We start from the raw sequence: 72,089 nt of genomic DNA on the forward strand, positions 1-72,089 counted from the left end.
GCCCCTAGCCCAAAAAAGGAGGATGGGAGGAGGAAAGGGAAAGGAAACAAAGGGGGGAAGGGGAAAACAAACAAAACAAAACAAAAAAACAGTGGCAATGATCTGAGAAAGAAAATTAATTTACTGATTGTAATAGCAGAAATAATGCAAGTTAATTGGGATTGAAGCTAATAAATCAAATAAATGAGAGAGAGAGCATCCAAAACCAAAGTCCTCACTCTAATGCTGAAGGTGAGACAGCTAGGGAGCACACACTGCAGAGACGGGCAGTAAAAGAAGGGGCAGTCTTGTGATTCGTGAGCAGTTTTATCTTTTTCTCTAAATGGAAGATGGAAAGAGAACAGTGAAGTCTTCTGGGAGATGTAGTTCTTCTTCATTTCTGAGAACCAGGTACCTGGAAATAGCAACAGTGCATGGAACTGGAGCATTAACTCTTTAACCCCCAGTGCACTACAGGACGTTATGATGTGGAATACTGTTAACAAAAAATAAATAAATAAATAAATAAAATCATTAAACCATGACAGAGCCATTGACAAAAATACCAGTATGAAAGAATAAGAGAAGCGAAGTGAAGATGATATGAAAACTAAAGTAGGGAGGGTTCATAAATAGTGGCAATAGATGTCATATACTGAAACTTTCTTCAAGGAAAGATTTCCACTTATTGCTTTCACTGGTTGATCTCAGCTATCTACGTAAGGATTCAGTTCAATATGCATCTTGTAATACAGAGTATTTTAAAGGCATTTGAAGACAAAGATGTAAGGGACATGCTACTAGTGGCATATACAACTGCTGCCTTGCTAGCAGCAATGGACTAGAATACAGGCCTGCTATTTTGTGGTCCCCTCCACATAGTAGCTATCCCACAGAGTCTTTAAAGATTACAGTTTAGAAGACAGAATCAGCTTTTTTGCTTTGGTAGTAAAAAAAATTAATAAAATTGACCATGCTTTTGTTTGAACATCAGTTACTACACAGTCATTTTTTCCTAACTTCAGTACTCATATCTTTTTGGCCCTTGCCTCTTTCCTGTAACAACATTATAATAGCTTAGTGGTTTGGATGGAGATAATACATCTTTGAGTATCATGTCAAACAAAGATCAGCATAAATAGTTCAAAGAACTGTTCTGGCATTGCATCAAAATTCACTTGAAAAAAACTAAACTAGTATTTATACAATAAACTGTGTTAAACAATGTAATTATGGTTCATCATGTCAACTTGAATAAACTTGAAAGGTTTCACTATTTCTAAGGCAACTGTAAGAATGTACCAAAAGTGAAAAACTGAATACTGTATATTTTCTATTGAACCACAAAAGAAGTTTAGGTCCAGATAATGCTAAAGCTCTCATTTTAAAACCACAAACTCCTGAGAATTTAGAGTAAAGGCTAAAAATACAGTCTTAACTAATTTTGTTGTGTTTAGGTATTGAAGAGGTGAAACTGCAATACCTAAACAGAATGGGGTTAGTTAAGGATCCTAAACAGAGTATGAAAATATCTACAGACACAGCATTATATGTCGCCAGTCCCATTTATGGATACTGCTATATTAATGACACAATGTTTGTTTTAGAGGCCACCAAATGTCTGCCAGATTAAACATTTGTAATCTGGAACCAACTTTAATATACTCTTTCAAATGGGAAAGCCACAAACAGCTATAGGCAACATCAACACAGTCTCCCTCAATCTGTTAGTTTGTCAGAATCACAGACAAGGCAGAGCCAATAATAATAAGCACCTTCCATGAGGACATTAATTAGAATGTTAAAGCAATTAGATTCTTTGCTATGGACAAATCTGAGTTTACTGTGCTGCAAGAAAATTCTACTCTATTCCAGCAAAAGATTAACAGTAAACAGAAATCTATTCAATGAGATGAGACCAAAGTATAAACTTGCTTCCTTTTTTTTAATCCAAAGATGCTCGTGTTCCATAACTTTTGAATACACCTGACTGTTCTCTTCAGGTGAACAATATTCAATATTTTATGTATGCCTCCATACTTTGCCGTTCCGTGGACTTTTGATGTTATTCTAAGAAGGCAAATGGAGAAGGAAAAGGAATGGGAATATCAAATACAGCATATCTGAACCAACTTTATCAATAGAAATATTTTTCTGGACATAAACTGCTATCAGTGAATAGTGTGCCAGGTCAGTTGTACAAATGCAGGACGTCTATCCATGACAGCTCTCAGTGGAAACGTTCATTTTCTGTGAAAATTCTTATTTGCTTCTTTCCAGTTTTGACATTTCTATCCTCTGCTGTCATGGAAGATTCCTTTTCAAGGGTAAAATATTTTCCAGTGTTTCATCTGAAAAATAGCTTTTCTAATGATAAGTGAATAGTTATGAGTTTGTGATTGATTTTGAGGTTGCAAAATGAATGTGGAAGTCTATACATGTGATGGTTGAAGTTGCTATGTGAGAACCTAGCAAGTGTATGAGGGCTGCTCTGCAGGTAATGTATCCTACTATATTATGTTGGCACACAGTGTTAGAGGTTGATGCTGGTGATATGGCAGTAGAGACTGAACCTTCCTGCCAATATTCCATCACATTTTGTTGCCATGCGACAGATTGCAGCAGAAGGGCAGTTTAACAAAATGGCAACTGACATATGGAATTTAATTCCTCCATATGGAAAAAACTGCACTGACTGTCAATGACATTCATTGACACTTGCTGAAGATTTATGGAAACCAAACAAAGAATGTGAGCTCAGTGAGGTGGTGAGTTGTGCATTTCAGGAGTGGCAACAATGACAGTGGATCACCTACACTGGTGCAAATTTTTACAAGTGCTGCATGAAGGCTCTTGTTAATTGCTGGTGAAAAAGCGTAGCTAATGGTGGTAACTATGTTGAAAAACAGTACTTTGCAGCTGAGAATTTGCTCTATCCAATAGTTATATTGTGTTCCTTGTCACTGTCATACTTTCCATGGAAATAAATAAATTAATTCCTGAAGGAAATAGCCAATGTAGTCACCAAGCCATTCTCAATTATAATTAAGAAGTTGTTGCAATGAGATGAAGTCCATGATGACTAGAAAAACAGGCAACATCCCACCCAGTTTTAAGAAGGGTAAGAAGGATGACCACAGGAACTACTGGCATATTGTTCTCACCTTTGTGCTGGGAAAGATCATGGAGCAGATCCTCCTGGAAGCTATGCTAAAGCACATGGAAGGCAGGAAGGTGATATGGGAGAACCAGCATGGATTTACGAAGGGAGAATTCTGTTTGACTAATCTAGTGGGCTTTTATGATGGTGTCACTGCATCAACGAATAAGGGAAGAGCCACTGATATCATATATCTGGACTTCAGTAGGGCCCTTGATGCAATACCCAACATCATCCTTCTCTCCAAATTAGAAATATATGGATTTTATGGGTGGACTGTGCAGTGGACAAAGAACTGGCTCCAGGATCATATACTCCTAGAATCCTGGAATTCTAGAATCCCAGAATCTCAGAATCATAGAATCCGAGAATGGTTTGGGTTGGAAGGGACCTTTAAGATAGCTAGTTCCAACCCTTTGCTATAGGCAGTCTCAGCTCCTTCTAGATCAGTTTGCTCAGAGTCCCATCCAACCTGGCCTTGATAGTGCTGTTCCTCTACCAGCTTTCAGTTACCCTGGTTCATGTTCAGTAATATTTTGAGAACTGTAAGTATGAAGGCATTCTTATATCAAAGAGTAAGTTCCTCAAAAAGGTAAGATTTATGGAGCTTCTGCTGTCTAAATTATGAAGAAGTGAACTGACTATTACTGCAAGATTGCTTACCATCAAATTGTGAGAAATTCTGATTACCATAAGTTTGATATAAACACCCTATTCAATATGGGATGCTCTTAATTTAACAGGTGTCCTATTTGCAACCTCTTAAGAGCTGTGCATGAAAGACATGGGCCTGAACCACACAACAACTCAAAACTCAGTAACTTTGTGGATATAGTCATTGCTTTGCTTAATCATGGTGATAGACAAAATATCACTGTGACCATTAGGCACTTTCTGCCAAACAAACCTTAAAATGCTGCACTGTTTTCTAGATATGGGTTATATGCTCAAAATTGTCTGCTACTGTTTTCAGACGTGGTCCGGGCTGCATGATGACGGAAACAGTGAGGAGAGCTTGAGATAGGCACGCATCTGAACAAGAACGATAAAAACAGTAGGCAATAGGGAATAACAACCATATGTATTCAGTAGTAGCAGTGTCTATAAAAAGCAAGAAGTGAGGATTTATCATGCATTCAAATACTGAAGAACAATCTATTTGCCTCTGAGACTTTCCAAGGAGACATATATATTAGGTTAAGTAGGAAATGATCTTCACACCAAGCAGCAATGAGAGGTCTCTGCTAAAACCCATGTTCAAAAATACAATGATGCAAATCCTAAGGCTCTTCAGAGCATGGAATTCAGTGCTGCTACAGCTGATAGCTCCTGTCCAGAAGTCCAACAAACAGAGAAGATACAAACACAGCTTTTTAACACAAATTCTTAACCTTGGGGTGAATATATTAACTTTAAAACAAAGTTTCCTTTATTCCAGAGAAGTATAGAAACTTCATGTATTTGCATTGTTTATTAGAAAGCAGTTAGTTAGGTTTTTAAAAATAAATAATGATGTATGTGTGTCAATAAGGCACTTAATAATGAAATAATTAAAATTGTTCAGGTTTCGCTTTTGGCAATTGAGACATGTTTTTACAGTGTATATAATAGTCTGCAAACACTAGAGTATTACACAGTCCAAAATATGTTGCCACTGAAGTACCTGGGTTTTTTGGTTGGTTGCCTGCTTGGTTGGTTGGCTATTTTACTGTGGTTACTTTATTAATAGATCCATACCATGTACAGCATATGACCCTCTCGAGATCGTAACTGGAGGAAGTTGCACTGACTAAAAAATTAGTTTTGAGTATTGTTACTGATTTCTCTTCCAGAAAATAGAAAATGGCACTCTAGAGAATCCTGATAAATCTCAAAATTAATCAACTTGTTTATAGCTTTTTATCTTATTTCTACTGTTTCAGGAATTTACATAAGCAGAAGTTTAACAAAATCAAACTCTGATTGTTTTGAGCTCCAATGCATTTATTTGTACCCAGTTGTTAAAAACACTAAAAATAAAATAAATTAAAAAAAAAAAATCTGTATTTTTAGTAGCACCTGTATATTTAAAATAAATAAATAAATAAATAGACAAATAAATAAATAAAAAGTGGAAGGTGGAATCCCTATTTTGCCTTATTTCCTTATCCATAAAAACACAGTTCTAGGTCATTTTAACCAACATTTGTACATATAGGGCCAGTAATTACAGAAAGTTGAAGGACATCCAGAAGAACCTCATAAGAAAGCCTCTTCTGGTAAAGCAGAACTGAACACCAACAAACAAATATTTACTCAGATCTGTGAGCTGTGAGTCACAAATGCTGTAACTTCAGGTTACACTTTAGTCTCTAAGCCAGTAACACACATCCAGCCTATGTTTACCAGCTACAGGAGTCTGGTTCATGGTTCTTTTGCTTTGCTGCTACAGTAGAAGCTCTGTGACTCGATTCTGTATTTCTTTTAGGTAGAGATATAAGAAATGTTTATGGAGACATTTTTGACATTATATAGTTAAGAATATACTTAATTTTTCTAATATTCAATATGAGAAAAACCAGCAAGAACTGGTCTGCTATTTTTGTGCCTGGTCTGAATTAGACATAGTCTTGTACTCACAGACTGATCCAACACCTTCTGGAGTCAGTGGAAGCATTGTGCTCTTTTTCCATAGATGCTCTTAAATTATTTTATTTTTTTATGTGTAATGAAAAAATAACCTTCTGTATTTTTCATCACCAAATTTGAGACAATTAATGTATGTAGAAACAAAATACCAAATAATAATAATAAAAATAATAAATCTTAAAACATATAAAAAGATAACATTTATTTAAAAGTGTCTTTTCCAAGCCAATTGTTGTACATAATCTTCAAAAGATTAGTAATTTAGAATATTCAGATGGTCCAGAAGACAAGACTCTGTTCACAGGGTATAATTTTTGGTGACGTGCTATGAGAGTTGCTGTCTGCAGGGAGTAATGATCTGTGACCACAGACATACTGACCCCAGCATCATCAGTCAACCACAAACACAGCACTGGGATTTAAATGTGGCTTCCAAAACCACAAACCTCCACCCACTGACCTAAAACAGCAACTCTACAAGATCAGCTAATAGAAGTGATGAACAAACACAGGAGGAGGTGCATCATGTTTTTATGGCAGCACACGTGTACTTCACTGATCACATCATTAGCAGGTACCAGAAGGTTAAGCAAAATAAAAACAGACAGAGGCTGTACAGAGAGAAATCTATATTTGAGAGCAGCCTTGGAACACGAATGGTTCCTTTTTAAATAGACCAGCCTTCTCCTTGGCTAGTTTTCCCTTTGGAGCCTCTTCTCAATTCTGCCTAATTACAATGATTCAGTATTTTCTGCCTTCATAACTAGAGGTGGAATACTGTGATAGAGCCAAATAAATAAGAAAGTAATTAATTTACTGGAAAAAATTAAAGATTCAAAAAGCAAAGCAAAGTTGCTAAAATTATGACTTTCATCTGAGAAAAAAAAAAAAAGAAAAAGAAAAAGAAAAAGGAAAGAAGGCACAATTTACATAAATCAAGAAATACCACTCAATATCATCCATTCCAATGAATTTCTGCCTTCCAAGTTTCCACAAAAGCATATTAAAATTGAAGATAACAAAATGCCTCATCTGGTCAGTCTTCTTCAGGAGAGTCTTTGTCACATTTCTCTATTCACTTGTAACATTATTATGATAAAATATTTACAAGTCTTCGACGTAGCGGTTAAAAATGAAATCGGGAGGAAGATGCAAAACAAGTTATCTTCAGTGAAACCTGAGAATTAAGAGACTCACACTGGCTAAATGGAGTTTTGCAAATTGGCCTTCAATTGCTTAAAAACTTAATCTGATGAAACTCACAGAGGATTTAGGATTCTCTCTGTTACAATCATTTTTATCTGCAGTTGACACATTTTTTTAAAGTCAAGTGTTATCATCATGTTGCAGAAATGCAATAGCTGGAAATTACTGAATTAAAAAGAAAACACACACATATATACATGTATGTATAAAACTAGTAATACTTAAATATAGAATGATTATATATATAATTATAAAATTAGCAAATAAAAGTCAGATGTCTACTGGGTATAAAATATTACAATTCTGTTTATTCTGTCATTCTGGATCAGATAGAAATACATTAAAATTGATAAGAACAGCTCTAATGTTTGTTTCCTTCTCCTGTCCCTGTCTTTTGACTGTTTTTTCAGTTGTTATTTGATTATACCTACAAGGATTACTCAGGTTTCTATATTCCAGTAAAACTTTGTTTCTATACAGTACTAGAAGTCACAAAAACACTATCGAAACTGAGTCTTCCAGAGACTATATTTCATTTATTAATATTGCTATGGCATCAAAGTTTTCTTAGTAGCTATGTACATATCTGTCTGTAATCTGACTGCAATGAACTGCAGAGTTCCTTTCCCATCACTCAACTCCTCTAGGGCTCATGAAACATGCATTCCTCCACTTTTCTCAAAACACAGTTTGATTTGGTAGATAATCATGCCTATCAACACCTCCACGCACTGCCCACTTCCCACACACTTATTCCCGAGCTAGGTTAAAGTAAAATTCCTATTTTACTGAATAAGCCAGTGATTAAAGCTGTGAGTGCTTTTAATATTTTCATTCCATCTTTCACCATTTTTTCCCACTACCAGAAGACAATATAAACAGCCAGGCTGTGCCATATTTCAGGACAGTCTCTGTGTCACTTCTCTTGTAGTTCACAGTGAATATCTAATTTTATGTTGAAGCAGAAAACATGTGAGGATGTGAGAATGATTGTCCATATGCAAACTTTCTGTGAAGTGGAGCACCTGGACTGGGTAAAGTTTCGCGCTGTTACAGCATCATTGTAGTATCACAGAGCTGTGATTTCAAGCTGCCTTCAAGCAGAGAAAACATTGAACCTAGCTGTCACACTCGGAACAAAGACACCAAGAAGTGACGTAGATATCTATTTCTAAATCTGTATCTTCATCTCGTGTTTTGGAAAGGACGGATCATCATTACAGGTTTTGGGAAAAATAAAAAGAAAAAAAAAAAGAAAAAGAAAATACTGAGGAATCTAATGCTTCTCTTTTGAACACTTTTTCCTGACAAGCAGAAAACTTAATTCTTAGATACTTAGCTTTTTTCTTCTATTTTGGAGGAAACCAAAACACATGAGTCCCAAATGACAAAGGTAGTCTTCTGCTTGGATCCCCCTAGTGTATCCTGTCCACCTGTGAGGATCTTGAGAAGTTCCTTCTGAGAATCAGATGTCAGAAACTCGAAGCCTGATCACAACAGCTATGTCTAGCTAAGCACAATATATATATTTGTTAAAGTCAGTTTCCTTACACTTAATAGCAGTGATGTTGTTTCATTAACATAGCTGGGACTTCTGATTGTTCATTTTCTTTCACTTACAGAAAACAGATAACTAAAAATATAAATTTGTGTGAAACCTGTTGAGTGCAGTTCACTATGCAAAAAACAGTCACTTGGATCTCTCACCTCTGCTTGTTTGTCATTGCCCTCATATTTTTCATAAACCTGAATGGTAAGTTCCTTGGGCAGCTTCAAAATATCTATTTGTACACTTTCTTACTCATCATAATCCTAGTGTTGGTTAGGACCATGACAATACCTTTAGTCCTGATGTTTCAGTATTAAAATGTGTGCTTCAGCTTCTCTGCTCTCCTTAATAATCCAGAGTGGGGACAGCATTTTAGCAGTGATTTTCTCTGATTATTCATTCAGATTTAATATCAACCAGAAAGGTCTTGAGAGTTTATAATTTTGCCTCCACTTTATATTTAGCAGTCAAGTTATTTATTCCAGTAATAATATTTATTTTTTCTGGTTTATGAAGTTAAAAAAAGCTTAGTTTTACTGATTTATACCTTTATAAAAATAGTTAATATGTTCATCTCTTTTGGATTTTATTCTGAATAAGTCTCTAAATCATCAGTTGAAAAGTAGTAATATTTTGTAAACATAGGGTAATATATATGTGTGTTTATACTGTAATAAAATAGTCCCCTAAAATATTGGTCTCAGGAGCAAAAGCAGGATTATTTTTGTGAAGCAACATGAAAGTTTTTGTAGTGAAATAGTTTGGGTCATTCTTTGCTTCTTGTTTAGTAGGGAAAATAACAGAAAAAATACATTCCTTTGAAAGTTTTGGATGATACCTGAGAGGCTCCAGGAATTTCCTATCAAACACAATCAGTATTCTGCACAAGTAAATAGTAATATAAATCTCAGATAAAAATTGTTTGACAATCAAGAATGGTGACTGTCTTTTCTTGAGAGGAAACTGATTGCATTAAATGCTGCTTTCCTACCTGTTAAATGGTAGTAACATGGCTATAGTTAATCACTAAGGCCTTATAATAAGGTGCAGCTAGCTCAGTGCCATGGCAGGTTTGAATCCAATGATGGTTTCCTGTCTCTATGTGAAGGACAGAGTTTTTTTCATTTGATTGGAGGGGTGTTTGGGGGTTTTTGCCATCAGTGGAAAGTGTGTTTATGATGACCCCCTGCCAGCTCCAAGGGAATGTAACAGCTACGTATGTACTGGAATATTATTAAAAAAGACTGCCTTCTAGTCAATACTACAGATGGAGTCACAGTGGAATTGCTGGGTCATTTCCATCTCTTGACTGCCTTCAGTTCCCTCCAGACTTGTGGTGAGGGGCCTTGGCAAGTGCCAAGAAGTTAATGATCTTGGAGACTAGGGGAGGGGCCAGAAAAAAAAAATAATAATAAAAAAATAAAAGAAGGAAATGTTCAATTAACACCCATTTAGCTTTTATCATAATGCTTGCATGTAATTATATTGCTTGGCATTAGAGATATATGTCTAATTAACAGTACTATATATGTGTATGTTTTGGCAATGTGGACTGAATCTCAGAATTTTTCATGATGACAACTTTGCTGTTGTAAAAATGTTAACTTCACCCTACATTCTTGTGATTGCACTTCATTCCAATATTTTCATACTTTTTTTTTTTTTTTTTTTTTTTTTTTTTCCTATGAATAACTCTGTTGGAAATTCAAGATTGTTTTGAAACCAACTGTTATTTTCCTTTGAAAATAAACATCTTTTTGCATTTCTCTGTAGGGGACTTTCTTTGAGCTTGCTCATGGCTTTCAAGATATTCCTTCACAGCAGTTCAGGTCCAAGCTTTCCTTGTTTCCTTGCAGCTAATCCACAGGAAAAAAAACCTAAATATGGTGTCTCTTTAGAAACAATACTTAAAGCATGGAGATTTGAACCCCTACTGTAGCCCCGTAGGTGTATAGTGCAGTATATTTTCCATATAAATCTAGACATACTTAGATGTAGCAACATTCTAATAGACCTGATCTAATACTTAACTGTCCCTATCATGTCCTTACTATGATTTCCTACTTCTGCCACTTGTGGCTTAATTAAGCCACCCAATTAATGAGCAACTATAGGATCACATCTCCGTGATAATGTTTAGCAAAGAATACTGATGCCCCACATAGAAATATCCTTATTTTCATTTTGTTTCAACAATCCCATGAATAAATCATGTTGCAATGCAATTGGCTGAGGGAGCTGAGCTTGTTCAGCCTGGAGAAAAGAAGGCTGCAGGGTGACCTCATTGCAGCCTTTCATTACCTAAAGGGAACCTATAAACAGGAAGGAATTCAGCTCTTCACAAGGGTAAATAACAGCAGGACAAGGGGAAAAGGTTTTAAGTTGAAGCAGGGAAGATTTAGGTTGGATGTCTGGTGAAAGTTCTTTAAGAGTGTTGAGGTGCTGGAAAAGGCAGCCCCATCCCTGGAGGTGTTAAAGGCCATGTTGGATGGGGCCCTGGGCAGCCTGGTCTAGTATTAAATGTGGAGGTTGGTGACCCTGCCTGTGGCTGGGGGGTTTGACATTCATGATCCTTGAGGTCCTTTCCAACCCGGTCCATTCTGTGATTCTGTGAAGATCTCCCTCAACAGACTGAAACAAAGTCTGCAAGTTCATCTATGCAGAATGTTAAAAACACTAGAGTGCTGTCTCGCTCCAGTTTATAGGAGTGAGGCAAGGTTCTTTGATATAATATACCTGGTGTGAGATTAAGAAACAATGGCTCAAATGTTGGTCCAAATAGTTTATTACAAATAATAATCAACCGAGAAGATGAGGAAGGGAGAGTGGTGACTACTGAGAATTAGGATGATGGGGAGGGGAAAGTGAGCAATAGGAAAGGTGGGAAGAAAGCAATAATTGTGTAAAGTGGGGATAGTCACCACCTGGACACAGCAGCGTCCCATCACACGGCGTTCTGTTGGTCTGAGGCAAAAGTGCAGAGAAGAGCAGCAGCAGAAGGGAGCAGCAGCAGAGTGGCTGGCCATAAGCAGCAAGCTGGTGCAGCACAGAGCAGGTAGTGGAAGAAGTATCAGGGTCTCACGGAGCAGGCCCAGGAGAGTCCTTTGGCAGCAGCAGAACAGCAGCGAGGGATCCAAAGCCAGATACCTTTCTTCTTCAGCATGTAGGCATCTTCTTCAGCATGCAGGTGTCAGGTCATGAGGAATCTGATGTCAGAAAACCTGACTTCATGGTTTTTGATCCCTCTTTTATCCTCCTTTTTCCTGACTACGTGACATTCGGGTGCTTGGGTAAGAACCATGTGCAGCACCCCCTGAGATGGCCATATTCCTTGAGATAAGCTCACACAAAAGACCACTTCACTATTCATCTGCAGCTTATCTCTCTCTCATTGCCCCTGGCCTTGTCCATCTGTGTCCCTCAGGCAAGGAATTTCTCAGCCCTTGCCCAGGACTTGCTTGGACTGTTCATCCTCGGCAAACTTTGAGGCAATAGTGCAAAAGCTGAACTTTATATATACATGTATATGTCCTTTTGTTCAGCTTATTGTAAGGGTCTCTCAGCAAGTGTCTAAGAACCTTCAGCAGAAATTCAGAAAATCTGTGAACGTTAAATGTTATTCTCCCCAACCTCATTTCCTTCTATACCACAGAAGCAAGATGGATGCATAGCTGAGCTTCTTCAAGAAGGCTGTATCATACTCACTGAGAGGACCGATTCTTTTCTTCCATAACAGATGGCCTTCAGCAGGTGTTAGCTAACGTAGTAACTAGCACTGTTTTAGCTGTTTTCAAAAATTAATTACCTTTGAATGAATCAAAATGTTTGTTTTTTTTCTGCTTCTGACTGTATATTTTTTATGTCTACATGTAAATTTATTATACAATAACACCATATGAAAAACCTTATGATTAAATTCCCCAAAATATTTGTGTTCTCCTAAAGGAAACAAACAAACAAACAAAGATATTAAAATATAATTTATTCACATCAATAATAAATTTGTGGATAAGAAGGCAAATTGTTTAACTCTGACTTTTTGGGCTCTAGCTTTTGAACTCCTTACGCTCACTGCATCTGCCAGAAGAATCACCTGAGATCCCACAGAGGACCATCAGGCAAATTGTTAGAAAAACACTGACAGGAAAGAGCCAGCTGGAGTCTTAAGGTTCCTATCACAGCTCTTTAGTATTCTGCCATTTTAAAACAATTCCTAGGTTTTATTTGGGAGGCATTCTACTTACAGACATTCCACTTACAGATTTTGTACAAACTGTTCATTTATAGGATTTTGTAATATCTGATTATAAGATACATTAATAAATAATGAGAGGAAATATACACTGGTGAAAATTGTAGGTTACACAACGAGAATGACAAAACTGGAAGAAATACAATCATTATCACTCCAGGAGCAGCATAAAATGTGCTACATTGCACAGCCCCGGCACTTTATGCTGTTAGTCCAACACAAATATTACACAATTAAACAGCAATAAAAACATATATATTTTGGCTAATACAGCTTCTGAAGAAAAGATTCTTATATTGTCTGACTTGCTGTGATGACAGCTGCAGTACTGTGTCTCATGAATTTACACACAGTTCTCTAGACACACATTGTTTAAAGGAAGAATAGTGGGTGGTGAAATTATCTTAGATGAGTCATGTTGGTTTTCACGTGATCTTCAAGATATTTTCTTACTTGCACCTCACTAAGTAGACAGACAACAAGGAGGTTTACTATATAGTGAAACCATAGTTCAGACCCTTTACCTTTTGTAGATTTTTTTTCTTCCCATTTCAAAACTTTCAACTCATGAATATGACATGCTCCCTCTGCTAAAAGCTCCCACAGTTGGACTGATGCTAGCATGAGAGCATTAATAAAGAAGTCATTTGCTTGGAAGCAACATATGTAGAAAATAAGATGTTATCCTGAGCTACACAGACTTTAATTACACTTGTTTCAAATGCATTCATTTGAAATGTGATAACTCCTTCTTTCTTATCACTACAGTTCCCCAAAATATTTGAATCTTGTGTTCGTATTAACTAACAATTCAGATTACAGTTCATTATAGAAATAATCTCTTCCTTTTCTAAAAACAATTCCTTCTGTCTATATGAAATTCACCATATCATTTTCATTGTGTTTTCACAGGAATATAGACAGTGGAGGGAAGTTTATACATGGCAGACTGTAGTTGGATGTTACTCTAGCACCAATGGCAACACAGTCAAATTCTTACCTGTGCTTTAAATGTTCCTGGGTAGGGTAAAAATACAAAAACTTAAGTGGCCCACATTTATTTATTTATTTATTTATTTATTTATTCCAAAACAAGAACTGATTGATCAAATTAGCAGCTGAGTTAATTAATCTTTCCTTTCAGTCAATCTCCACAAGCAGCAAATGCTGTGATTCGTAACTAATAATGAACACAATCTGGAAACTGTGTCTGCCATTCACATTTTCTGAAGACTGAACATAACAGGGCTCTTTATCCCACTGAAGCCAGTGGTACAAACCCCCTTCCAGGCTGACTGCCAGCCCTTGAGGCTTTGCTGAGTTAATGAGTATCCTTAACTACCAGAAACAGGTGGTGACTCCACATTCTGCAGTAGAGAAGTGAGAAAATGAGGAAGCAGAGAGGTGGACAAAATATCTAGACCATTCTTTTTTTTAATTTTTTTTCTCTCCTACACGTATGGAAACCAGAACCCCCAGGAAAAAGGAAAGGAGTGGAACTCAGTGGTATAAAACTGACGTGAGAATGGAAAGCAGCTGGCCAACCAAGCATGTCTCTAACTAAAACAAAAACCTTAAAAGAGAACTCTAAAATTCCCCAAAATGCCTTTTAACAGGAGCTAGCTTTAGGGGAAGGAAGAAAGCCAACTGCTCAGGAAAGAGGGGAGATGTCTTAAATATGAAATTAGGCAGCAGTGCCTGTGATCCATCATGGACACTGAAGGAAGAAGAAACCATGCCTTAGCCTTTGACCCTTTTAAGGAGGTGGATATTTCAGTGTAGCACTGGCTTCATTTGTATCCTTATTTTTTCTTAGCTTGCTCAGTCAGAATTACTATCAGAAAAGATACATTACATCATTAAACTGTCTCCCTACCAAGGCAGGAATGGTCTTACCAATGCATCACTTCTTTCTTTTGTTCAGTGCTGTCTTGTGCTTCATATGTCTGACTTATCTTGTACCCTAGCTGCATTTAGAAAAAAATGATGTGTACTGGAACTACTCCTCTGCACTCTTCTTCTATAAACTTTGGCTTCTAATACCATTTTCTTTTAAAACAGGGATAAAATAAATCTTCTGGCCCTGACTGACTATTAGAGGGCTGAATGTTTTTCAAAATGAAAAGTTGAAATAACAGTGCTAATGATAGAGTGATACTGAATGTGGGAGAAAGGTTATTTTGGTATGTAAAAAAGAGACTGTAGAATTATAAGTTTCAGGGATTAAAAATGATTTTACCAAAAATGGATTATCATTGCCAGTAGATAATCTGAACTAGAGAATTCTTTTAACTGTCACTTCAGTTAAACCTAATAGGCATGTCTCTATCATCTTTATTCTGCCTTCTACCTTTTATGCAATTCCTTTTTCTCTCACATTCTCCGATTTCTGCCTTCTCTTGGCTTCTAATCTCTATGGCTGGTTTGAAATCATCCTGCTTTGTTGAGGAAATCCTTCAGCTCTATCTTTACTTCTTGTTCTTCCTTATTCTTACTTATCTACCAGATTCATTTTTTATGCAAAATCTTTAAGCAAGTGTACCTACAAACAAACAATTCCCAAACCGTAATGTTGAGTTCTTCCACAAATTCTAATCTCTAGATCCAGTCACAATTACACATTGCCTTTGTGTTTAACAACATCTTCTGATTTGGGCAGCAAGTGATAGAAAACTCGGGAAATAAATAAATAAATACGTACAGTAGGATCACACTTTCTACTTTTTAGGATGTAAAGATTCAAGGTGCACATTTTGGATGTATGCATGTTTTAGCTTTCAAAACGTAAGAAGAAGCTACTTCTTGAAGGAAGTGGCAGATGTATTTTTAATCACCTGAGCGTGTGCAGTCTGAGAACAAATTCAAGAAAATATATTCCTTCTAATAAATGAGCTAATTTCTCTTCTCAAAAATGTCTCAAAAAGACATCTCTATCAAGCTGAAGGAGAATGAAACTATTCAGGAAAATGTGGACCCGTAGGCTATTTGGTATAGATTTGTATATTTATTTTCAGTGGACCTTGTCAAGAATGAGACTGGCCAGATGCTAAGATGTGTCATCTCTTTTCATCTACGTATGCTATTTATCCAGCTGTATTTAAGCAATTATTTTCTTTATGGACATGCAGCTTGTCTAAGTGTTTGAGTTGCTAATATTGCCATTAAACTTTTGATTATACTTGCCTCCTAGGTGAAAGTGAAATGATAGATACAGACTTGACTTTTAAGTGGAACAAATTTACCATCTGATGGCTATGTCTAGAATTAACAGAGAGAGGGAACACATGACAGATGAGTTTGGAGCCCATTTCTTCCAGCACATCTCAGGTTTAATGGTACAGAGAACAACTGTTTCTTTCTTCTATACCTCCCATAACAAAACTGGTTCCTCAGGGTTTAGTCTCTGATTTCTTGTAGCTGTAGCTTCTCTTGTTGCAGGGACAGTACAGTTTTAAAAAGACAGAAGAGCCAGGTACCAGGAGCAAAAGAGAAGTATGATTTTGCTGGTGGACCTTAAGCCATAAGAAGCACAAGTTTTGAAGTACTGCTTTGTGAGGCCCCTGTTCTACCACATTTTCAACAAGATTTGTATAGTAGACTCAAAGTGTTAGAGGGATATTGTGGAAAACCTACCACATACATACACAGCAGAAGCATACTCTGGATTTCCTCATATTTTAGAGTGCTTCTTTAAAGTTGTGGTCTTATCCATCTGTGTTCACGCTTCTGATCAGCTCTCACAGACCCTAGCCATGGTGTAGCATGGCAGGAAAGAGAGCAATGTGAAGTGCTGCTTCCACAATGCACATGGCTAGGCAGAACTGAACCACCTCCCATCACAGTCACTGGCAGACTTTGCTGTCTGGGAAGGTGCCAAATCAGATCAATGGAGTTGTGCCTCACTGAAAGCTCTTTAATTTAAGGGATAGGACGGAACATGAAATAACATCTCTGGTTATAATAATAACTGCATGAACAAGAGAAAGCTTATATTAGTCACAAGTAATGAAAATTCATCTTTAAACTGCAGGAAAACTAAGGTTATCTTGTTGTACTAATGGCTCGAGCAACAACAGTGATAACATTTTAACTTAGATATTATGGAAGTTTTTTTTTTCTTCCCTCTGAGCTCTCTTCATAGGCCTGCAGCTGTCCTGGCCCCATAGGTGCCAGCAGTTGCAGAGGAACAAGTATTAGTTCTTTCACTGCATAGGTTATACTTCAGTAGGCACAGACTGAAAAAAAAAAATGAGTTTTTTCCAGACCTTGCATCCATGTGATATCACTTACAGAAAGAGTTCTTCAGATGTAGCTTGCAGAGTATTCACTTGTGATCCATGAAGAGACAGGCAGCTAAAATTGCACTGAGTGCTTCCCTAGTGCTCCTTCTCAAGTCAAGCAAATCACAGAACCACATAGAATTGCAGGGGATGGAAGGGACCTCAGGAGATATCAAGTCCAACCCCCCTACTAAAGCAGGTACCCTACAATAGGTTGCACAGGCGGGGATCCAGACAAGTCTTGAATATCTCCATGGAAGGAGACACCACAGGCAATCTGGGCAACCTGCAGGAATGTTACAGGTTTTTGAATGAATTGGTAAAAAAAAAAAAATCTGCCTGGCATTTCCTGAAAGCTAGCAGCTCTCCCTCCTTAACTGTGTGGCAAGCATGGGGTGCACAGCAATAAGAAATTTTAATTTTTGCATTCTTTTTTTAAAACATGACAAGGAGTCAATACAAAAACAAATCACAGTAATGCACAATTATTCCAACCCTGGTTTGTGCACAGTCAGCATGCTGAGATATTCCAAGCCAAGAGGATTTTTTCCTTGCTTTTAAAGAAAGATTTATTCATAAGGGTGAAGAGGGCAAATTCCCTACATTTCAGCCCTCAGCTGGCTTTTGTCAAGGGTTTCTAACACACACACATGGTGAGGCTTGGCTAAGGCACAGGGGAAAAAAGTTACGATGTAAATTCTATGGACTGAAATATACTCTCTGTAGTAATGTTAAGATTTGCCAAACTTTTCATGGATAAGGAATGTGAAAGCTTAGGAATATGTGCTGATCTGCATATACTTTTACACGCACAGATAAATAGCGCAGTCTGTGATTTGCCACCATGACTTTACCACTGTATTATCTTACTCTACCCTTAATTCCATTAAATTCAGCCAGTAACCCTTTCAACTACACAACTGAAATAAAAGTGACAAAATCTGGCCTTCAGTAGGGAGCTCACTTCACTTCTTCCCCCACCTATCTAGAATAAGGCCCATGCTTCTCTGTTGAGATATTTCTTCATTTTTCAAAACACCCAAGAGAGCATACATGTTAGTTTAAAATGTTTGGGTTTATTTCCAGTTCCATTTTTGAAACTGTCTATATGAACAAGTAATGTAAAAACAGGTTTCAGATCTAGCTTCTACTTTATTCTTTTGAGGGTTCACTTATTATATGTAATGGTTAATGAGAGAACATGATAACCCTCCATTCAGGTTCTTTCTCAGTGGTAGGTGAGTTCTAGTCTATGTTCCCAGGACCATTGCATTTTACTGTCTGTGTTTAAGCTAAAATCACTGTTTACATCAGGCGTCATCCTGAGAGCTGGTCCTGAGATTTGTTACTCTTCTAGTTAAATGTCCAAGCAACACAGGGAGACTGCTTTTGTTTTCCTTTTCTCCTCTTGCATGAATCTTGCATACCTGGCTGCTCAGCAGTAGTTTCTCATTACTTGCCTACCTGCCTTTTAACGTTAGTCAGAAAATGCATGTTAAGTGCATTATCTGGAAGTGTACTGAAATAAAATACTGATTTCAAAAGGGTTGGTGTTTGATTTCATAGCTACAGGTCTGTATACTAGTAAACACACCTAAATGGCAGTGTTTAAGAGAATATTTTCCAGGAAAGTACCACCAAATGGTAGGGGCTCTGAAGTTATTAACATACAATGGAAACAATGATACCAAATGGGGAAAAAAATAAATAAAAAAATCTCTTGAAAGCAGCAGGAATTACAGAATCACTAAATGGTTGAAACCGAAAGGGACCTCTAGAGGTCATTTGCTTCAATCCCCTTTCTCAAACAGAGCCAAGATATCAAAAGATATTTCGATGGCATCAGCATCCATGGAACATGAGTGATAAGTTCTAATGGTGATAGAAAAGAGAGAGAATGTCCGAGGGCAGATAGGCAACATGGTTGGAAAGGAGGAGAATTGCCTCCATCAGAAGCTATTCTAACTGCCATAAACCTCTCAGAAGGGCCTGAAGAATAAAATGTCTTTAAGATAAAAAGAAAATACCTTTTAAGGAGGAATAAAAACCTGAAAAGAATCCACAAAAGTGAAAATCTATGTATATGTCAGAAGTTACAGACTGCAGCTAAAACAATTTTTGACATGGAATACAAATAGAATGATACATATAGAAGGAAAGAGAGCCAAAAGGTTATCTTTAATTTTTCCTGAAGCATTCCACTTAAAATTGCCAGAGAAACAATGGGTAATTGAAGGTAAGTGGATAAAAACCAGTGTGAGATTATTTCTATGAAAGAATACACAAATTACATGCAGGGGTGAATAATGAAAATGATAGAAACTAATAGAATATCAGTAAAGAACATCTATGTTTGTATTAAAAGCATGTCAGTCCATTGTTCTTAAGAAGAAAGTTTGTGTTTGGAAAAAGAGAATCAAAACAGGTATGGAATTTGACTCTGTTTTCGAGGTAAAGAGGACTGTTCACTGTCGTGTGTCATCCAGACAAGTTATGTCACATTTAGATACCCATGGTGAGTGCCTTCACCTTGAGCTGAGTTTCCAAAGGTATCTCTTAGGATTGCAGCAGTGGGAAAGATTTGTCCTTCCTGAGGCTCTTCAGTTGCAATGCAGTTTGAAAGGTGTTTCATTCATGACTTTTTCTGGAAGCTTTGTCATACCACTGTCAAGGCTATACTGCTGTGAAAGTTTCATGATATAGTTGTGGAAGCAGGTGAAACAGAAACCAAAGAAGCAGAGGCTTCTACATCACTACAAGATCTAGCTGCAAGGCCCATTTTGTCTTGCCCAGCAAGGAAATAATGGTATGCTGGGGTTTCCAAAGATATTTGTTTTTAAGCCACTCTTGGAGCATTCCATCCTTACTGCTTACTGAGCTATATGCTGTACCTACATTATGGTAAACAGCTCTCATTGACTTGCAGGGATGTTAAAAGGATAGATAAAATAGACAAACACTGGTCATTGTGGAAAACAATGTGCTTGCTTACTTTTGCTTTTGATCATTCCTAAAATAATCGAATGGATATGTAAAAGAGGAATATTTTCCACTACCTGACAGAGGAAAAATCCTTCAGGAGTTTACTAATGCCAAGTATTTTTCTATGTCTGATATATCAGCAAGATTCTGGCATCACCCATAGGAAAATAGACGACATGTCTGTGCACAATCAACACACCCTCAAGGAGACCATTTCTTTGTAGACTTCCATCTCAGTTATGTTTGGCACATAAGATTTTATTTTTTTTTCTCACTGGAAATGGAAAATTTGTATATAGTGTAAGAATCAGAATTCATATCTTCTATTGGGAAGGACTGGAGAAGGTATCTAGAACTGTATGCAACTCTGGAAAGAGCTGGAGATTTTGAGAAAAGGTAAAAACAAACAAACAAAAAACAAAACCCAGTTCCTTGTGATAAAAGCAGAAAACATAAGATAATTTTATATGGCAAGATCATCAGTTAGATCCCATTAAGTATGAAGAATTTATCAACATAACTGATCCAAAAAAACAAAGATACAGAGACTCCTTGGAGAATGCTGCAGAAAAAAAAATATGCCAAACTTGAATCCAACCAAAAGCATCAAGCCAGGAGTTCTACAGTGCCTGCATGACCACAAGGATATTCAAAGTTTGGAGTAAAAAAAAAGTATTTAAACAACATAAATACATTTACTCCTATTTGGATATTAACCCACCCCTCTCTGTACTCTGTTCAACATGTTTGTAAAATGATACAAAATGATCTGTAAATTCATCCACCATGGTGTCTAATAAAGATAAATTTCAATGCACTCAGTTACATAGGAGACTGAATGCAATCTATATTGGAAAAACCTCCTATCACTGCATAAGGTTCATGTTTGTTGAAACTACTGTCACTCACTGTTGCCAAAGTCTACAGAAAACTATAAAACAGCACTCTAGGACCAAAAGTGTATGGACTGCAAAATAAGAAAGAAGGCAGAGTTTTGGACATACAATAAACAAATAAAGAAATAAATAATCAGTTATTTGTGTTGCCAACTTGAAAGAAAATAAGCTTAACATCAATCAAAAAAAATATATATATATAAAACAAATATCTGCATGCTTTCATAAAGAAGCTGCCTTTCTTCAACACTTGTGTCAATTCATGTGGCTGGGATGCCACATTAATTATTTGTGGGTATATGGAGTTGCCACTCTGTAGATACATATTGTCTTGACATGGCAGACATTTTCTCCAGAAAAAAAAAATATACAAAACTGAATCCATTAATTTACATAAGTGGATCCTAGACTGACAATAACTGCTGCACATTGAATGATACGAGACAACCCAAGCTCAAGTCAATTACAACATGTGGAATTGTTACCTTCTGTCTAAAGTGATGCCCATTCCTCCTGTCAAAGTAAAAGTTTAGATCACCTGGTCATGTATCTGAACTGTGGACTCTGCATGGGGAAGAGTAGGGGGACTGATTTTTAATTCCCAAAATCCGAGATCACACATCCCAGCTACAATCAGCTTCCATAATATGGGGGAGTCAAATACAAATCTGCCCCTCCACATCCTGGTTCCTGTAGGTGTGAAAATGAAGGTCTGAAATTGATGGAAACCTTGATTAGAAAACTAGGATTCTCAGACTTTGGACTTGTAGGAAGCCCAGTGGTCAATTCTGTTTCAGTCTCAGACATAGAAAAAAGGACAACTAGAGAAAATGAAAAAATTGAAATGGATTGATTTGCCTTATAATGTTCTTTCCAAAAACTGCAGAACAATTCATAGTTCAAGAGAAAGATGAAAGAGAAGCAAGATAGGAGAACAAGAAATCAAATCAAGTCTATCCAAATGTAAGCAGTTCTGCAAAAGAACCTGTGTTTTTTGTTTTTTGTTGTTGTTGTTTGTTTGATTTTAAGTAGCAGTAGTAGTAGTAGTTCAAATTGTACTGGGCTCAGATGAGGAAGATGGGAAACAAAAGTGAATGTTATTGGCCATCTACATACATTTGACATAATCCCTTTACAGTTGCCTAGGGAGTTAAAGCAAAAACTGTCTGTACGAGTAAAGCAAAATCAGGATTTATAACATCCCATGGGCAGGCAGATGTTCAGCCACTCCCAGGTAACTGGAGCTTATCACACCTAGCAGTTTCTTGGGAATACAAATGTCATCACTCTGAACATCCTCCCTCTTCTCCCTCTTTATTCCAGCTTTTATTGCCAAGCAAGACACCACATGGCATGGAATATCCCTTTCACCAGTTTGGGCCAGCTGCTCTGGTTCTGTAATCTCTCAGCTCCTTGTGCACCCCCAGCTCTTTTCTGGCAGGGTAATTACCAGAAATAGAAAAGTCCTTGACTCTGTGCAAGCACTATTCTGTAACAACTAAATCATCAGTGTGCTATCATGGCTATCCTCATCATAAATCCAAAATACTTAGCCATACCAGCTACTATGAAGAAAATTAACTGTATCCAAACCAAAAGTTGGACAGTGCCTTTGAACAGGCTTCTGATTTGTCATCCTAGCCAAAAGCACATAAGAAATCATCCCCTGACCACAAACTCTACTGGGTAGTTCAGACTTTCAGTGCTGCCTATTAAATGTCAACATTTTGGAGACTAAAATATAGATTTAAAGTATGCGTCAGAGTTCAAGTGTTTCTGTGCATACACACATATAGATGTACTTTAACTGAATTTAAATGCAGTTCAGATACGCCTTTTACCAGCTCCCTGAAAACTTATCTTCTCTGGGGAGGAAATCAACAAAAGAAACAACAAAAGATGTCTCCAAATACCATCAAGTGTAAATACTGATCATTTTACTCATTTATTTAATTGAATAGATGTTACAAAATAGAACAAAATGATGTACATTTCTGTATAGTTTCAGAGCATCAAAAATTGAAACAGGGATACAAATTTATATCTCAGATATAACATGTATATAGCATCTTATGACAGTATGAAAAAAATATTATATTGATACATTCACTGTAAGATGTGTAACAAAACAAGCTTTCTTCTCTGAAAAACCAGATGCAATCCCACCTGCTTAGTAATAATAATAATAAAATCTAAACAAGAAATAATGACAATCTATAATTAGAGGGAGAAAAGGACATTTTACTGTATAAATACTTAACAAGTTTTTGGCTTGGGTTCACATAGAAAGCATAGAAATGTCATCATTTTCCAATCCTCAGCATTTCCAGTCCTCAGAAAAATCTTCCGTCCTTATTGCAGATAGAAGTAGAAAAGCAACTGTAAATGGTTTGTTTGTTAAATGAACCCTGCCTTTAAGCACCATTTTGATTACTCAAAAGCACCCTACATGAAACATGATGTTTAACTCCTCAGAGTTATTAGATTCCAATATTACCATTCACTCTTAAGGAACAGGCTTCTTACTTGAGTTATTGTATCTAAGATGATTACTGACTTACATGATGACATCCTGAAGCTATAATGAGTTTGCAGCATGATAAACAGCTGAGTGTTTTGAAGGATTCCTGCTGTGAGCTACACATATAACATGAGGGATGTTCCCTCTCTTCTCCTGCCAGCCAAAATATCCCAAGAATAATTTACATGGATTTTCAGTACATAGGATTTTAAAAGAATTTTCTGCCCGATAGTCAAATGATAAATTACAAATGCTTAAAATATAGTAAAATCTCTTTCACTCTGAATTTTCTCTCTTGGCAGAAGAAAATACTGAACCACAACAATTTCAGCCTAGTATTCTCACACTTCATAGTCAGGTGAGCTCAGTAGAATGGGGTAACTATGAAATTTTATGCCTTATTTTAAAATGCATTCCCTTGTAATATGAACAGAAGCTCCTTCTATAACAGAAAATAAGTATATCTGAGACAAACTCAGTAACTGAATGTCACACAGCAAGAAAATTTTGAAATTATCATTAGTAATAATTCCTCTGTCTTGAACTAACTGTACAGGCTGTTCTTATGTTTTCTTGCTTTTTGCTCTATTTTCTAATGAAACAAAGCAGTTTGAGACATCTGTGGTTATTTCAGATCACTACTGACAGAGATTTAATGTTCCCCTTATGAATCCAAATGAGAAAGTTTGTGTCAGACCAATTGTGGTCTAACAAAAAGAGCACAAGAATTCTCTATTTTGCACCATTCTAAAAAGCACATTAGTGTGCTCAAATTCTATGAGATCATTTCATTCTTGAAGAAAAAAATTCAAGTGTTTTTTTTGTTTGTTTGTTTGTTTGTTTGTTTGTTTTTCTTGGAAATGTAACAACAAAGGACAAATTTCAACTGAACTTTTATTAAGGACCATTAGAATCTAGTATCTGAGTAAGACTGCTTTCCACACTCTACATTTTCTTAACTGTTTGAAGTACTGCAGCTAAAAATTACTCTGACATCTGAATAGCTCTATCTTACCTCATACTCTTAGAACACTGTATGGTAGCTAAGCAACAGCCAATGCAATTTTGATTCACTACTGTATTTATAAATGACATAAAGCTAACAACTGGAGGATTTATGCGATGGACCTCTTTTTTTAAAGCAAATGGACAAAGTCACGCATCTTTAAAATCAAGGTCATAAACTTAAAAACCAACAATCAAACAAAATGTATATGTTTGTTTTCTAAAAAACCGAAACCTTTTTGGAGTTAGACAAAATCAAACAAAAAATATATATTAGCGTTCTAAACCAGAAGAGGGCATTCATGCTTGTAACTGGATCCTTGAAGGTAATATATAAATATGTATATTTATCTATCTATCCCTCTAACTACATACATGGATATAGACATATTTATGATTTCCGTTAGATCCTAATTGTGGTATAGAGCACTTTTTCTCTGGGTAAGTTTCCTCTTTCAGATTGCTGTGGTTTTTCCCAGTGTTGGTAAGGGATAGCTCTTGAAGTCTCATTTTGCTATTTGCAGATGGAATTAGATTTTCTCACTCATACAAAAGTTATATCAAGCCTCCCGTGGTCTTCACTGAGTCTTGATCCAGCTCATCTCAAATTCAGAGGGGAACAAACTGATCTCAGAGAAGAGGAACACACAGCTTCTCAAGACTAAATGTGCAAGGTCAAGCTTGAATTTTCTGAAGTCATTAATTACCCCAGAGAGAGGAGTTGGAATCACTCAAATCTGCTCAGCATCATTCTGAAATCACGGCTGTCAGAGGTGTTACTCTCTCCATATTTTTTTCCCTCAGGCACCTCATTGTGATCAGAAGAGGATGCTGTTTGTTTTTGAACAGGAATACATTTCCCTCTCTGATGCTTATAAAATGCTCACTAGAACCTGAAAGAACCATAGAAAGGAACTTGGAAAGTAAATCCACCCCAGTGATTAATTATATGCTTAATGGGAAAAGACCTCTAAAACACTGTAGTGTATATGGTAATATTAGAAGAAAATCTACTCTTCCACAAAAATAATGTATTACTTCAGCACCAGAGTATATAGGTTAGCACCAAAAGGTATCAATCATCATCTCAGATGTTTAAATGAGGCAAAAAAATATCACAATCTCATGTAAAAAGCCACACTCAGTAGTTCATTATATCAACTACCCCATTTTTACTCTTCTACCTCTCACATTATTTTGAGAACAAATATTTTAACCTTATTCTAGTTTGTGTATGCTTTTATGATTTTGTATTTAGAACAGAACAAAAGTCTGAGCTAATTTCTCCAACAGCCAGACTGTTTTTAAAGGCACATTACTCTGCCTGGAAGAAGCACAAATATTTATGGCTGTGAGAATAGCAAATGGGGTTAGTTTGCCTCAGAATAACCTTGAACTCATCAAGAACTTTCCTCAATTCATATCATAGCAGACACACTGCTGAAGACATCTGAAGTCTTAGCATATATCAATGTTGTTTTTTCCAGCACCACTTTGTGCCAGGTAATCAATCAGGCAACCCTGATACTCACAAACAAAGTAGATCTTTTCTGATATTTTCATTATCCAACCCAAGACAAAGATATTATAGAAATAGGGGAGGTTCAGCTAGACAATACAGAAAGGCTTTACGTAAAATATTTATGAAATAAAGTGGAAGAACAAATTTTGCACCATAATCAAACGCCTGATTCACTGCCGTCATCTACATTCAATGAAAATATTCAGCTAATGCTTGAGTGCTTATGGCTGGTTTTATCAGGAGCTGCTCGTATGAAATAGCTTATATCCAGGTCCCTTTTTGTTGCTATCAATTACAGTATGAGTAGTTAATTCCTAGCACCATTATGGGAAGTTGAGGAAAACCTACATAGCTGTTTGTTAAAAGCAAAGTTTCCTATATCCACAGAAAACAAAATATTTCACAAAATTAAGGTATTTTAGCAACTTAAAAAGTAACAGATACAATGACATATATACCCGTTGTAATAATTTCAGCTGAATTACAGAATTATAAATTAATTTACAATGTCTAGTCCTGTTTGGAAAGTGTACCATATAACATACAAGTTGCAAATTCCAAAGTGCATAGTCACTTATCAATAGACCTTTTGCTATAGGTTCCATGGTGTAACCTGAACTTTTGCTTATGCTCTGCATCCTTTCTTGTATTTTCACATGAAAACGTCAAAGTGCACTGTTTTATCTGTGCTATCTTTACTCCTTGAGAAGATTTCTTATGTGGAAAAAATTTTTTATCTGTCTCATGCATCTTTGTCAAATACTGTGCTAGTTGAGGGCTGGTGACCCACCTAGTAGTTTTATCTCATAAAGTTATTTCTGTGTGTACATAAGTACAAATACATACATGTGTACATGGTTATACTTCACTCCCAAAACAGAATTTTACTCAAAGTATTTAGCTGATCTCACACTTCTGAACCCAGGATCCCTTGAAACCAGAAGGAAAACCATATGTATTCTAATTGTGTGAATACAGGTAGAATATTATTAGAGTTGTTCCTCCAGAACATGGACACCTTTTAAGACAGTGTACTTCTCTAGTTAATTTCTGGTCACATGGAGAAGCATAATTGACCAGAAATATCTGAACAGTCACAGATCAGTTGCTGATATTCTCTGAAAAATCAGACTAAGGGCAAATGAAGAGGAGCTGTTATATTCAGCAAGCTGTACAGTTCAGCCCCTCCACACATGTGTCTAGATGCAGAAAAAGAAAAGCTAATGTGAACAATTTCAACTTTTTATATAGTGCCACCATTGTACATCATTGGATGATGGACTGTTTCAGACAGACACCCTCAAAAGGACTGTCATATAAAGAAAAATATTTCACTAGTGCAATAGTTGTGGTAGACACTGAATTTCTTTCTTTTTATAGTCTTTTTTTGAAGAAAACTAATTGTGCAAAATTCTAGCTGGAAATGTACTCTCTCTCTCTCTGTGAGTACATACTATGCATTCTGTTCAGATTTTGATAGAAAAGGTGAGAATAATTTGTCTTTTAACAATTCATACAGATATTTTCACAAAATAGCGAAATATATTTTAAAGGACATTGTCAATTGCTTTAGAAATTTGGAATCTTTACCACTAATCTGAATGAAGAAATAAAGTGTTAAAGTTGACTGATGAATTTTTAATGTTTTACTTGGAAATCCTCTTACCTATTTTTAGGTCCAAGCTGTTCTTGAAAATGTCAAGTGGATGAGATTCAGTAACAGCATGTATAGTGGGAAGATAATAGTTTGAAAGATGTAGTATGTAGATCATGTACTGATATGCACTGCTTTGTAGCAATATATTTCTTTTCTTCCAGAACAGGAAAAATCTACTGTGACAATGCACATTCATACTTCTATGACTGTGTTCAGAAACACAGTAATACAAAGTTTGGTTGTGTTGATTACACCAATACATACAAAGTGATATAGCTTTCTATCAACATCAGGTTTTAGGCACATGATTGACAGCCACTGCATCTTGGCCCATATGGTTTCTCATTCTGTCTAATTTTTCTGTCTGCACACAGGCATCATTGATGATAGCAGCAGCCGTGTGCTGAATTCTTGAAACACCATAAATGAATTAAAGTTGTGCATGAGGTAGGTAATATCCTGCAGTTTCTCTTGCAGATATGTTTTCCTCTGCACAGTCCCACTGACACTGCAGATGAAAGCACAGGTATAAATGGGAGGAACACTTGGCAGTGTGAGGAAGAATTACTGCTTGACAGTCAGTTTTTAAAACACAGTACTAAACAATGATCCTTCTCTTTCAAAACCTATTATTTCTAAAAGGACAGCATATCTTAGGTATAAGTTGACAGTACCTTTTAATGTGCTTTTAATAGAACCTTATTTTCAGGAAGCTACGCTTGCAAAAATGAAAATGAGTTTGCTCTCCTTTACAGAATGTTAATCTTAAAGGGCTAATGTGAGTCATAAATCCCAAAGAGTTAACAACTAATTACACTATACTATGGAAGCTAATTATACAAAAGCATACAAAAAGAAAACATCAGAGTATTATTACAATATCTCTCTATATAAAATATGTGCAAAATTCAATATACAAGCTTCTTGTTACTCATCCAAGTTTTTTAAAAATAATGTAAACATTAACTTATTTAAACCAATATAAGTAGTTTGATGTTACTCCTGGAAAACAAAGATTGTCGGTACAAGAACCTCCATAGCTTGGAGGGCAAGCAGAACATGGGACTCCTACTTTATATGGTGCCTCTCCAATCCAATTCCCCCTGAAAATAAATAAATAAAATAAATAAATAAATAAATAAACAGAATACTTCGCATTTTGAGAATGGTGGAAAAAATATTCATTAATGGTACCTTCTGGGTGATAAAGTGAATGTTTTTAGTGATATATCGTAAATGTACTATTACTGAAAACATGCATTAATATATTTCTGGAGGTTACTGGCAAATATCATTTTACTGATTTAAAAAAGACAAGAGGATTGTGACCATGTTGTCCCTGACCAGTAGTCTATCCCAATATCCTTTACATGTCTGCAGTGGATTCATGACAAACAAGTGACTTTTGAATCCCCAGGACAGGGATATTCCAACCATTCAAGAAGACTTCAAGGGAAATAAGCAACATAAGCACAGATGGCAATGTTTTCCTTGAGAATATTTTGTCTGGCAGTTATCTTAAAAGTTTATTGTTCAAAGGCGGAAAGATGAACTGAGTGAATCAGTATCAGGTTTCACTGCCCTGGATCCACATTGATCTGAGGTTGAATTCACAGTTGGAGGCAAAAAGAAAAGTATTAACTACTGCAGTGTAATAGAAATAACTTTATGTGGGCATTTACAGGGATTTCAGGTATTAATGGGATGTTGAGGGCTCTCATTTGGTGAACTGAGATGTACAGTTTGTGAGAGAGCCATAGGGAAGAAAGGGTAAAAATGGTAACTGAAAAATCTACGTGTCTGAAAATTCTATCCAGACTTTTAAGTGCTTGTTTAAATCTCCAGACTTTTACGTGCAATGATTGTGATGTCAGCAGAAAGCTAAAATTAAGTTTTTGTTTAACTGTTACATCTCACTCAACAGAGATCTTTCCTCTAGTTTGCATGTGATGTGGTATAGCACTGAGGAATGAAATTATTTATAAGAGATCTTCTCATTCTCCAGTTCTCAGCCAATAACACTGGATCAAAAACCCTGGTCTGGTTTGTACCTTGGAAGAAAGCAGGAAGCTCTCATATAATTTGCTCATTCCTACTTCTTTTCCAAATGGGTACAGCAGACTGAGTGCTCAGGAAATATATTTAGTTTGATAACAGATATGGAAATCCAGAAAGGGGTTTTCTGAAAACTGATTTCTACTTCATTTTCTGTACAATGCACACCTGATTTTACTTAGTTCATATTAGTTAACTAGGTGCAGGACCTTTGTAAATTGTGTAATTATCCTCCTAAAACTTTTTTCTTCTAATTTCAGAAGCATATATATTTTTCAGCATTATGACTTAGTATTAGAGAAAATTATTGGAGTTCTAAAGCCCAAATCTTTGCCAAATTCCAATTCTAGTAACTAAGGAGGCTATATTCAGCCTTTTCTGCTTTAGAGGAGCTTCTGATGTATCCCTTCTGAGGGACACAGCCTCTACTGACTGACAGAGACTTCTGCATATGTTCTCAAGGACATCAAGTCCACTGTCCTCAAACTAGTATTTATTAATTCTTAAGAATATAACCTTAAATTAGACAATTTTTTTTAGTATCCTTTGTTTATGACTGCGCACAAAGTAGGTATGAAAATCCTGATTCTACTACCTAAGAAACAAAAGTCTACTAAAAATTTCCTCCAGAGAAAAAGCTTGTAACTTCAGGCTTTGGTTTGCCTTTTGAGAAATATATTGGGATTTTTAGGCTGAGAAGATATAAATAGTATTTGGCTTTCTTTTATAAACTCTGATTTCATATTTCTAGGTTATAGAGCTAGATGTCAGGGTCAGGGTTTTTTTGCCTGATACTCCTTGCATTCATTTCTCACCAGTCTTTACTAGTAGATATTAAATATAAAAGTGTGAAGAAATATTGATTTCCAAAAGAGAAGGTGTTTTGTGTTTGTTGGTTTGTTTGTTTTGTCATTTTTCTTACTAAATCTTAGCTTCTTTCAAATTGAGAAATCTTTAAAATCTTAAAAGAAATCTTTTACATGTGTAACAGCTAGAATGGCATCATACTTAGGCATAAACTTTACCACAAAAGGACCTGTGTCTGAATGAAAGTTTTATAGAAAATGTGCTCAATTAATTATACTTGGATTTCTATACAGAATTATGGCTCTACCTAATATTAAACAGCCAGAGAAACCAGCCATTTACACCATCTATAATGCTTTTGAAGATCTGGTCCAAAGCAGAGCAAATCAAAGCTCTCTCAGATTCACAATTTATTGGTTTATTTTGCACCTAGACATGAGTTTAAGTTGTTGCCTAGGGAACGCTGGGTGAAAAATCATTTCTATATTTCAGTTTTATACAGGTCACAGCACAGGTGTCTGATATAAGGGCAATCCATAGGTGTCTATGATGCATACTCTGATGGACTCAAATTTGGAAGGCAAGATTAAATTTGTAGAAACTGAATTTAGGTAAAAGGACTACACTGAGCTTAGGTAAAAGCACTGTATAAGAAATCTATGCTAGGGCTGCCCTTAAGAAAAGGTCATCTGTGGGCAACAGTGCGGGTTCAGTCTTACCTACAGTGTAGTAACTTACCCGAGGAAGTCTAGTTCACCGTGAGTAAACATAATAGATTGAAGTAATAAGGAGCTAAAACTAGAGCAGATCCAACACATAGGAAGAGGACAAAGAAATAACAGTAGAAAATATATTTTGCCTTTTGCTCCATACAGACCAAGGGACTTCTTTTTTCTTCTGTATACTAAAGTCAAGCATGTGCAGCATATTCAGATATGATGTTAGCATGAATGAGCAGCATGCAGAAAAAGCACAAATAAAGGTCAAGATGCAAAAAAAGGTGTAAGCATAAGAGAGGATCCAAACATGCAAGCAGTATAAAAATAAACAATATTAAAAGAAAGTAACTCACTTTGGGGCATAGTTGCATACCAAGTAAACAGCTCGTCGCCAAACAGATCCCCAGACGTTCATATTTTGGCATGTGTGGATTGCGCAGCCTATACGATTGGAAGTGGCCCAAACCATCTGAATAAATATTCATTATTGGTGAAGTCCAAATTGAAAAGAAATATATTTATATATAGACATTTATATGAAAAAGAGCTATAAATAAATCATAGAAAAGCCCAGCTTTGTACAGCAGATTTTGAAAAGAATGCAATGTATATAACCTGTGTGTAATGGGTGCACATGGGTCCATAGCATCGCATAGGGCACCTGGGGTTGCAGTCCTGAGGATAAGGAAAAGCATAATCCTTCACTTCATCGTACCATGGCTTTACCAACTGGAGAATAGATCGATACCTATGTTTGTTTAAAGACAGAAAGGGAATATATCATTTCAGATTTAGATATTTTGGAATTTTCTGCTGATATTCACTGTGATACAAGTCACCTAAAAGTACATTTCTCAGTACATCACATGGTCATAGCATTAAGGTTGGATATTGGGAAAAACTTCTCGAAAAGAGCAATAAGGTACTGGAATGGGCTGAGCTGCCCAGAGAGGTTGCTTAGTCACTGTCCCTGGAGGTGTTTAAGAAACATGCAGATGTGATACTAAGGAATGTGGTTTAGTGGACAGTATTGGTGGTAAGTAGGATTAGAAGATCTTAGAGCTCTTTTCCAACCTTAATGATTCTATGATTTTATGGTTCTATTGTAAGAAACTACTCTGGTCAAACAAAAATCTTTGTAAACAATAGATGGATATCAATTATTACTAGAACACTAAATGTCTCTTGCATCAGCCTAAGATTTGAATCTCAAAGGCCTTTCAAAGACTGACAAAATAACTCTTCCAGAAGATATCTGCCTACCTTCCAGTTCTCACAGACAGGTTCTGGCCCAAGAATCTCAGTAAGTAGGAAGGTCCATGGTCCCAAATGCATGTAGCAGCCCAAGCCTCTGCAGATTTGGCAAGAGTTTCATCCCAAACCTGACAAAACAAAGCACCATTAGCAGCAGAACAGGGAAAAAAAAAAAAAAAAAAAAAAAAAAAAAAAAAAAAAAGAGCAGCCATAACAAGAATGTGAGAATATCTTAAGTCACAAATATTCAAACATAACCTCTCAAAAACAGACCTCTCAAATACAGACAGTCGTGGATTAGCAATCAGCACATACGGGCAACAACATCTGCCCCAAATCTGGGCAGAATCCCTGCCTGCATCATCAAAGGAAGGCCTATATTCATGTCCCTTCTTTGTACCTGGAAAAGCCCTTGAACAAGCATTCTTCTACTTTGTTAATGAGACCCATGTGTGGAGAGGAATAAAACACTGGATGGGGCTCAAATGGAAGGCTAAAGCAAAGGAAGAACATTCACCACAGGTATTACATACCTCGCAGAACCCCAATATTTTTGAAATAACATTTCAGGAGTAGACAGAGAGTATGTGTGTAGCAGGTTTTTGTATCTGAGGCCACAAAGTCAAGAAAAGGGATTTCACAAAAACAAAAAAATGAATAGTTTCCAGGTGTAGAATCATTCTCAACACCATCTTTGACATAGGAGCTGACATTGCTATCTGACTGGGTTAAAAAGATCAGAGGTTTGTAAGAGCAGATTCAGCTTCTCAAGTTCTACACCAATGGTAAGAACATGACAAGTGAACTTAAACACTCTCTCCTTATACACTGATGTTTGCTCATTCACATGCTTAGTTATAACTTGATGCACTGCTGGAACTACAGATGAAGAACAGCCTACTGTTATGTTACACAGAATCACAGAATCACAGAAATTTTCAGGTTGGAAAAGACCTAGAAGATCATCTAGTCCAACCATTACCAATACTTCCCAGCTAACACAAATCCTAAACTATCTGTCTGTTTAAGTGATATCCAAGTAGGCCTTAGATCCTAAAATTAGACACGAATTTTGAAAACCTCATATAAACTGTTTTGCTACTGAACAGTTTTAGGGAATTGCACATAGAAAGAAAGGAACAAAATGTAGCAAAATTTCTAGACACATTGCATCTTTTTAAACACAAAGATGAACTCATAAACCTTAAGCAGCTACAAAATAAAGACTGTGCTCTGTAAGGTATGAAATAAGAAACAAAATCAGCAATAAACTTATCAAAAGATCAGGTGTCCCACAATACAAATATTTTCTGTACTATGAGCTAATACAGATTTCCAAAACAATGAACTCATACTTTTAAGTTCCCAAGACTGCAGAGTGAAAGGACTGACCACAGATCATTGACTAGGACAGTAATTCATGCCCCCAGCTGCTTGTAATTTGTGAAATTTCCCCAAGCAAAAAGAAATAAACCTTTCTTAACATAGAGTGGTTGAGGTATTTTCTGGATTAAAGCTGAAGTACAACAGATATCAATATAAACCCTTAATGCAAATGATCCTCCATTCAAGTTGAATCACTTCAGTGAAAGTAAGATGGATTGTGTTTAAAGCAGAGAAGGATAACTATACACCTGTTCATCAAAGGTACCAGAATGAGGCCAATGCAAAAACAGACGAAACAGAGGAGAGTTAGGAAGAAGCATACTAAAAAGGAACAGTCTTAAGCCAGAGAGTGCTTTGACTTCATCTCTGAAAAATGAAGGGAGTTTCTTGGAGGAGATAGAGATAAGCCTATAACTCAAGAAAAGAAGGCTAAGCTGGAGCACTACCATACATGAGGAGGGACCTGGAGTTGCTTCAGCACTGTCAAAACCTAAAAAAATGCTTCAGGGTCCAAGAAGAAGAAAACTGTGTACTGATATTTGTCCTGATTTCTATCTCTGTTATTAAGCCAATCATCTGAATGCATCCAGTACACAAATAACCCTTTATAATCTCTGCAGTTTATCAGTGGTACCAAAAGGATAGCTGAAAGAGGAGGCAATAGCAGATACCATCATAAAACTGGGCATGGGAATCACGCCTGAGAGGCCAGGGCCACAGATAGTGCTTGGAACCTGCCCAGGCATGGGGGAATGGAGAAGCACATGAACCAGTGTGTGGGTCCAAACACAGTTTCCTGGTGTGCATCCATAAGGGGCAGTTCAGCCAGTATTGTGACACCCCATAAACACCCTCCTTTGCTGGGATTAATCACGCTTCTGGCATGAGTGCTCTCTGCCAGGAGGCTGAACATGAGGTTTGCGTACTTGCTCCCAAGTGACCTGGCTGCAGTCCCACAGTAATTTGAATGTGTACTATATTTGCACAAATAGCATCAAGCTCCTGGTTTTCACTCAGCATATTTATTTATTTATTTATTTATTTATTTGCATAGTAAACTGCCTTGCAAAGTAGTGTGTTACTTGTTACAAAGAACTGTGAAGACTAGATTGAGTTTTCACCATTAACGCCCTTTATAAACTGGGCATGTTTCTTTCTTGGACAGTGAGAATATTGCTAGTCCACTTTCTTTAGCTTCATTTTGTGTTACTCTGGAATCATTAGCATCATTAGATTGGGAAAGTTTTAGGGGATTATTTCAAACTCAGTTGAAATGTGTGAGGTTGACAGGTGAACTATACTGGGTATATAGTTCACTCTGCTTGCCATTATTTACTCACTCTTGACCACTCTCTGGACATACTAAATTTTTGGCAGAGAAGAGGAAGAGAGAGAACAAGAACGAGCACATGACCTCTGCATGAGAAATGAGAGGGAGAGCGAACATCTGCAGTATCTTTCAATTCCTTCCACTACTTCATTAACAGGTTGATGAAATACCCTTGTACGGAGTCCCCTCCTGCTAGGTAATCGTTTGTATTTCATGAGGAAGGGAAGTGCACTTCACCAACATCTTTTCTTTTCTAGAAGTGATGGTCTCAGTACATCTAGGACTAGCTCTAGTTCCTCTTCACAAGAGAAGGAAAATAATTAATTCTAGGCTGACGCGGAAAAAATGATTATCTCAGAATGACCTTAAATGTTCTAAACTGCAAGAGGCTGTACTGTTACTGCAGTCTTTCCAAAGGAGTTTGATTCTGAGTCAAAACTTGTTTTAATTTTTATCTCAGATCAGTTCCCTGTTTTAGCTATGCAGGAGACCATGGCAAACTGATTTAAGGCTTTATGAACCCACGAGGCTTCAGTGCTCTACACACACACACAAAGAAAATAAGAAAAAAAAACAAAACAAAAAAAAAAAAAAAAAAAAAAAAGATGCACAGAACTACAGAACTAGAAAAATATCGTAAAAGTAGAAAATGAAGTAACATGAGGGGTAGTTTCTAGATGAAGAGAAATTGAAAAGTTCAAAGCAATTAACAAAGAAGTTTAAAACTGTGATAAACAAAACTGTGAACTGTGTAATAGCGGTCAGTCCAGCCTTTCTATTAAACATGGCAGAGAAACTTGCCTAACATGAAAGGAAAATCGAAAAAAAAAAAAAGATTTTCATACACAGTGAGTCGAGATCTGAAGAGGTGACTCATCCTCATAAACTAATCATGTAAATACACAGGGCCAGACTTTGCTCATTCACTCCTGTGGGGATAGCAAATTTTTGTATGCTAGGCCCTTAGTGCTTGGGGGAAGAACTTACCTTCCTGTGATCAAATATAAAGACGTGGGTTTAACTGATCCATGAGCAGTTAAAAGCATCTCACCACACTTCCACTGGCAACTTGAAGTCAACATCCTTTGACCAAATTATTTTTCTTTCCTCAGCCAAAGATTATTTTCCTATAAAGCTGTCTGACTATGTTCCACACACAACTCCCTGCTAAACAACACTTAAAAATTATACTTACTTAATTTTTTTCCAACAGACTGAACATAGGTGAGAGGCCAATGCTAGGATTTGGGGCAATATCAATATCCAAACACACTTCCCAAGACTCAGTAAAGTTGCTGTGGGGTTTCTGTGCACTCAAACAGCACATGCTAGTTGAGCATCAGGAATAAAATCTAAGCTTTAATTAAGTCAGGGGGAATTTTGCCAGAGTTTCATCTGAGATTGTTATTCCTACCCATTCTATAAACAAATAGTAAAATAAATTCTTGTAGAATTTCTTGTAAGACCGCGGGAGCTTCTTTCCTTAGAGGAAACCTTGTAATGTCATGGGTCACACCTTCCTGCCTTTCTGTAGCTGTTTTTTTCAGGGGAGTAAACTCTTTGAAGGAGACAATACTAGTAGGACAAGGGGAAATGGTTTTAAGTTGAAAGAGGGAAGATTTAGGTTGGATGTTAGGGGGAAGTTCTTTACTAGGAGAGTGATGATGTACTGGAACAGGCTGCCCAGGGATGGCGTGGATGCCCCATCCCTGGAGGTGTTAAAGGCCAGGTTGGATGGGGCCCTGGGCAACCTGATCTAGTAAACATGGAAGTTTGGTGGCCCTGCCAGGCAGGGGGGCTGGAGATTCATGATCCTTAAGGTCCCTTCCAACCTGGGTCATTCTGTGATTCTATGATTCTGTGTGATCCTTACAAACTATATAAATAAAGGGGATACAGTTGCTTTTCTAAACTTTGTTGGAATATTTTTTAATACCATAAGGTTCTGATCACCACTGTTCTCTAAGGTAATAAAATTATGATGAAACTGAAGAAACATTATGGTGAAGAAAAAAGGAAGGAAACTACAGTATTAGAAAGATCTTTCCACAACAATTGAAGACAAATACCTGGCTATGCTTTTATTTGAGGAATGGTGTACATAACTATTACCCAGCTGAATTGAACTTTAAAACAATGTCTGCAGTTCAAATGAAGAAGCTTTCTCTTTTGACTCTGTTCAATTTATGTGTTAGGGGAGCAATTTTTGCAGCAGAATGGGAACTAAAATGGAAAGCAGCAGGGTACTTCAGGCAGCAACTTCACTATGTTATTTGTAAATAGAACACAATGACAATTTATGTGTAAAAAGGGTTAAATGGAGCTCTATTAATCAGTATCATTTGTTCTTATTGCGAACTTTCTGACAGACTGTTGAATCACTGTAAATATATTGCTGCTCTGAAAGCTTTCGTTCTGCAGTAATTTTTCAAGAATAAACCTCAATCTTCTTGATTGATTGATTACTATAGTTTTACTTGAAAAGTAAAAAGATTCATAGTTGTAAGGACAGTATAGCAACTGTTATTAGCAAACTGAAGAACATTTGTAAGGAATGGATATATAAAGTCATAGTTAACTTATACTAGCTAAAAGAGAGTAGGGACTCAAAGCAGCATTACCATTGTCTCAAGCTCACTTTCAGAGACAGTCTCAGGAATGAAGTCTCAGGATTTTTATGGTATTAAGGGATTGTGGAATTTTGGATCTGTATGCTTATTTTAATGAGGGAAGGGAGGTGGGATGGTGGTGTTACCTCCACTGTAGATATGACTACTTCTGGGCAAAAAGATTAATATCAGACCATCCTAAGGACTGTATTTTTTGTCTGGAGCACCACCTAGTTCTGCTGTAAGGAAAGTCTGAGTCCTTTTAGTGTGGCTTCACATATTGTGTTGTGCAGTTCTATGCAAGTTAGCAAATTAAAATTTTATCTTGTATAAGGTCTGATTCAGGATTTCTACATATCTGTACAGCTCAGTGCTGGGTTGCATATTTCCTTTAAGTAGGCTTAATCCGAACATAAGCTATGCAACCTTTCTGGCAGAAATTGATATTAAAACATTGGGCTCCAGGTTTCCTTTGCAATATGTCAGCTTGCAGATCACAGAGCTCAAGGACTCAGTCCACCTCTCCCAGAGCTCAGTTTGGCCATTCACAGGATTGTCAGTACTTGGAAAAAAATTATTTCAGGTGATATCCTGAGAGATTTTTCCATAGCTGGAAAAATCAAAAACATAATACATTATGTAGGTGCATTTAATGAAAGATCATAATTTTCTGAATATTGTAAAGCAGCTCAATTAAACAAGTGGCCATGTGTGACTGTTACTTTAGTTTCTTGATTGTGTCTTGAGGTTTCTCTCTGTATTAGAGAGAATTTTTTATACATTTTCTTTCAAGGAGAATGATGGTTTCCTAATTCTGCCAGGGCACTCTCTTGTATTTTGAATGATGCTAATGATGTAGGATGATCTAAGTCACCCATACAATAATTAGCTAAGTCAAGAAAGGAAATGATAAATGATAAAATATCTCATTGACCCTTGATGGATGCTTTTATTAAAATAAATGAACTCCTACCCTTGCAAAGTTAAAAATGATATGTTCTTAAACTTCTGTTCTATATAGAAGAATGTTAATGACTTGTTTCCTATTTTTGTGAGAGGACATAATCTCCCCAACTGAAAGGCAAAAATTTCTATATTTCATAGCTTTTCACTAGAAAAAGAAAGCGAAACATCGCTACTCTATAAATATCAAAATATGTGTCTGTTTCTATTGTAACTCTTCAACATTGTCAAAAATAAAAAGGCAGAATCATGATTTTCAGTTTCCATGTACCTATCAGAGCAAAGCATGCTCAGATTTTCTTTTTTTCTCAGAAAGCAGTTAGTGGCTCCATCCGAGCCACCTACCAAGATCTGTCAGCCCTTTACTCCAGATACTTGCCCTAAGAATGATGTTATATTTTGTAATAACTCATTACATCAAAAGCAAAGATACAGTACATGCAGATAAAATGTTTATTTCAGTGTTCTCATGGGTAGACAAAAAAGATCTGATTCAAGCAGTGATATTTCCTGAGTAAAACCGATAATTACACTAATACCTTTAGAACTGTAAAGGTAAATTTAAAACTAAATTTCTAGCTCCCCCACTGAAGATGCCACACCTGAGAAAATATGACTGACAAAGTCATATATGCTTTATAAGTTCTTGAAGTTAAAAATTAGAAAGAAGAGAGATTTAGAATTCATTATTCCTAGTGAATACAGAGAGTGAGAAAAAAAAATCAACCTATCCTTTGGTAGTCTGGTTATTCTTTATGCAAATATTACTGGGATGGGGATGACCAGTTAGCAAAAGATGACTTCCATGTTAAAGCTGAAATATTTTTAACTTTTCCTGATTTCTTAAATTCCGGAGCTAAGCATTAATGTTTTCTTTCCAAGGTAAAAGGATACCTCCTCTGTAGTTTACAGCGCAGATTTCCACTGATATCAGGACAAATATCTTACTATGGTAATACTTTTACATGTCTTATTGTATGTAAGACACCATTACCAAAATAAACATTAATAAAATCTCCTCTTCTGTGCTAATTTTTTGAAATTGTTACTCACGGCGATGGGTCACAAGAAGTGATCCAGAAAGAAATTGAGAAGAATATTTACTGATATGCTGTACTATTTTTTTTATTTCTTTGGGGTATCTGTGCATAAACTGTATTTATTACTTTATTTTTGAAGAAATCTAGTTTACAGCCTTCATTGTCACAAATAAAAAATGGATAAAACATGACAAGTAGGAACATTATGGCTTGCCAGCAAAGATATTGCACTGCTAGAAGAGATGGGTTAGCTGAGGAATTCACGATGATAAGTTTTTAACCTGGGAGCCTGGGGTTCTGTTCATGATCATTTTAATGCATTCAAGCAGAACAGAACTGTGTTTCCAATCCTTTGCTCTCATCATAATCCTTAAAATACCCTGACTTAGATTTATAGCTGGTAGCAAAGAAGCTCCTCTCACTTGCTCTAAATGTTAAATACCAGCAGCTCTCAGTACGTTACTGTGGACTTTGTCATGCTGGTATTTTGTGTTGGCTTTTTTTCATATAACATATCAACTAGGACAACAGTCTACATATTTCTCAGTGGCAAAGAAAGTTCTTTATGCAAAACATGTATAACCCAATAACTAACAGTCCTAAGAATCCCCCAGAACACCCATCAGGCAAGGGCAGCTAGTTCTACTGCCAAGTCAGCTGTGACATGTCAAGCCTGCTGCCATCAGCTGCCCAGTTAGTGACAAGCTCCAGATTCAAGATCTAGTGCAAATCCAGACTGAACAGGTCAAATTTATTAAACACTCTCCTATGCAAATGATTTTTTACTTGACAGCAGTTGCATGATAAGATTGCAGATGAAAAGTTGGGATATGCAATCTCAATACAACTGCATGGTGATAGTAGTTTATATTTAGCAATAATAACAATAATAGAAAGTGGGATTTTTTTTGTTTTTTTATTTTTTTGGTCATTTTTGTCATCTTATTTGTCTCAATCATGTGCTTACTGTGGACTCATATTAGTTCTTCAGATTGCTATTTGGTACCAATAGTAGAAATAAATCCATAGCAGTTCCTATGCACCTCGGAAAGATGGCCAGTAGGACCTTCTTCTAGAAGTAATCAGTCAAAAAAAAAATAACCGTTCTAGATCAGAGTTCTGATTTTATTCTTCATTATCCCTATGCCTTCTGTTATTTTCTCCTGCTGAAGATCAGCAGCACTTACTTCCAGAATGGGAAAAGTTAGGAAAGAAAAAATAAATAAATAAATAAATAACAACATTGGTAAACTGAAAGATGAAATCTGACATATCCAGTCCATCTGTGCAGCTGCACTTCACAGCTGCTAGTGCAAATCCCAGAGAGGATTAGCAGATGTAGACTGCTACCTCTCCAGATACACAGATCTTGTCCTCATGGGTCATTCAGCCATACAGCCTTGCATTGACAGTACTGCTTACACATGCGGTACCCATTTCTCAGAAGTCCCACAATAGCGTACAGAGCATGCAGGATGCTTCCCTAGCATAGCTTTTTCCCTTCTCTGTTGCATAGCTGAACCTGATGCTTTTAAAGGTCCAGAGACTTTCTGTAGGACCTACTACCACATTCACTACCCTTAGTTTGGCATAAAGCTTAATATTAAAACCACTAGCCCCTCTGCCTGCTTGTATTTTCAGCAAAGTGGCTGAAAGAGCCTTGTCTTTTTGCTTTTTTCAATACATACTGGGTGATGAAAACATGAGCTCACTGGAAGTTATAGACAGATCTGGCAAACTTTATTTATTTATTTGGGCTCTGAGATCATTTGGACTCTAGGAAGTCTCTCTAAGAATATGAATACTTTTTGCTGTCAGCTGCCACCTGTTACGTATTTTACTGTGCATACTGTAATTGGTGCCTACTACATGTGCATATCTTTTCCCAAATGGATTAGATACTAATTAGAAAGTTTACACAGAAAATTCACACAGAGGATTCCCAAAGTCTATTCTCTAGAGGAAAAAAATCTCAATGGAAACAGCAGTTCTGTACTTGCTTCTTTTGCAAACACATACAGGGTTAATACATTAAGCTACTTGTCCAATACTCCACTGCATCTCAAAGTAAAATTATGCAGTGTTTCACAGTCAATTTGCTCTCGTGTAAACAAACCTCCAAACATCTGATTCACACTTCTGAAGGGCTCAGTATTAGAAAGACTGACTTACAGTGCCGAGGGCATCACTAGACAGAGATCCAAGAAAACTCACTGCCAGAAATTCTTTTCATATGAAAATCCAAGTCTGTATTTTACATAGAAGTTTGTATTTCTGGGTGTCTATTTGGTCTAAATTCAAACTCCTATTATTTGAGGCTCAACCATTTCTAATAGCCAATTTGTTTCTCCTAAATGTTGCCCACATTTCTTTTCATGTTTGGCACATGATCTTTAAGCAATAAGAAACAAAGAAAATTGGTAGGTTGTCAAATTTAATAACATTAAGCTTCCCTGATATGCTATTATTTGTTTAGTTTTTGGAAAAGTTATATCATAACTACATATCTTAAAATATTTAGTGCTTTCCTAACCTACTGCAAGGCACATTTTAGTTGGCAAGAGCTTATCTCAGAATTGGTAACAAAAAGGGCCAAGCTGTGTCCAGTTCCACGTCACCCTGACAATTTTTCATAAGTCTGAAGAGGAAGGTGTCTGACTTTTACAGTCTGTGTAGATCACCTTCTCTCAAACCCACAAAATGTAAATACAAAATGTGTTATAGAGTGTGTTTATCCTCTTCTCTACAAAACATATCTACATTTTCTACTTTTTGTTACAAAAGTATTAGTAAGCAATGGATTTTTTCATTTATATTAAAAAAAATGTTCCTTAATTTCTTTAGAAGTTTTCAAAGTTAATACTTGTTGTTTCAGTAGCTGTAACCAAAAGATACAGCAGTGTGATGCAATGGAAACCAGATAGTTTCTTCTTCCTTCAGGATAAAGAACAATAGTTCTTCATTCTAATAAGAAGACTCAGTTTAAAAATCTTTATTTAAACAGACTAATAGATAAGCCATACAGACAGAGATGAAAGTACAGTCCTGTCTCACTTGAGTCAATATAGACCTCATGGCACCTGTAAAAGTATTTGCAGATGCAGATACCTGTGGTGAAGACCTTTCTCTCTGCCCAAAAGTGGTTATCCCAGAGTTTCCATCTTTTGCTTACTTTATGATACACATTTCCATAGGCCCAGATAGCATAGGCTCTTCTTCAGATCTTCTTTTCAGACACAGAAGGAGGGTTAAAATGTTGAGAGGTTTAAGGCAACTATCTTCTCCATTCATGTATGAAACAAAGCACTGTGTATTCTGGATCAAGATTTTTGTGAAAAATGCCCTGTCTCTCTTTTTAGCCAAAAAGTTCAAGAGGTGCTACATTTAATAATAGAGGAATGTCTAATTCTGAGGGTACTGGGCAGGCTGCTTTTCTGTCATTACTAGGTTGTTTTTTGTTTGCTTAAACTCCTAGAAGGCTTTCTGCTAATACTAAATTTAAATAATGTAAATATTCTGTTTTAAAGTACCATCAGGAGATCGGTGTTTTAAAATAAACATAAAAATTTGGAAAGGAGCTCTCATAGAAAAACAAATTTAACACAGCCATTTCTTATTACAGCATTTATCAACAAATCATTTTTGGGGAAGTTCTTCAAATATTTCAAGTATTGCTTTTCAGGAAAAATCAATTCTCTTCATCTCTTAAAGCAGGTCTTCTGTTATTCACACTGAATACAACTTACTTATCACTTCTGTAAATCAAACAGCTAGAATCAGTTTTGGTTTTATTTATCCTAGAGGAACACTACTTTAGTTACTGAGACTAAACTGTGGCTCCTAAACTTCTGTGGTTAGAAGCCTGCTTGAAAAATGCATCCTGTATCTCACTGATAGGCACTGGGCAGTGTTGCATTGTTGACAGCAGTGCTGTAAGAAGCAAGTAAGTGAAGAAAGTAAAGGATCATGTTCATGGCATCTTCAGACACTCCTGTTCATTGGTTATGGTTCCAAACAGAAGGAAACTACTCAGCTGTTTAAAGATAAACAAAAGGGGTAGGAGGGAGAAACTGGAGCCAATGAGTGTATTTTCCTATTGCACCCCAATCATATTCATCTCACTTATGAATCCGCAGCACAGAGCAAGCTAAAAGCTATGGAAAACTGGGACAGGTGAATAACACCAGGCAAGCTCCAAGTGCCTACACATCTCTCCTCCCAGAGAATTGAAATAGACTGTACTTAGATTTACTTTGTGCATGATGGTGGCAAATTACAATCTTTGTACCTTGACTCATTGTTTCAATCTTTACTGCATTCACGGGAATAAGGGAACAGTTACTTGAAGGGTTAATTCTTCATTGCATTATGTCATTTGTGTCTTTAAACATGCGTACTTAAGTACATGTCTAACCTGCTTTGACAGTGATATAAGAGAGCTGTAATTGGAGTGCAACATTAATTTGTGCCTATATGCAGAAGTATTGTAAGATATGCACATGGAGTTAGATAAACATATATATATACACATACAACTTAATGCCAAGAAAACTGGCAGTAAATTTATGAAGAGTAATGTTTAAAATGAAGCAAGGAAAGAAATTATACTGGAAAGAAATATAATGTAAAAGATTAATTATCTGAATTTTAGAGGGAAGTACTTAGGTTAGACATTTGGAAATCATTTCTATTCCTAAGGTAAAATATTTGCCAAGAGATGTGACTGAGACAGCATCACTATAGTTGTTCAGGAGTAGACAAGATGAAAACCATATGTATTTAATGCAGAAGGAAGCCCAACAAGGGGGTGGGGATAAACTATATGAATTAAGAGATTCTATCCAACTCAACAGACATAAATCTTGAAGAAACTAGTCCTGCAGTCCTCATAGTCATGAATGGTTTCAGTGGGACAATGTAGATGAGCCAGGGCAAACAACTCAAGAACAAAATGTCCTTCAAGATTTAGAATGGTTTGTAAGAATTGACAATATAAAAAATAGGCAAACAAATTGAGAACTTTATTTATCAGAAATGCATTTGAATTTAAGATGAAAACAAATTAATTCACTTTTTCTACGTCCAAATGAAAGGTGTTCAGATATTAAAACTTTGGAAAATATGAAGTAGTTAGAAAACACTTTTGTTTGTCTTATCTGTTACCTACAGCAAATTAATGGAACATTTTTTAAGATCAGTGTGACAGCAAGAAAATTTTGTGAAAACTTTCACATTTAGGAGTGAAATAGCTATGAAGCTATTTCTATTGATGACCATTAAGTGGACTATTTTCTTGCTTCTCAGAACTGACTTTCGAGTATTGCTTGCAAATCTTTGTGGACAGGAAGTAAAGTCTCCAAATTCATCATTCAACAAAGAGAATGGGCATTACTGAGTAATCAGATTTCCCCTGTGACTTTGTCTCAGGCTACAGGACTGTAGGAGTTTCTTTTGGAACACAACTGTCGTATGTTGGAAGGGACCTTAAAGATCATCTAGATCTAATCCTCCTGCCATGGGCAGTAGCAAAATTAGTTTAGAACAACTTCTAATTTCCTTTGTAAATCCCATATGAAATAATGTGATAAAATGGACTAGAACATGAATGAACTCAGATTCTTCATTCCCTTCCAACTCCTCAACTCCTCTGCCACCAGTTCATGAGAAACTGTCTTACGTTGCCATGAAACAACTGATTTGTTTCTGGCTAGTCTGGGAATCTGTTACTACTTTAAGTACTACAAAATGACACATTCACTAAGGGGCATGTTTTTCCCCAAAACATTCACTGAACAAATAAATACGATCTGAAACCCTACCAGACCATCTTCTAGACAGAACCAGGCTCAAGTTTACCTAGAATATTTCTCTAATCCTTAAAAATCTTCAGACAGCATTCCACAAACATCTATCTTCATGTTTGTGAGTGTATAATCTGGCCCCATCTATTGTAGTTCTGGCATGCTACTGGTGGTGTGTTAATGACTGTGTTGATCAGTACTGGGCTTGGGACTCATCCTTGCAGAATCTCAAATGAAAGACTCTCCAAGTCAGCAGTGAACTACTCTCAGCTTGTCTTTCAGTACAGCTTTCAGCTCACCTTAAATTACTCTTACATAGACTAGATTTTCCCATCTTAAGGGGAGTTTTATCAGATTCTCTGCTCCTGCATGGTGCATGCGAAAGTGTAAGAAGCATGCATATATACAAGTATCTGTTCACAGCTGGTTTCATAAGCATACAGGGACTTGGATTACATCAAAAACCTGGTCTCAAGTGGGAATGAATGTAAAGAATCAAACACTATTTGATTCTCACAGGCACAAATGTTTCTTTACTGTATGTATTGAGAGTCTACGGATAGTAGCAATGCATATTAAATGATACATTTTATAAAACTCAAATTTCATCTGACAACATACTGTAAATCTTCACTGGCCTACTAAAAGCACCAGAAATGTTCCAGGAAGGTCACAAAGGTCTCTATACCATAGAGACGGCATTCAGAGAAAGCGATCACTTGTCCACAGACTTCCCCTGGATTTGCAGATTGATATACCATTCACACAAAAGAACTGGAGACAATTCTATACCTTGCTTTTCTGAACCATGGGTTTTATGGAACGTTTCTTCTTCTTCCAGAAAAACTATGTAAAACTGAGTGGATGACTGTCCTCTGACATATGCCTGATCAAAAGGATTGTGTTGGCCTTCTTTCTGCATGTGTGGCATCAGCCTTAAGAGCCCAAGACAAGACTGCAGAATTACATAGTTAGGATGAGGAGAAATGAAGAATATAGAAAGATCGATACTAAAAATCAGAGGTGATTAACATATCGATTTGGAAATTCATGTTTCCTTCTTTGCTTTCTTTCTTTTCCTTATTCACCTAGTCTAGTCTTGTACTTGCTGAAAAACTTCAAACTGAAGGCATAGCACTACCTGTATCAGAAATAAAAGGAGGACATACATAAAAATATGACTCAATGAGTGGTAACATCTCAAGAGAAATATTACCCAAAATGTTATTGACTCATAGTGCCTAAAACCATAGAATCATACAAGGTCTTGGGTTGTAAAGGATCTCAAAGATCATCTGGTTTCAACCCACCTGTCAGGGGCAGGGCTGCCAACCACTAGACCAGGCTGCCCAGGGCCACATCTAGCCTTGAACATCCAGACTTAAAACATGCCTGCTTCTTTCACTAGGGACCAACAATTTAAGAATGTCTCCCATAATTACTTTTGACTCTCGAGTTGGTTACTTACATCAGTAACTGCATACAGGAGCATGCTGGAACAGCATTCACATCCACCTCTCTCGCAGAGAGGTGAAACACTCCCTCACTTCTGTTACTGCCATGTTCACCCAAACTTGTCTTGTCTAATGGGTTCACTTAAAGCCACTTTTTGTGGCCTGTCATCAAATTTCCCATAGCACACAAACATTCAACACAATATGGGCAGACAGAATAATGCCCAGGGACTTCAAACTACCTATAACTATGCTGCTAAATCCTATGCTCTTATCAATGAAGAGAAAAAAAAAACAGAGATATGTAAAAGTCAGAATGTGAATCATTCATCAGAAAGAAGAGTTCCTAACAATAGAGAAAATTGAAGAAACCAAAATATGCTATGACTATGATCAAAGAGAAGTATAGAAAACATCTCTGTATGCGTTTCTGGACTGCATAGTCTATCTCAACTTCAGTATACTTAAAAGAAGCTTCCAGAATCTACTGCATTTACAGGTACTTTCAGCCCTCTAAAACATGACATCTTTTTTCATCACTGTTAGTTGAATGGGAAGGGCCACTTTCATCACAGTCACTTCAATTTTCTGTAGTGTTCAGGACAAGAACACACACTGTGACAATCATTCAGTTATGATGCTTATTACTTATAGAAATTAGTACTCAGTTACACAGTCTCTTTTATATTTAACAGAATGAATCTTATGTTCTCATAAGACAAAACAGAAACTGTGCCATACACTGAAATTGGAGAATAGAGAATGACGTTAGCATGTTCTAACAGGCTTTATTAAGACAGCACCCCAGGCTTGGTAGTCTTATAATGCCATTCCATCTCCAAGACCTATTCACCAAACCTTTTTTGCAGCCACAAATCCAGCAAGTTTAATAGAAGTTGCTGTCATTATGAACCAGATGGCGGAGAAACTTACATGTAATATCGGTCACTGGGCTTTTTAATCTGTAAAGTAACAAGATGCAGACAAATACTGATTACATTCTGAAAGAGAATCTGGCCAAGATTATCTGCCACCTGGGGATCCACATTGGAATTGCATTCTAGATCATTACCTAAGTAAACTGATGGTGTGTTCTGAAGGATGCTCCATGAAGTAACAAACTACTACTGGGAAACCAATAGTGAAAGAAACCCTTTGAATTTCCTTTGTGACCATCAATGGGGCTGATGGTGCCAGGAACACAAAAACATCCCATGGGCGGTTGGTACAAACAAAAGCAATAGTAAAAAGGGCAAGGAAAAGAATAACATCTAAGTGGCACAAACTTAACCTCAATTCTGTATCTAACTTTGCACAGTACCATAGCAGAGCTGCAACAGAACACCCAACCAAAATGGGTGAAACCTTGGCAGTTTTCTGCATTTGTGTGCATTACCTATAGATTCAATCAAGGAATCTTTCTTTCTGTTTAAATTTCTTTTTCACTGTGCATGCTAAGAACACTGCACTTATAAAACTCTTGGGAGTATAACAGGGTGCTGTCTTCACTTAAGCAAACTGAAGGAGCAGATTTCTAAGACTCACAAGCCAAGGAAGGGTATGGTAGGCTGCCATTCCCTCAGACATTACAACAAAGTTTATTTATGCAGAATCAAAGGAAATGTCAACTGAGGGCTCAGCAATAAAAATGATGACTGAGCTTGACTTTTGACCTCTCTATTTTTTCTGTCTCTAATCTTTCTACTTAAAAAACTTCAAACTCAGTGTATGATATGGTTGCAGAACTTCATCCTGCAGTGTTTTGAGTGCACTCAGCATTTCAAGGTGCTGTTTGGATTATATGCAAAGATTATATGAACAAATTGAGATTTAGGTAACACTTGTGATAGACATATGTTCAAACTGTTAGTCAGTAGCTGCTAAAAAGAAGTTGTTATTATTACTATTCTGTCATTATGTCATGCCAATAGTGTTATATTTTCTCAAACCTGTTAACCATCTGTTGTCATCTGAGGTGCTCTATGGCTTTAGGCAGATATGGTGCTGACACAACTTGTCTGTGCTTTCAAGACAGCGTGAATACCTTAGAAGGCAAAATACTTTTTGCTTAGCCAACCTATGTTTAACATTAGAGCTCCAGAGTATGCATACATTGAATGCTGGAACATGAAATGGCAAACATGCTGCTTCAGTTATTACTGCCATGTATGAAATCACAGTGGATGAGTAACTTTCAGCATACCTGAAGGAACAGATAATTCACATAATGAATTTTTTTTGCCAATAAGGGGAAAAGGTGCCTGTCACAAACATAACATTTCAAACACGCTGAATTCTACATGGTAGAAACGCATCTAAAATAAGCATTATACCTGATGGAAAAATATTAATCTTGGGTTCGTGCAAACAACATGTAGTAGTTAAAATACATGAGCATGATAAAAATACTGCATAAGATGAATTGCATTGCAACAGTAGTTTCACCATATTGTGTCTGAAAGTACTCTTTGTGATAGAAACTAGAAGCGTTCATTGCCTACCTTTTCGCATACACCAGGGCAATGACTTCCAGCGTGCTCCACCAAAGTAGTGAAGCAGCTGATGATTACCACTTTTAACACATGTGATGTCACATCATGACAATGTTGGACCATGTGTATGTTATGAACATATACCACTCTTGAAGCTAACAAGCAGTTAATTCACAACTTCATTACCTGAAGTCTCAGAAGCTTCAAGTGAACTACTTATGGAAATGAAAATTCAACAGGGCTGGGAAGAGGTTCAGAGTTCAGTACTTAGCTTTTCCTAAATGCTGAAGTCAGTTCAACTTCAAAAGAAGCAAGGAAAGAACAATTCAGTAAGCAGTGAGTTAAACTCATTAGTCTGCCTAATTCAGTTTCCATAATTCATTTAATAAAATGAAATTGCTATCTTAGAGTTTGTTTCATTCTGAAGTTAGCAAAGTTCACTTACCATATATTCCATGTTGGAAGCAGGTGGGAAGACTTTGCCTCTGACTTGATTATGATAATCAAGAATAGCAATCATGTCATTCTGTGAAATGTAGCGCTTCCGTCTGGCTTTGGGAATTTTTGCTGAGTCCAGATGAGCTGCCAAAGCCGTCTCAATATCAGTGAAATTATTGTTTGACAGGAGTAGGTCAGTGGAGTTGGGTAACACTAATGCACTTGTTTCACAGAGAACGGAAAATAAAAAAGCACAACTGATTGCAGCTATTACTGTCATCTTGGGGCCAAAGGGGAAAGATAGGCCACAGATGTACTCTGCTTTAAGTCAGGGCAGTAGAAAACAGATCTGTAGAAGAGAAGATGTCAAAGATGTGATTCTATACATCTGGATAGTGGGACAAAGCAAATTGGCAGGCTGTGGTCAGAAGATTCTGTCTGTCAACTCAGCCATAAGAACAGTGCAGTCAGAATATGTGCTACTGAGCAAATTTTACTAACATACTATCATTAAATGATAATATCCTCTTGCTACAAACAGCAAATTAAACATTATTATACCCTGAATTACATGATTAGAGCTAGTCATGTTCCTGAAATCGTGACAGTCCATAAACCACACTATAAATCCTTAATAGGGAGACTACAAGAAAACTTAACAAATATTATGCACTGAAAATAAAACACCCATCCAGGTTGTGCCTGTACTGTACTGATGGATTGTTCTGACATAGTGACATTCTGACACAGATAAACCAGGAGGCAAAAGAACACACAAAAAGCACTGAAACAGCATTCATATCTTAACTACAGCAAAGTGTGGTGAGCATTAATAAAACTGCATGCAAAGCAAGCTTACTGAACTGAATGGCTTACCTTTGGATAATACCACAATGAATACAGTCTATTGTTCTCCCAGTATGTGTAACACTCTCCTATGGGATGATATGGACCTTTGTGAAGGAGTGTCTCTTATTACAAACTCCCAAAGAACAAAACTCTGCTAGTTGTGAAGCTTTCTGGCCACAGGAACTGCTAACAGCTTTTATATGTTACAGTGCATGCTCCACAACAGGCAGCTCCTCTCAAGGTCTGCGCTGAGCCAGCGGCAGAGGGGAGGAGTTCTGCAGAGCATGCACACAGTGATTGGGTGGCATCTTCCTAGTGTAGGTGGTTTAGATATTCAGTCACACCCCCGTTTCTATAGTACAGAGGCAACTTGCAAAGCTCCCTTTTCTTCCGGTACTTCCGACCGTTTTAAAAAATAATAATTTGTTTCTCTCAGTTTTTCCTCGTTTTATGAACATCACGCTGCTTTGGCTGATGCTGTTTTCTACTGCGCCTGCAGCGTAGAGTGTGCTGTTGTCCCGCTTCCAGGGAAGGGAAGCAGTGCCACACCAATGCCTGTCCTGCCCTGTCCCTCATCGAGCCGGGCCCGGCGGTGGCAGCGCGCACCAGGGCAGCTGCATCCATCTATCGCTGAGCACACACGTGCACTCGTGGCAGCACAAAGCAGTCGGGAGGTTGTGCCTTGTTACCTGACCGTCTGCCTGTGGGAAACTACAGCAGCAGCAGCAGGACCGACAGCTTCCTCCATTGCCTGGGAGACATGTGTTTCACATTATCTAGCATATAGCTGGAATTATTTAAGCACGGAATAGTATAGCCACTCACACAGCAGAGCTCAGGGTGTAACGCTGAGGCCACAACGGAAGCTAGCAGAATGAAGCAGTGATTTTTGTACTGGAGACAGGGAATGGGAGCACCATGATGTCACCTGCCACCAGAGCCAGGAGACCCAGGCAACTTCTAGACAGGTAAAAATATAATCATTCTGTTAATGCAGTGTCATACAAGAACTAGGAGAGAAAAAGAGAATTGGTTGGGTATTACACAAAAAATTATCATGTGCTCAAAAATTTCAGTAGCTCTTTCAGAGAAGCAATATGGGAATTCAGTATGAAGGAAGTGGAGTCCAGTAGTTGGAGCACAGGGCTGGGAGCCAACACTCACGCTCTCCTTTTGGCTCTGCTGCTCACTCGCTGTGTGGCCTAACCCAAGCCATTTAATCTCTGTGTGCAATCTGTACAATGGTATAACAGCCTTTTACAAACATGTTTTAAGCCTCAAGTAACTAGTGTTTGGTAATGTTCTTTGTGATGAAAGGTGTTAAATCAGTACAAAGTATCATCATTAGTTATATTACTATACTATACTTAAGCTGTCCAAAACTGCTGCTTACTCTGTAGATGATTTACATGATTATACAAGAAGTTTTAACACACTGTCTGTCTTTGCAAGAGTAGATTTTGGACAACTAACTTCATGCAATTTTCTTTCTTCTGAAATGAAGTGCATATTTGCTTATGCTAGTGTCAAGAACTCTCATCCCATTGTTTGAGAACAATGGGAACAATTCTCATCTTCTTTGAATTGCCACAGGTCCTTTGATTTCAGTGAGCTGCAATTATCAAAGGGAAGACTCCAAGTTTGCGCCTCAGAAAGCTCAGAGGGTAAATTTTACTTATTAGTCCCTTTTCTGATTGCTATCATTATTTCCTCATACTCACCCCATGGCAGAATTTAAAGGTTGTTATGACACAGGGCTGTACAGTGTTAGCCACAGAATGATTAGGATGTGCCAGCAAATGTTGTAAAACAGCCCTAACATTCACAGATGTAAAACTGAGCTGTACTTCCCTAAAAGCAGGCCAGCTTATGAGATTTCTTTTATTTCCATTGCTTGTGGTTATTGCCTAATTATTTGTTTCCATGTCTAACAGATCATCAGTACAACTACTTATCTAAATGTAGAAATGTTATGAGCAATACTAACAAGCACAGTAGCAAAAAAATCTGTTGCAAATATGAAAGACCTTAGGATGTGAGAATGCATTAACCCACGCCTGTCACAGTAACAAGATCTCAAATAAGAAATAGTGACAAACAGAGCAAGAGTAATGGTGACTCTCACACATGATAACTAACATTCAGGTTTCCTGGGAAGGAAATGAATCAATGAACTGTCATGTAGCAAAAATTAGCAAAAAACAATGAGGCCTTACTAAGTCAATTCTTCAAGAAGTTCCACAACGAGGAGAAAAATGGATAAAGTAAGGAAGAAGAGGGATTTAAGTTGTCTGCAATCTTGTAAGAAGAAAAATGAAATGTGGATGGAACCATCTGCAACATACGTGAAAAGACCTATTTTGATACCTTGTCCTCCCAAAAACTGGAGAACAGCCAAAGAAGTGATAAAGGATTATTATAGTCCAGACAGAATTACTGAGACCATGAAACATATCAAAATATCTCTAAACATAATTGAGAACAGAATGTGCCAGCAGAAGCAGCCACATCAGGGTTAATGAGCAGTCTGAATAACAGATAGGGAAATGTTTTTGTACTTAGTGAGAGAATTCTCATTCTCATAGAAAATGTGAAAGAATTTAGAAGAAAGTGAAAAACATACAGAAAGTCAAATTTTCTTCTAAAATTTTCTTTCATTTCTAGGAAATGGACTAGATTTTAAGCGTTGACTAGGAAATATCTACTTTTTCACTGATTCTGATCTATATGTATTAAAATAAAAATACAATACAAAAATATTGGGGTAAGATCTGGATTTCACATAGGATATAGGCTGTATAGAAGCGTGAGTCAAAGGGAATAAAATTCAAGTTTATGAAAAAAAAAGAAGGATGGCAGACAGATCGATTGTCTTGTGGTATCAAAAGACAATTGGGCCTATATAGTAGTTCTCAATTTAAGATTCGAACAACTAGCTATATGCATCCAGAGAACTATCTAAGCACCTAAAAAAATGATGATAGTCAAGGGTCTGTGAAGCCTAGAAACTTATTTGGCATACAAAGGCTGATTTTCTGTTGCTCAAACACAGACTTCCAGTTTCATTTCAGATGCCCTGGTTAGCTGTGCCTTCCTGAAATACGGATGAGGACATTCATGTTGTACCAGACAAGTAACTTGTCAGGTTGTTCAAGTAACTCCATCAACATTACTGACTGCATTGACCACATCCTTCTTGACTACACTGGAAAGTTAAACACTCAGATAATCTATGAGCACTAATGTTATTGCCTTTATCTTGAACTGAATTCCATACAACATATCAACAATTATTAGGTCCAAATTCTACCTAAAAAAAGAGGCTTTTGAGGAAGAATATAGAATAACAACAGTATGGACAAGTGTACAGACAATAACAACAGTATGGACGACAGTATGGACAACCCTCAGTAAGCCTGCAGATGACATCAGGTTGGGAGGGGGTGTCACTGAGGGCATGCCCTTCAGAAGGATCTAGATAAGCCAGATTGCTTGGCTGAGGTGTATGGGATGAGGTTCAGCAGGTCCTGGTGCTGGGTACTACACTTTGGCCGCAATAAGCCCATGCAGTGCTATAGGCTTGGGTCTGAGTGGCTGGATGTCTGTAAAGAGGAAAGGGACCCAGGGGTGTTTTTGGATGCTCAGCTGAACACAAGCCGACGGTGTACCCAGGTGGCCAAGAGCCCAACAGCATCTGCATTAGAAATAGTGTGACCAGTAGGAGCAGAGAGGTACTCATCCCCCTGTACTCAGCACTGGTGAGGCCAGATCTTGAGTATTGTGTAAAGTTTTGGGCCCCTCACTACAAGAAAGACATTGAGGCCCTGGAACGTGTCCAGAGATGGGCAACAAAACTGGTGAGGGGTCTGGAGCCCAAGTCTTATGAGAAGTGACTAAGAGAGCTGAGATTGTTTAGTCTGGAGAAGAGGAGGCCCAGGGGAGACCTCACTGCACTCTACAACTTCCTGAAGGGAGCTTGTAATGAGGAGGGGCTTGGCCTCTTCTGCCAGGCAACAAACAGGACCCGAGGAAATGACCACAAGTTGTACCAGAGGAGGTTTAGATTAGACATAAGAAAAACTCTTTCTCTCAGAGAGAGGTCAGGCACTGGAATGGCTGCCCAGGGAGATGGTGGAGTTGCCATCCCTGGCAGTGTTCAAAAGGATGAGGAGCTATGAGATATGGGTTAGTGGCTTGTGATAGCAATGGTAATGGGAGGATGGTTAGACCAGATGACCTTGTAGGTCCTTTCCAACCTTGTGATTCTATGATTCTATGATTCTGTATATCAAACATTTTTTTCTGAATTTCCAAACAAGTTTAAAATATATCTTCTGTCAAGCACAAGTATTAATATATTTAATATGTTGTGGAGTCTATGGCACAAAAGAGTAAAAGAAATGGTACATGGAAGGATCACGAAACAATTTACACAGCCCAGGTTTGTCTGTTAATTAGGGAAATATGTCAACAGTCTAGAAAATAATTAGTAGAAAATGACGAACAATTGCATATAATAGGAGGAAATGTTAATTACATGTATTACAAACTTTGCTTTGCCAAGAATTTACTGCTGAGTAGAATGGATGGTGAAGTGATGTGCCAGGCATAATATAACATTTCTTGGAAATGAGGTAATTAGCACAGTGATGCACTGATAAAATCAGTATTCTCACTAGCACATCAGCAGAAACCACTGGCTATAGAGACAAGAAGCAGAAGGGTTAAGAACTTACTAGGCTATGTGTACTTGTCATATTAGGCATACATTTTCCAGAAATTCTTCTGGTTATTGTGCCATATTTCACTACTCTGAACATTGCTATAGTGTTCTTCTAGAAATCTTATCTTAGCCAGCATAATGAAAACAAATGAGTGTATCAATGTTTTAGTTATTTCAGTAGATAAATTATAAAACAAAACCTCTCAAGCCATTAGTGCAGTGATTGCAATGCTCGCCTTGTGGACTCATTGTGATTAGATGAAAGCATTCTTTGTGTGTGTTCTCTCACATCTCCTTGACAATATAGTCCTTTATATGGTCAGTTAAACATTTTTATAATTGAAAATTCAGTTGAAAATTCCAGTGTATGCCAGTACTAAAAAAAGCAAAAATTCACCAACCAACTGATGAGGCTCATGTTCTGCTTCTGGACTCAAGCATCCTTTTTAGAACTTTGAAGAACAGAAAAGCCAGAAAAATAAAATTTTGGATAGGTGTTCATCATCTGTTAACTGCAAACCAAGTTCTAACTGAAGAACCATGTAATTATCAACTATTCACATTTCCTTTTTAAATAAAGAGATGTGTAGTAACTTGGCACCAGTTTTGCATTACAGCTGTGTACATCCTGTAGCCTTTTTTTCTGACATTTAGAACATTCATCTATCTCCATGTGAGATTTCTGTGAGTAAAAGAACCTTCTAAGTGATGTTTGACCTGAATACCCCCAAATGAACTTTGCTTAAGGAAATTAAATTTAAACCTGAAAGAGTTTCTAAATATTTACTTTGAAGGAAATATGGTCTAATGACCAGGTCACTGTACTGGAAGAAGAAAATATAACATCAATTTCTGGATCAGTTACTGACCTTCTTTGTGACTCCTGGCAATGTAATTTACTTCTTGTAGCTTCAAGCAGGAGTCTAAATCTGTTACTTTGAATGCCCTTCTTTTTTTCTATCTCATTTATTTTTACTAAACAGAAAACATTTTAATTCAATAATGTTGCATTTTGTGAATACTGAGATTTTTAACTGATTGTTTTGACAGCAATCTGCTTAGATCAGGGTACTTCTCACCTACATGACCCTTCTCTGTTGCTAACTTGTTCAGTATTACAGGGAAAACATTCTAACATGAGCTTCCCACAGACCACCATCTAAGGAAATAAAGGAAGAAACTGTTTCTCAAAAAAATGAAATGAAGCACTGAGTTATTAAGTGGCTAGTAGCTAATAAACTAAGTATCTCAGTGCAGTAAGAGTTCGCCAGAAATGCAGTAAAAAATCCCTAGAAAACAGCAGAAAAATTGAGCATAATTTCGTCTCTTTATATGGATGAACAAATTAACTTTAAAATTAAAATAATAATAATAATAAGTTAATCAGAAAATATGGTTTTGTTAGTTTGGATTTTGTAGTAGGCTAATTTTGTGGTTGCTTTTGTTGTGTTTTCGTGTTCTTGTTGCTTTGTTTCTTTAGTTTTTGTATTTTGATAAGAGTTGAACCAAAGATATGAGAAGTACTTAGCAGACAATAAAAGTGAAATGGTCTTTTAAAAGATACCAGTTTCCTATGAAAATTCAAAGACAGGATGAAACTTCAAATATTATGTTAAACGTGTAATTTTGAGGTTTTACAGAATCCCTAATTCAAGACTGACTTGTAATAAGGATCAGAGACCCAATATGGAGAATAACATTAGTAGGAGAATGTGACTTAAACTTAAAAGAAAGCAACTAAATGATAACAAACAGGCTAACAGACATGACGGTTTGCAAGGTAGTTTCTATGTTCATTCTTAGACCTTCTGGAAATTTTCTAAGATTTTTAGGGACTTCTCTGAAGTTTTCTGGGAACAGTGGAGTGACTCATGTTGCTGGGAATAGGTAGCTACTCCAGATTTCCTTCTGTTAACTCTAGCAGTTTCTAAATACCTCTCAGATTTATCTGCTCAAAAAGTTGTTCACATCTTCAACTGTTTCCTGATTCAACAGCATCAAGCAACCATTCAGCTAGTGCTGGTTGTAGCTGTCAGGTCCTCTGGTGCATCTCCTACAACAGTGGTTTCTGCAGACAGCTTAGCAGAAGGAGGTTGCTTACTGAAAACTGTGTGACACTGGTAAAAGCCACAGGGCATAGTCCCCAGCACCATTTAGGCCAGTTACCTCTGGCACAGCAGAGGTCTTAACCCAGGCAAGAGCACTGGAGATAAGATGTGGACATCCATGACCCAGGCAGCAGGTTGGCATTGTGAGGCACAGTCTGGATGTATGAAAAAGCATTTCCCCCAAGTGGACATTCTAACAACAGTACAGATTGGCATGGGAGTTTTTAGATAATCTTTGTCCTTATAAACTCTCAAGATCCAGGTAGGCAATACTCTGAGTGACCTGGTCTGAGTTTAGAGCTTACCATGCTTTCAGCATAAGGTTGGACTAGATGAACTCTTTGACATTCTTTCTCTAAAATTTTATACAGACTTGGAAGAAAAATATCACAATAAAGGAATACATTTTTTTAACACATGGTAAAGAAAATATAGATTGGGAATCACTCTTAAATGATTGCTTCTTAGTAGTTCTTCATCATGATGTAGAAGAACAAGAATTTGGTTTTTGGGTTCAGTAACTGCAAGACTGATGAGATCCAGATCGTTTTTTCTCTGTCTTTTTTGTCCATAGACCTGCTGTCACCATCCTAATATAATGGCATCTTTGAGTTTCTGAGATGCTTTTAAGTGCACTCTTCCAGAAATGAAACAAGCTCACTCTCAGAAGAGAAGGGAGAGCAGGGTTCCAAACTCTGCTCTTCTCTAAGGAAAACATTCATTGTTATTGAGCTGTTACCGACACTCACCATTAGTGTTTGTTTTGATAAGAGAAGGTCAGAGACATTGACTTTGTCTGACTTTGAACTTCATCTCAACCCTGTGATATATAACACTAGAACCCAGGGGAAAGATTTATATATCCATAGAATGCTTCTTCCCATTTCAGGAAAAACTCGTCAACTCTTTGGACTTGTTTGAATCTACTCTGAATTCTGACACGATTTCATGTTTTGGCCCCCAGAAAATTTGGACTTTTGAAGGTTTCCAGAAGTGTTTCAAGTGCTATACTAGAGACTGGTGAAAATTCTTTCTTCATACTGTGGTACAGTTTATTTTGTAAGTAGCCAAGTTATGTTAAAAGCCATTTATTTGAACCATTCTAAATTTAAAACACAAATAGCATTTGCTAGTTGCAGTGAGAAAATAGCTGGCTACAATTATGATTGATGAGTTCACCATAGGCTTTCACAGCACAGAAGAAAAAGCAACTCTGCAGGTTTCATCTGATTCCAGTGACTATAATGTAGCCTGGTGTGCATGCAACAAATATGATGAAAAATGTGAATGGGTAACATTTCACAGAATATGTTATACAACAGTAAAGAACAGAGTCAAGTAAATTGAGTGTTTTTCCTTCACTCTGAAAGTGAATCTGATTCATTTCCAAGGAAAGACTGGTAGTAAAGAAATGTTTTAATTTTTTGTCAATTTATAAGGAGATACAGTCCCTGTTTCAGTCATTCTTGCATAAGGATAAAATAAAAAATTACAGGTCTTTCAGAAGAGAAATCTCACTAGGTGGATGATTGAAAGGTAGCTATCTGCAGCTTGTGCTCTATGTACTCTTCCAGTTTCCTTTAATTTTGTTCCCTACAGTTCAACAGTCACTCTGAAGTTAAAAAAGCAAATAATACTCATTAAGGCAAAAGTTTTACATCAGAAGAAACAAAAAGTCTCATATTCTTCTCTTGCGTATGGTTATATCTTGTCTGCTGTTAAGAAATGCTGTTACAGGCATTTTAAGCAAGTTGAAACCTAGTGGTATGAAAAAAAGGAGAAGGCCATTAGCATCACACCTACTTTTGATATTGGTTGCATCTGGAATTCTTGTGCCTCAAAGGAAATCATTCTGAAGTATTGATATTTTTGGTGCAGAAACCCCAATTGCTTTTGGTCCGGGGTAAATCAACATTTTTCATTTCTTTCATATTTTCTATATAAGCTGAAACATGCAGTCAATGGACCAAATGTGGTTCACAGTGTTTTCTAAAACAATAGAGAAAAGTCCTTACTTTCAACAGAAAAGTAGAAAGTACCATATGGAAGGCAAGCAACATGTAATACTGCTATCAAACTAAGAGTTCTTTCATATTAAAGATCTTTCACATCTGCTTCCATGTTTTGTATTAAAACTGATAAAGAGAAATGAGACTCAGGCTCATGATCAGCTTGGAAAATAGGGACGACCTAGTTCCAGTTTACACAAGGCATGTGAGGTGCACTAGCTCTTAGAAAGTTCACAACATCTTGATGTGAACATTCATTAGGACAGAAGGATAAATGGCACTTCTGAGAAATCAGTAAGTCACTGGCTAGGAAGACTCTGAGGAAATTATACTGTATGATGCATGATGATTTGTTCCTTGAGGCCAAAAGGTTTAAAGAGATATGCATTTCAATTATTTATCTCACTCTTTGCATTAAAAATAGTCACTGGAAAGGTAACTCTTAGTGCTTTATTTTCAGATCTCCCTGTCGTCAGTAGTATTCCTCTAAACACATCTGCATTCAATTTAGAAAAAAAACTGGTAGAGACTAAAGGAGATACCTTCAACTCATGTCAGTCTTCTATGTCCTGTTAGATTATTTGCAGTCTTATGAATACAGGCAATACAATGGCCTCTTTGACCTCAAGCTAAGATCTCTAACAAAGATCTCTGGTAATACAACTAGACAAAATATTTTAAAATAGGGGAATGGTGGTATTGAGTTTGTTTTTACAGTGGGTTTGCCAAGTGATGCAAATGCAAATTGGAATTCCACATACTGTATTAACAAGAGACAGAGCACAATATTATTCTTTGATGCCCTTCTGAATGGTTTTTTCATGTTGTGTATACAGCAATGCTGATCTTTTGGTAAGAAAATGACATTCCTTTCTTGATCAGAGTTAAAATTAATAAAATATAACCAATACAGGTGTTGAATTTATTTAATTTAGTAAAATTAAAGCTATTGTTTTATCAAAATTTGAGATTGTGTTAATGAGAATGATTTCACAGAATTACTCTAAGCCCTCACTTAAATGGATAAGTTCAACTGCAATAAAGGTAAGACACAACTCATATGAAAGCAGTCGTGTTCTACTGATTACAACAGGGTTTCATTTGGCATCTGTGTTTGCAAGGCTACTGTATGCATTCTTCTAATTAATTTTCTAATACCTGTTTTACACTGCTTAATGACCCTAATCCGGGATGATTATTAAGCTAAGTGGAGAATAGCTTCTTTCTGCACTGACTACCTCCTAGCCTTATTTCATCTCCTGTTGGGATTTTTGCCCCCTGAAATCAGGCTGTGAAGCCCTAGGCTTCCAATAGCCAAAACAGCATGTGTGAAAGAAAACACTGATGTAAAGAAACATGGAAGGGCACATCTGTCAGGATCATGGCTCTGCTAGTGTTTATTTTCTTTACAGAGGTGTGTAGAATGCCACGTTGTGAATTTTTTATGAAAATAGCACTGATAGCACTGTGATGTTTTAGTTGTTGCTGAGCAGTGCTTAGACAGAGTGAGACTTTCCAGCTTCTGACACTGCTCTGTCAGTGAGGAAAATGGGCTGCACAAGTAACTGGGAGGGAATGTAGCCAGGACAGATGAGCCAGACTAACCAAAAGTATATCCCATACAATGTGACATGATGCTCAGCAATACAAACTGGGGTAAAGAAGGAGGAAAGGGGAGACATTCATGGTGACAATATTTATCTTCCTGCAAAACAGATGCAATGAGTCCTGTTTTCCTGTAACTGGCTGAACATTTGCTAGCCAATGGAAAGTAATGGATGAACATATTGTTTGCTTTGCTTGCTTGTATATCTTTTGCTTTACTTGGTAAACTGTCTTTATTTCAAACTGTGTGTTCTCTAGCTTTTACCTTTCCAGATCTCTCACTCATTCCACCTGGAGAGAGTGACTGAGCAGCTGTGCAGTGTGAGCTGCAGTGCAACCTGCTTGGGATAAACCAAAACAATACGTGGGGTCCTAAGTCTGAAAGTGTAGACATATATTGGCATACTAAGCAACCAAAGTGGTTTAATCCACACATAGCAATGGATTCAATTTGTACATGGTGCTACGTTTGATTTTCCTTCATTACAACAGTCAAAACTACTCCTATACATTTCTTATGTCTTACAGAACATCTTTTCTGTTCTGAGAAAAAAATAATAGAGTAAGAATTTCCTGGATCTAATAAAAGAAAAGATAATTGCTTATGATCAATTTAAAGAATCAGTGATGCTGTGAACCTGTTGAGAGATACCATTTGCTCATCTTGTTCTTGTGAAGAAAGATAAAGCCATTCATGTTTCCCAAATGTAACATAGCTCCAAGGCTAGATAGACAGATAACTCATTTTGTGCCATTATAAAACATATGTCATTGGCAAATGTAGAAGTACTCTCATGAGTTTATACTTCAGGAGATATTTTAGACTAGGAAGCGCAGAAATCAGGTTGATAAGATTTATCCCAGATTGTAAAGAACTGCAAACTATTTCAACAGATGTCTTCAGGAAAGATAACCTCCGATCAGAAAATTTGACCTTAAAAATGTTTTACATCTTGGAACAACAACTTTACCAGTTCTTCAACATGTACAAAAATGATGGATCACAGTCTGCATCAATATACTAGCTCTTAAGACAGAAACTTTATTGAAGCAAAGTTCATACTATACGTCAACTGAGAGGAACTTTCAGTAATAAAGCAGATATTTCTAACAGAATTGTGTTGCCTTACCATAAAAGTGCAAAACAGTTCTGGGCAACAGGAGTGGTGGAAAGTTTCCAGAGGAAAAGGGGTAATATATCTTTTTCAGTTTTAAAAGAGTCATCTCAATATGTGTTCCAAATATTTTAACCCTTCAGACATCTTTATTTATTTATTTATTTATTTATTTGCAATTTTGTCTGCAATTTCAATTAACTGATAATAAACATTGTCTAAATCAATTATTCATGCTGAAAATCAATGAGACTAAATCACATAAGTCAGATACTAGTGCGCAGGTCCCTCTGAAAGTGAGGCCCCCTATTTCCTTGGAAAATACAATTGATACAAAGTGCACAGTAACACTATATGTTAGAGCAAATTCTCAGGTCAAAGCACTACTTTTCAACAGATGAACCATTAACTATGCATTTTTTCCAGCAATGAACAACTTGCTTAACACATTCATAAATTCCTGCAGTGCCATCCAGAAAATGACTTGCCTTTTACATCTCTATCACTACTGCTGAAACACACCAGCCACCATCTCACTGTACTCACATCTGCTATTTAGTCTCCATAAATATTCACCAAGCATTGATGAATGTCAGTGGGTGCAGTTTTTTTTCTGCATGAAGGAATTTTGTGAAACACATCTGCTTTATACGCACTTCCATAGAATCATAGAATCATAGAATGGCCTGGGCTGAAGAGGACCCTCAAAGATCATCTAGTTTCAACCCCCCCTGCTACGTGCAGGGTCACCAACCACCAGTCCAGGCTGCCCAGAGCCACATCCAGCCTGGCCTTGAATGCCTCCAGTTTTGAAATGAAAAAATGTGCTTTTAATAAACTTAGGGCCCATCTCCCAGGTCAGATGCAGACAGTTGTGTGCCATTCAGCATATGCTCTTAGGAGGCCCAAGCTAGTACAATGCCTCATAAACCTCCATCCACCTTCATTTTAGGATAGTGCTGAGGCCAATGGAAACAATCCCTACCCTCCATCAGCCCCCAAACATCCATCTCTGACTACCAGATTACCACCTCTCCTCTGTTAACATACGCACTTAAGAGATCTGGTTTAGGTAAAAAATTCTTTCATTTTTGACCAATTAGGCCTGACCTGGACCAGATCTCTTAAGACTTCCATGTCAGAAACCATTCTGTCTGACTGCCCCTCTGCTGCCATCTGTTGTACAAAAACAAAATGTTACAGAATATTGATGGGAACCTTCAACCTTTACTGCCATATCACCAACATTGCTTCTGACACTATGGACCAAAAAACATAGGAGGCATTACTTTTGGAGCAATTCTCATAGAAATCATAGCAGAATTATCTGTCAAAAAGCCAGATATTATTTGGTAGTTATTTCATGGTCCAAATTCCAGATACAAATAGGAAGATGAGCACTTTATTTTCTGTAGACTGCTTGCCTCAAACACAAACCTGACCATCCACCACTGTTACTGTGAACTGATTTTCAGTGTTTTGTGCCAAAGCCAGCTGTGTCCATGCCAACATAAAATACTTTCAACAGAACACAATAGAAAGAAAAGAAATAAAAAGAAGAAGAAAAAAAAAAAAAAAAAAAGATTTAAAAACTAGAACATTTCCTATCAATCAGCAGCAGAAATATAAGAAGGCAGAATAGAAGCATCCAAGTAAACATACATCCAAAATATTCATGAAAATACCCCTACTCTTCTGCAGAGCTCAGCATGATCTTTAACAACTGTACTCTGTTTCAACTGCTACAAGAAAATCATCCTCCAAAATGATGCTAGGTCAATAATTCACTGTGGGCTTACGTGAATAAATACAGCTAGCTAAGCTGCCAACTCATGTACTACTTAATCTACTTTTAACTGTTACTTTAATGCCTGTGCACTTTCTCCAGCAGTGAAAAAGCATTATGCCAGAAGTTATAAAATGACCATGCAGGTTCCTATAGTAAAATTCTAGGCTACAAGTTGCTGATCAACCTGTTTTAGAGAGAAAGACCTTATCTCTCAAAAAATACTCATACACTGTTCAGTTGCACTGTGTCAGCTTAAAGATGGTACATTTAAGGAAGTCTGTGGATGGTTAAAATCACTGTTGATGGGAATGATTAAGCTCTGAGTGCTGTGTTTATAATCACTGTACTGTGCCATCAGGGAATTGTGGTGTTGGAAGAGTAGTGACATAGAAAATGAGACTTTACAGCATCTTTCTTGCAGTCTTGTCCATTCCAAAACAATACTTCAAACAATGTTCATATTTTAAAAATAAATTTCCAAATTTTCAGCAGAATTCTGCGAGATTATAGGGATAAGCATGTGGCCATGTAAGAGCAGAACAGAATGGACTTGCAGCTAGGGAAACCTGTAAAAAGAATGCAAAACAACAGTTGCATTACCTTTGTTTATAGTTTATGTGCAAACACAGACTGCATATTCCTTAACATAGAATCATAGAATCACAAGGTTGGAAAGGACCAACAAGATCATCTAGTCTAACCATCCACCTATAACGAATAGTTATATAAATCATATCTCGTAGCACCTCATCCGGATGCCTCATGACTTCACCACCTCTCTGAGCAGGCCATTCAATTTACCTGACCACTCTTTGAGAGAAAATGTTTTTCCTTATGTCTAATGTAAATCTCCCCATCACAACTTGTGGTCATTTCCTTGGGTCCTGTTTGTTGCCTGGGAGAAGAGGCCAAACCCCTCCTCATTACAAGCTCCCTTCAGGAAGTTGTAGAGTGCAACGAAGTCTCCCCTGAGCCTCCTCTTCGCCAGACTAAACAATCTCAGTTCTCTTAGTCGCTCCTCCTAGGACTTGTGCTCCAGACTCCTCACCAGTATTGTTGCCCATCTCTGGACATGTTCCAGGGCCTCAGTGTTTTCTTGTAGTGAGGGGCCCAAAACTGAACACAGTACTCATGGTGCAGCCTAACCTTCAAGACATGAGAAAGGTCCAATTCTCACAGAACAGTCCTTAATTGACACAAATATTAAGAGTGGAAAAATGGTTTTCCAACCTACATACAAAAAGTATCTTTCTTGTTTAATCCAGTCAGGATCTGACCATGCCATCTGCCTGCACAATATAGCTGATCATGAGTAAATTGCCCACTAAAAGACTTTCCAGATAAAATACTGCCGTTGTCCCCCTACCATACTTACAGGACATTATTCTGAAATCCATTCCTATCTCGGTGCCATTGGTAGTAGCGGAATTTTGCTCTAAAAACAGAGAAGTTTGTGTCTTGGTGATGTCTTGGATACACTGAAGACAAAGGATTTCTGTTGTTAAGTGAGAGCGTAGTTTAATTCCAGATATTTTTAGTAAACCTGGATATGGTGCAGGGCAAAGAAAACAGAAGACTGTTCATTCCCTTGCTCATTCTCCAACTAGTTTAATTCCTCTCAAACCTTTTCAAGAACCTTATCAGGCCTGATGAAACAAAAGCAACAGTCACTGCAAATCTTAGATTCCTGAAACAAAAGATTTGTTACTTAAATCTCTCCGAAGGTCACTCAGTTGCAATACTGTTTAATGCAATGCAGTAAGTGCTGGTGCACAGAATAATGTACTTGTTCATAAAGTAAATGCACACAACTGTCCAGAAATCCTTGCCAGCTTTAGATATTGCCAAGAGAGATGCACTTCAGCAGATCATCATTTATATTAGCGGCTGGGCAAATGAAAGCAGGATGACGCATGAAATGGCTTAAGGAGAAGTACCAACCTTTTAACTGGAAATATCACTTGTCATTTCATCCTAAAATGTTTTTAAATAAGTAATTTTAAAAAATAAAAAGCATTATCAAGCTGAGAAAGGAATAAATATCCTTTATTGTATAGCAAATTTTGCTTTCAAAATTCTTTCTTCTGTTCTTTCATGTTTTCATCTCTCTTTGAAGTAGATGAAATTTGAACCCTTAACCAAGGTTTACCTTATTGGAGTTTGGGGCTGTCACTTACAGACCTAGATTAACATCTCTAAGAAATACATACTTCTGCTGTTGTTTTGACACTTAACTGAAACTTTACTGCTTCAAAAGCTAAACAGTACTTTAAAAAATAGTTCAAATGCACTCCGTAATGAGCTTAATACATGCATTTACTGTGATCTGAAAAAAAAACAAAAACATTTGTGACATACTAATGCCGGCACTCGAGGCCATATTAAGATGCACATTACAGCAGCATAATTAGAACTTTTAAAAAATTGTATACATTATCATTACAAAGGAACAACTGAAAGGAACATAGACTCCATTCATAATGAGAAGCTGAGTGGCTAATGTTAAACACAGAGAAGGTTTCCAAAGCTGAGTATTACTGAGATATAAATGACATTTAATTTTATCTCATACTACTAAAGTTCTTTATTTTAAATGATCCTCTAAAAAACAGGCCATTATTATGGAACAAGCATTTCATATCAACTTCTATGAGTGTTTCACTGATTTTTTTTTTTTTTCAATTATTTACTTACTATAATGAAATGTTCAAGAAATTGCAGCATCTCACTGAAGTAACATCAGTTTTGTGAAAACTAAAGGATGCTACTACTACTGTCAAAGCTTGCATCTCAATTGAATTTTGTTGATGTTCTGCTACTCACTTGTACACGTGGCAGGCAATAAAAATCAGAGCTGTGAATCGCCACCATTTCACTGCCACTAATCTGCAGGAAATATATCCTTAAACTAAGATTTTATTTATCAAATAGTCTGCAAATCTTTTGAGTGAACTTATGTCCTGTTTCCAAGCTATTTTTCTGTAGTTTTGTTTTCAAATATGGGTTCCAAAGAAATTTCCCTTTTAAGCTGATTTTCAGTGAAGATATTCTTACATTATCTCTTTGTGAAACTGTGAGGAAAATGTAGACTTTCTGAGATCTTTTGAACAATGCCAAAGACGAGGTTCACAGACCCTTAGAACTTACACTGCTAGTGTTCATTTCTTAATATTTCTCTTCAGAAAAAAATCTAGATTCTTGAGACCAAAAGATTTAAGTCCACTATAATTAAGGAAAAATAAAATAAAATAAAAAAAATAAAATAAAATAAAATAAAATAAAATAAACCTATAGAAACATTTAAAGTGGATCATTTTTGTAATGAATTACATATATGTATGACGTACCAAAATTGTTTATTTTTTACGGTACAGTAGATGATATTATGGTAAAAACGATAACATTCACAATTTTTTAAGTACTTCTTTGCTGTAAAAGACAGTAATAGGTCCTATGTTTATTAAATATGACCTCAGAAGTAAATATACTACTTTTAAAGAAAGAAATATTCTTTTTAAATGGTACTCTCCATACCCAGGTTGGATTCTTCAGTAGGTTTTTTTACAGTATTATCAGTGGTAATGAGACTTGTTATGTAAAATTATGTGAGTGGGAGAAATTTTGTACCACTGCAGTTTTGTTGTAGGAAGGGAAGGAATAAATCTTATATTTTCTTTAAAAAATTCCACAGCTATTGTTTATTATAATGACACAAAATAGAATCCATGAGATCCCAAATTTGAGAAGGAAAAACTAGAATTTATGTACAACACTATCTTTCATATTTTTCCAATTTTGGAGAAAATAAAATGTAGCAAAATATTATTTTTGTCAATAAACCAAGTAGAAATGATTCAAAATGCAAACACAGGAACCAGACCTGTGACTAAAACGCCATTTTTAAACTCAAAGAAAGACATTATTTCAATTGAAACTCCATTACTTTTTCACTATTTGTCATCTGCACTGGATGCAGTGTTTTCGTGGGTACTGGTCCAAAAACATGAGGAATAACACCCCCCGACACTAATATTATCATCGCTGTTTGTTATTTTTTTAAATCACAGTAAATTCTGTCAGGAGAATGATACATTTATTTGACCTTGAAAACATAGCGATCTATATATTGTTTTACCATTAAGGGAAAAATGGGAAAGAATATCATAGAATGTGTCAACATGGGGTAGTAGTATGACCTAATTTTAATGTTTACATATCTCTACTATATGCTTATTAAAAGATTTACATAAGGTAGGATCATCTGGTGACATGCCTTCCTCTGGCTTCCCTTGCTACTCAGTGGAGAAAAAACAGTCTTTCATAAGAGGAATAGAGTACATCACCACTGATTTTGAAGGGAACCTTTGTGAAATTCACCCATTTCTTAATTGTCCCAGAGCATTTAATAAAAAAAGATTTTTAATTGTAGTCATGCTCCCTCCTTCTCCTGGTTAGGGGTAGCAGTGAGACTTGGTAGTCTCCAGCCTTCCCTTGCTTTTGTGTCTCTTTCCACAACAACCTGAGTGAAGTGATCTAGAACTGACTTGCTGCACACAGTGCACAAGTCCACAGTATGAACCTGGTATGAACTGTGGCATATATTCTCACTCCTTCATGTCACAGTGCTGAATGAAGACAGTCTGGGAATATGAATAGAGCTGAATCCTGCATTGGCAAATTTGCTCAAAAATGGTTCTTACTGAAGTCATATTTGAGAGCTTATTTTAGCCAGTGCCAGGTAAGGTAAGATATTTGCATACACAAACAAAATTAAGCTTTGGACACTGTTTGTTTTGGATTTCATTACTGTACCAAAAGGACCTTACAATTTCTTTTTATGAAAACTAAGCCATAAATGTTATGTGTTATCTCACATTATGCATTAAAGTACTGCCATTATTTAATATCTCTTTGACACCTAATGTTAAATAACACAAAATTATTGATCTGAGATGACATGCAACACTTGGGGTATCAAGCTAGGGAAAGAAGTGTGAATTAGTAAAATAATTTGGTAGCATTTTATTTTTGTTCTCTGAGTCATGTCACAGAAAGATTATTTTGGTATGAAGTTCTTTACTGTTCTTTAATAAAATTTTTGCCCTCGCTGTGCATAGAAAGGATCATTAGTTAAACCCTGAGCTTTAGAAGTATGAAAAGCCTACTTTACTACAACCTAAGTTATGATAAAATCTATTATACAGAGCTGAAATGGCAAATTCTACCCTTTATCTCAATTGTGAGCATTTTGGAGAGTTGTATCCACAGACTACTTGGATGGTTTGGCCATTTGGTGGCAATTTTATGGAATTATAGGCTATGGAGTGAAAAGCAGGAAACAAAATAGGTCCCAATATTTTACCATCTAAATCACAAATATTCCTCAAAAATCCCTGCTTTAAAAATAAAAGGAAAAACAAATCAGTTCCATTGCAAATAGTACAGATTGGAAAGACAATTTTATGCAAGGTTATCATCTCTTGCCAAACAAGAAAGACAACTGAAAATGTTTGGATATATTTCTGGGTCTTCGAAGACAGAGTTTGTGTTTTCATCTCTATTTACATGAACTAGACTCGTGGATAAAGAAGATAAAGGAATCACATATCTATTCCAAGATTGTCTCAAGCTGACTGATTTCCAGATGTCTAGCTAAGGGATCAAGCAACATTTTCTCTTCACTTATAATTTTCCTCTCTCTCTTCTAAAAACTTCATTGCATTTTTAAAAAGTAAGGAAAGAAGAATTGGTAATATTCTGCATTTTATTTGGAAATTTAGTCATAAGATCAGTTCTAGGGTAACTCGGGCTTATGTGAGTTTCATTTGGATCCATACTGGCAGGGATATGGGCATTTTCATACACTACACTAGCCACTCCAGAAGCCCTACTAAAATATTTCTTTGGAGTCTAGAGTACTAGAGTATCCACTGTTGTACAGTATGCCTTACTGAGGGATTTGAAAGCTGCTACAGAATTAACCTGGGACTTGCCACCAGGCCTGATCTCTAAATCAGTCTCTATGAAAGCTCCATGCAGACCTCCAAGAAATGTATGAATTCATAAAATAAAGCTAAAATATTTTCTGTTTTGCATTAATCTGGATTTTGTCTTTCTTCTTCCATTCTAAGCTGTCGTGCCACCATTTCTCACATCATGTGCAGCACAGACAGAGCATGTATGCCATGTGGCACAGTCTTCCTAAAAGAAATAAAATTTGCAGAGCATTGTTATACCTTCCTTTATTTTCCAGCATACTAATGATGAGCAAATGTAAGATTTGGTTTTGTAGATTGCCTTTTACAGAGGCTCTCTGTTTGAGAGGATTTAATGGCTCTCTAGTATCCTGCATTGGGTACCAGCCTAAATAATTCTGCCAAATTACATATCACATTTAATTCAAAGGCTCTCCCAAATCTGAGCATCATGTTTCCAGACTTGTATTTTTGCACGCTTGTTTGCAGTCCTACAGTGGTAAGGCTGGACCAAGCTGGGAACTGGGATCTGGTCTCTCCCTCTATTGAACATGGTCCAAGCTGGGACATATTTTCTTCCTCCAGTTTTACACACAGCGACAGATACCCTATCTCCCCTTTAAAATCTCAAACACACCCTACATTCACCATCACTTCTGTCCTCTGTAAGAGAAACTTTTCTCAGGTAGAGTACATCTCCCACCTCTGATTCAGCACTGCAAAGGATGTCTCCCATGCTGATCTTCCATCTCGTACATTCTCATTCTTCAGTTTGAGCACACAAAGAGAGCTTTTAGCAAGGGAGGCCTGTCTATGGAGTGCAGCCTTAACTGTGAGAACAGTATGGGAGAGATTTAGAAGCTGACACAAAATCGGACCCAGAAAAGTTCTGTGTGTTTTTCACTTCCAGAGATCCTGTTGGACCTTGTTCTTTGACTGACAGCACAGGAATCAAACTAAGAAGAAAATATTTACCTCTTTTAGTCACCTTTTAAACTTCCATTCTTAAAAGCAAGCTAATTGCTAAAAATAGGTGTTTTTTAAAAGTCAGTAGGGTTATCTATTTCTACAGACTGTAGCAAACAAAGCCAGTACAACTCATTGAAATGCATCCGGAAGCTAACTTTGTAAGGTGTCTTTCTCTCATCGCACTTTTCTCTCCACAAATTTTCTGTGCTGCTTCAGAATGGGAACACATATTGGATGTTTTCTCTGTAACATTTGGCTGTCTGTCAAACTGAGAGCAATGTTAGGTGTAAATCACAAGAGCACTTGTTCCAATTTAAATATTATTTTTGTACTCTAAGACTATTCCCTCATATATCAGCTGTTCCCATGCAGACCAGCACAAGAACATCTGTTTAAAAACAATCTGTTTATTTTATTACATCTCACAAAGTTGAGATGTACTGGAAAGAGAGAGGCCTTCTTATTTCTTTCAGTTCATATATATGACTTCTTATCTTCATGAAATAAAGCCTATACAATTAGCACACACTGCTATTTTGTTCCAGTCATGTTTCAAAGCAAAGCAACAGGAAGAGAGAGGATCTAAGGATAAGAACATTTCTCAGCATTACCAGGCCCAGGAACAGTAGGCTGCTAAGTAAACACTCCCTTAATACTTGTATACTTCACAATTATTTTTATATAAAAAAGAAGATAGGTTTTATTTCTTTGTTACTTTTGGTTTGTTTGTGTGTGTGTGTGTGTGTATATGTGTTTTGGGGAGAAGGATCTTTGTTGTTGATATTTTAAAGTAGTGGCATATTTTATTCGAGCAGCTAAATAAAGGCTAATAAAATGCAATTTAAGATACAAGTAAAAAACATTGGGTTCCATTTTCTACTTATTGCTGATATATTTGCAATGTATGAACTGATAAATTGTGTGAGAAGTCAGATCTGAAATGTGACATTCTACTTGGTAAT

The 72,089-nt window shown here is 36.8% G+C and overlaps 1 protein-coding gene across 1 annotated transcript; it reads right to left on the reverse strand.

The window, feature by feature from the left end:
* Positions 1-22,951: 22,951 nt before the first annotated feature.
* On the reverse strand, positions 22,952-51,035 carry PI15 (peptidase inhibitor 15). Its single transcript, XM_072328966.1, has 6 exons — positions 50,862-51,035; positions 49,993-50,334; positions 32,482-32,600; positions 31,834-31,966; positions 31,572-31,687; positions 22,952-28,740 (listed from the first exon to the last, which is right to left on the reverse strand). The coding sequence occupies exons 2-6, from the start codon at positions 50,263-50,265 to the stop codon at positions 28,605-28,607; spliced, it is 777 nt and encodes a 258-aa protein (XP_072185067.1). The 5' UTR covers positions 50,266-50,334; positions 50,862-51,035; the 3' UTR covers positions 22,952-28,604.
* Positions 51,036-72,089: the final 21,054 nt, after the last annotated feature.

Source organism: Excalfactoria chinensis, chromosome 2, assembly GCF_039878825.1.
Source record: "Excalfactoria chinensis isolate bCotChi1 chromosome 2, bCotChi1.hap2, whole genome shotgun sequence".
NCBI classification, from domain to species: Eukaryota; Metazoa; Chordata; class Aves; order Galliformes; family Phasianidae; genus Excalfactoria; species Excalfactoria chinensis.

What these genes read in the sequence shown, in the direction of transcription:
- PI15 (XM_072328966.1), bottom strand. Translation starts at nt 50,265, where the DNA reads ATGACAGTAATAGCTGCAATCAGTTGTGCTTTTTTATTTTCCGTTCTC. An exon ending in CTTCCAACATGGAATATATG is followed by an intron (nt 32,601 to 49,992) that starts GTAAGTGAACTT and finishes TTGTTTTGTCAG; the next exon opens with GTTTGGGATGAAACTCTTGC. An exon ending in CTGTCTGTGAGAACTGGAAG is followed by an intron (nt 31,967 to 32,481) that starts GTAGGCAGATAT and finishes AAACAAACATAG; the next exon opens with GTATCGATCTATTCTCCAGT.